Source organism: Gossypium arboreum, chromosome 3 (assembly GCF_025698485.1).
Source record: "Gossypium arboreum isolate Shixiya-1 chromosome 3, ASM2569848v2, whole genome shotgun sequence".
Lineage (NCBI taxonomy): Eukaryota > Viridiplantae > Streptophyta > Magnoliopsida > Malvales > Malvaceae > Gossypium > Gossypium arboreum.
In genome coordinates this window covers 44,424,326-44,496,414 of record NC_069072.1, presented here as the reverse complement: position 1 = coordinate 44,496,414, position 72,089 = coordinate 44,424,326, and the positions used below count along the sequence as shown (strand labels likewise).

Genomic DNA, 72,089 nt, shown 5'->3' with positions numbered 1-72,089 from the left:
ATAGGGACGAAGATAATAAAAATGGCATGGTTTAGGTTTTTTATTTAATTTCATAAGAAATGATTGTATGAAACAGTGACGCCACGTTATCTGTATCCCTTTTCAATAATTTTATGTCGCATCAGTATTAAAATTCAAGATAATAATATTGATGTGGCGTAAAACTATTAAAAAATAATACAAATGACATGGCGTCACCGATTCATACAATCCTTTCTCTAATTTCGCTGGTTGATTTAAAGTTTGGCATTCCACTTTTCTATTTAAACTCAGCTCCTCGTCTCTTGTTCTCTAAACTCTCCATTTCCTTCCTCCTGATATCATACCATCCCTGTAAGCCAGGAATTGTGAAGTTCAACTCTTATTGAACACGCATCTCTGGCGAGGATGTCCCTGGAACATGGTTTTCTGTTGCTTCGATCGCCTTTGTTGAGCTTAGAAGCATTTCTATGGGTTCTTCTCTTGGTTGGAACCATTGCCTTGTGGCTTTCTCCGGGTGGGATTGCATGGGCTCGGTTCAGGTCCAAGACGAGTTTCTCCATTCCTGGTCCAGTTGGGTTACCACTACTGGGGTTACTCACAGTGTTCAATGGCTCCACTCCTCACCGTGTCCTTGCTAAGCTTGCTAAAACCCTCAACGCTGTGAAGTTGATGGTTTTTTCTGTCGGATTCACTCGGTTTATCATTTCTAGTGACCCTGAAACTGCAAGGGATATTCTCCACAACTCAGCTTTTGCTGATAGGCCAGTTAAGGAGTCAGCCTATGAGCTCTTGTTTCACAGGGCAATGGGTTTTGCTCCTTTCGGAGACTATTGGAGGAATTTGAGGCGTATTTCAGCTACCCATTTGTTTAGTCCCAAGAGAATTGCTGGCTTTGAAGGGTATAGGCGTGAGATTGGTATCAAGATGATGGATGAAATAAACGGTATAATGAAAGCAGGCGATGAGGTCCAGATTAAAAAGGTTCTGCATTTTGGGTCGTTGAACAATGTGATGGGGACTGTGTTTGGTAAGAAGTACGACTTTGAGAAGGTTGGCGAAGGGTACGAACTTGAGGAGCTGGTGAGTGAAGGGTATGAATTGCTGGGGATATTTAACTGGAGTGATCATTTCCCTCTAATTTGTTGGCTAGATTTGCAAGGTGTAAGGAAAAGGTGCAGGAATTTGGTTTCAAGAGTTAATGTTTTTGTCGGGAAAATCATAGAAGAGCATAGGCTGAAAAGGCTTAGTGAAGGCTTGAACGATGATAATTGTAATGTTGGGGAATTCGTTGATGTTTTGCTTGATTTGGAGAAACATGAGAAACTGGCTGACTCCGATATGATTGCTGTTTTATGGGTAAGATAAGAAACAACACTTGCCTGCCTCTTAATGAATTAGCTTTTGCTTTATTTTGTCGCGAGCTAGCTTTGCATTTTCATCACTCTGCATGGTTTTGCAGGAGATGATTTTCAGGGGTACTGACACTGTGGCGATCTTGCTTGAATGGATTTTGGCGAGAATGGTTCTACACCCAGAAGTTCAAGCAAAGGCTCAAGCTGAGATTGATTCTGTTGTTTGGAAATCAAAGCATGTCTCAGACTCGGACATTCATAATCTGCCTTACCTTCAGGCCATTGTGAAAGAGACTCTTAGGGTGCATCCACCAGGGCCTCTTCTCTCATGGGCTCGCCTTGCCATCCATGATGTTCATGTTGGTGATTATTTCGTTCCAGCAGGAACTACAGCAATGGTGAACATGTGGGCAATCACTCATGATGAAAAACTGTGGGAGGAGCAAGAAAGGTTCAAGCCAGAGCGCTTCATGGAAGAAGATATTAGCATTTTGGGGTGTGATCTTAGGTTGGCCCCTTTTGGTTCTGGTAGGAGGGTTTGCCCAGGGAAAGCCATGGGTTTGGCCACTGTTCATCTCTGGTTGGCTCAGTTGCTTCAACGTTTCAAATGGATTCCATCTGAAAACAGAAACGTGGACTTGACTGAACATTTGAAACTGTCCTTGGAAATGAAGAACCCACTGGTTTGCAGGGCAATACCAAGGGTTCCCTGAACTCACTTTTGGTTTGCTTTGGCTTGGTGTTTACTTTTATGCTGTGATGTTTCGTGACAGGATGGATGTTTGTTGCATTAATTTAGGGTTTCCTGTTTTAGCTCTAGATAAGTTTTCCTGGAAGTGGACTTGAAACAAGGTGTACGATCTCGTAGTGGTAGCTACTATTTTATCTTTTTTATTAACGTAGTTTGGTGTGATAGCTAATGAACAATCTTCTGCTGTTGTACACGTCCGTTGTTATGTTGCTTGTTTCACGTTGTAGAATGTTAATATATATGCACATTGCTAGTTTGCTACTGGTTTTTGAAAGGAATTAATATCCATGCATCTAAGTTTCGAGGACCTTGAACCATAAATAAATATGAAATGGTGGTCTCTTAATATCTACCGGTGAAGATGTTTTAACTTGTTTATATCTATTCTATATTTATACTATATAATGACCCACTTAGAAAATACATAAACATTAATGAAATTTTTTATTTATTCTAACTTACCTTGGTGACTCTTTCTTTGGATTGCATTAGTTGAATTAAAGAAATTTATGTTAGCACAGATAAATAGCGTGTTTCATAAATTGAAAACAATCAAAGTGAATAGATATTCTTAATTGTGTTATAAAAAAGAAAAAATAAATATTGAAGAATAATAAATTAGCTTTCAAACTACAATTAGTACTACAAACTAATAATATTATTCAAGTGCATAATTAGTAGTACACACATGATGACTACAATATTGTCCAAGTGCATTACTAGTATTACACCATATAATTAGTACTACACCACATTAAAACATCAATATTTTTAACCTTGAGAAAGTTTTTGAAGCCAATTTTTTCTATACTTCGTACTTTTAGCAAAGAAAACTTTGACATCGAATTCACAATCCATAAGATAATCGAACATACTACAAAAGAAGTCATCAACAAATCCTTCCTCCTCCATCGACATCACTTCTCCGTAAAGAAGTGGTGTCTTATCCTCAGTAAATTTTTCTAATGCATTAGCAATTTTACCAAGTTGTTCACTCACAAATTTAATTTTTTCATCAATGACACTTTCTTGAGTATTTTTCTTTTATGTTTAGATGTGCCAAATGAAGATACTTTTGTTCTTACCTCCTCAACCTCTTCATTATCGCAGTTTACAATCATTGAATCTCGGTTACCATCATCCAAGTCTATGTCAGCAAATGTTTTGGGAAAACTCCCTATTTCCATATCTTTGCCAACAACCAAATCCATTTCATCATAATGATCAATGCTTTTGTTCAAAAATGGTTCATACTTATTGTGTGCCTACTAGATATTATACACACTTAGAGTAACAAGTAAAAATAACTAAAATATATTTAACATATATATGTATGTATCCATCACTATTACATCATGTGTCGCTCTATCACATGAAATTATTTTCATGTTATCATCGCATCCAAAACCACTCTCGGCTTAAATTGTGTATATAATTTGCCATGTGTTTTTTACAGTCCTTAGATGATTTTCCACATGTTTAGCATCATATTGACTTGGAATCTTTCAGAAATAGTTGTTGCAACTCGATTAATAGAAACTGCTTTGAAAGTGTTAGAAAACTTATTTCCTTTCTGGACCTTCTCTGTAAGAATTTTGAGAAAAAAATATTCCATTAGTTTTGTCCACCCTAATTACTTTATTGTCCCTTCTTTGTTGCCCTTACCCATCCTACATCAATAATCTATATTATCAATAATTTCATTATCTAACAAGCTAATTTCAATATCAATATCTAACCAACATTAAAAAAAAAAAGGAGAAAATTTTTAATACTAAAACATACATAACATAGAAACAGTAACCTTAAGCCTTAAACCTACCTAATGTTTCTAGCCATATAATCAATCCACATAGTTTATGCAATTTCCTCTATTTTAATAGACCATTCTCTTGGGTCTTCTCTTTCTTCTTACTCCGTAAGAGTTGGTATTATCAAATCCGACTCAGACTTCTCATATAATCCTTGATTAAGTAAATCATTAGGATCAACTCTCATTATATGGTTATGAATGATACAACAAGCCAATACCATATCTACTTGGGTTTGAAAATTCCAAAATGGTTCACCATCTAACATACAAAATCGTTTCTTCAAAATCCCCAAAACATGTTCAACAGTGATTCACAATGATAAATGATGAAGATTAAATAGTTCCTTTACATTTTCTGGCCCTTGATCACTGAACTCTTTTAAATGATATCGAACACCAAAATATGGAGTAATTTATCCATTTCGGATGCCATATTCAGCATCAGTAAGATGATATTTACCAACAATTTTACAAAACATAATTATTACTAATAAATTATGAGCTTACTTGAACTATTTGGTATTTAATGTTAATTCTTACCTTCTGGAATTCTTAATCCTCTTGGGTGTGCAAGTGCATCACTTAAAATATGAGAATCATGTTCATTACCTTCCCAACCAGCTAGAACATAGGAAAATTTCAAATCAAATGTAATGACAGCCAATACATTTTGTGTCGTCCCCCCTTTACGGCTACGAAATCTTCCTTGAATGCTAAGTGAAACATATGCATAAACATGAGCTCCATCTAATGCTCAAATACTATCTTTAAAATAAGGATAAAACCTTGGATTGTTTCTGATATCACTGGGAGTTAACTCATTAGGTAATCTAATAACTAGTTTATACAATTTCAAAATCGCTCTTAATACAAACTTAAAATAATAGCGAATTGTCTTAGTTGATCTATTCTTGATCCAATCACTTGAAACCTTACATTATGACCAATCATATGTAAAAATATAACTACTTGCTCCCTAATATTCACCGTTTTAGTTTATTGTAACAAATTGTTTCTACTAAGAATGTCTCACAAATTTAAAAAAAAAAAAAACTAATCGGTCTCATCCTTATCACATTAATACAATATTGGTCACCTCTATATAAAATACTATTAATATAATTTTATCTTTCATAATCTTGATTCACATGAGGGTGAGAAGAGATTTCCTTCCTAGTTTCTAATTTTTTAATCCAAAAAGCCTCAAAAGCTAAAACTGAAGTCACAACCCCAACAATTGCATTATGACCTTAATTACGGTCTATCTACACAAAGTAATGTCACACAAATATTTAATTATTACAAAAAAAATAATTTCAAGTTGTGTTTGAGCTCTAGAACTAACAAAGCTGACATCAACAATAAACAATACAAATCGAATAGATTTTTGAGCTCTGCAATAAGTTAAAACTTCATAAAAACATAAGTGAGAAACTAAAAACAACCATTCAACTGAAAAAGAATGATAGCAAATCATTCAACTAAAAAAAATCATAAAACAGTAAAAGAATTAAGCAACAAAAATAAAAACTTAGGAACAATCGAAAACTAACAAAGATATGTTTAGAACATTGACCAAATGTCATCTTACTATGTGCGAGATACCTCAAAAGTAGGATTTTCATCAGAGTAATCTAATTTCACGCTAATGGGTAACCATAAATCTCTAAACTGATTTTTATATTATTTATCGTGATGTGAAGTTCTCATAGTTATCATTAATTGATTGAGCCTTAAATAATTTAGATTTTTTCTGGCTATAACAGTACAACATCATGTATTGTTATTGTATGATGCCCTTTTCTTGAGAGAAATTATTCCTTAAACCCTAATGTCGTCAAAAAACTACTAAAAAATAACCACAAAATTCGGTTGTTTTTTAGCCAAAATTGTTTTATGTTACTTGTATATGTTGATAAATGAGATGGTAAAAGGTTGAACATATTACTGGCAAAACCATAGACTTAGACAGGCCTAAGATCCCTTGATTTTAAGACTTAAAATATTAAAGGATAAACAGGTGGATTCACAAGTTAATTCAGAAATAGATTCATAGAAGGTAACTAATTCAGAAGTGAATCAAATGATGCAATTGTCAAACATAAGATAAATGAGTTGCCTTGGATAGGGGAATCCTTTACATTAGAGGGATTATAAGCAATAATGGAACAGTAAGCAATGAACTTGGGACATTATTTTTTAACATGTTTTCTTGTTGTTCTTCCTAATTGTTGCTTTTCTTTTTTCTTTCTGCTGCTTGAGAAACAAATTTTACAATGATAATTGTAAGCAATTGGCTGAGAGTAAATTTTACTTCACATATTTTTTTCAGCCAAGCTTAATTAGAACATACAACATGTCTTTTGTTATTCTACCTTGAATCTATAGATGAAACTAGAATCTTCTTATAATTTTCAAAACAAACACTAAGCTACTTAAACAATATCTTTTTTATAGATACTTACAATCTCTAAATCTTGATAAAGATGAATTTCTTTAACCTTATTAAGTATAATTTGATGATTATTCCAAGTTGTCAAGTTTATAGAATGCGATTCATTTAAGAATCTTCTTGTACTGGATATGAATTTATAAATTGGTATATCTCATTGTACTTATTTTGGCATCTCCTTGTAAAGTGGTTATTTCATAACTAAACTTGCTAAAACAGAAAGGTTTATGATCTGGCTCTCTAGAATATAAGATTAAGCATCTTCTTTTATAAGATAAGAAAATGAGTAATATTTGAAATATGTTTATTATGCACAAAACTATTGGGTAAGTCCAAAAGAATTAGCAACCTTTTAGCACCTATAATTTGAGGAAAAATGTTGGGGAACGATTAGATTCAACTAAAAAATTAATTCATCTTAATAAGAGAAAATTGATACTTTGAATAACAGGTTCAAAATCCCTAAGCTTACATAAAAACAACTAAAAAGTTGAATCAAACCGTATCAAATTTCCCATTTCCTCATTATACTAATTTGATCATTCTATAATCAAGCTTAAGGTTTTATAAAATTCCAAAAGATAAAATAAAAAGGCATGATCTTTTTCAATTCTAACCCTCCAAACCATACTAAAAACCAAAACTTGAAACAACCCAAATTAGAGACCGTAAACAAAATCCAAAACAATAGATCAAAAAGGGATTTTTGATTAAACATAGACCCAGTATAAAAAAATTGCAGATTAGAGGTAAAGAAAAACTAACCTGTAAAATAAACAAGGAAAGTGAGTGAGCTGTTGAAGATTTAAACCGATAAAAAACCAGCAAGAAAATTGAAAATAGAAAAATTTCTTCTCCCTCAACTTTTTGTCGAATAAACTTGTTTTGGTACGATGGGATACTAAATCACGACACAGGAAAATGTGTGTTTAATACAGAGATGAATCTTGGGTCGAGGTCGCAACAAAGGAGGAAGGTAAAGGGGAATGGGAAGAGGGTTTAACAAAGTGTTGGGATGTGAAGAGGTGAAAGATTGGAAAATATCCTACGGAAACAAAAAGGGATAGACATTTTCCTAAATAAGGCACCATTTTCTCGTGTTTTGGAGAATATTTTACAGTGGGAATTCATTTTTCACTAAACAAACATAAAAAAAGGCTGAAAATATTTCCCGTAAAAGCTTTTACAAGTAAACAACCTGTAACACCCCTAACCTGAATCTGTTACCGAAAGAGGGTCACAGAGCATCACCATAATTTACAGATAAAATTATAAATATTCTACATCATATAATATTCATATAAGAAATTAATCATAACGTCCCTTATATGAACCCTCGAGGTCCAAAACATGCATTAGAAACGAGTAGGGACTAAACCGGGTACTCAGAGAATTTTTTGCAAAATCTCAAAATTTTTCCTAGGTGCAGGGGACACACGCACGTATGGTCAGGCCGTGTGGTTCACATGGCCTGACTTGGGTCACACGATCAGGTCACACACCCTTGCGCTAGACCGTGTGTAGGTGCAGGGGGTCACACGGCCAAACCACATGCCTTGTGCTAGGCCGTGTGATCAATTCTGAGCATTCTGTTTTGACATTTTAAAAATGTAAGGGATACATGGCCAAATTACACACCCATGTACTAGACCATGTGTCACACGCGGTTAAGACACACGCCCGCGTCTCTACCCATGTGGACAAAAATAGGCTATTTTCCAAGCCACATTTCTCACTCAATTTGTCTTCCTCTCAGACCAATACTTAAACATATTTACAAGCTATTTTAAAACAATTAATTCAATTCAAAATCAAGTCTCATGCATGACATATCATCACATAATTAAATATACAAACTTACTTAACTTATCGAATTCACCTATATACATATTTTACCAAATATGTTAGAATTAATTTTTAATATGCCAACATGATTTTTATCAATCAATCGTTTAAGCACACACCAAATATGTTATAGCCTCATTTATACATATCTAAACATATTCATCACAAGCCATTCCAATAGCTAGTTATAAACCAAACATTACATGCCAACATTGGTTAATTAACCTATATATGCCATTATAACCATAATTAATTTACCATATATACTAAGATAGGTCGATGGATAGTGTGAGTAATCTCCACCAATGCTTCCAGTCCAACGAGCTTCCAAATTACTATAGAACAATAGATAGTGTGAGTGATCTCTATCGATGCTTCCAATCCAACGAGCTTCTGAATTACTATAGAACAAGGGAAAATAAAATAGAGTAAGCATGAAATGCTTAGTAAGTTCGTATAACATGATAAATAACTTACAATATATTTATGTTCAAGATAAACATGCTAGGCACTATCAACCGATATTATCACAAGCCCTAAACACATATCCTCATCATGTTAGCCAAGTAATTACATATAATAGTCCTTAATCATGGATGAACAAAGTCATTAAGCATGATCCACATTCATGTAACAACCAATTCATGCATCATTATATCAGGTAATGTCATTTCCATGTACTTCATGTATATACGAGTAATAGTTCGTTTCTAAGTCATACTATCTCATATACACATCAAGAAACATGTATGGGCTCAATAATAACCAAATTCCCATATACACATACTTTCCACATCATGAACTCAAATATCATATACAAATCATACCCATGTATTTCAAGTGCATTTTCATAATATTTCATCTCAAGCTTAAATTATTTCATGTCAGGATTTTGCTCATTAAATCAATTAAAATATCAGTGGAAACCCGAGAAAATACACTCAAAGTATAGAAATCTATAATCTTAGATGAACATATTCATCAAACAAGTTCCATGTTCATATATCACCATCTCATACTTCCATTTATCATGTATCATCATTTCATGTATTTCAGACAGATAGATGTAATAATTCATTTCGTGTTCATATTTTCTCATGTCAGAATTTTGCCCGCTGAATTTATTTGAAATATTGATGGATACACATGTAGTACACTCGAAGTGTACAAATAAGAAATCGTCAATTCATATTCAGAGGTATCTATAAGGGTACATAATTAAGAAACACACTCTCGAGCCATATAACAGGATGCTCATGTGAGCCATATAATAGAATGCTTATCCGGGCTATACCAGGAAACTCATAAGAGTTTAAAACAGGAAGCTCATTGAGCTTAATAGGTAACTCCGAAGAGCTAATATCAGAGAGCTCCGGATAGCATAACAGGGAGTTCAAGCGAGCCATATCAGGAAGCTCATAAGAGCCTATATTAGGACGCTCACAAAGAGCTGCGTTTGTGTCCTCAATAAATGCTGGATCATAACTGATCGAATCGTGTAACAAGACGCTTACAAAGAGTTGCGGTAGTGCGCAACTCATGCATGATCACTACTGATCAGGATGCTCACAGGAACTATATAACAGGACGCTTGAGAGAGATTATAACTGGATTGCTCATCTGATCTATAGGGTGTCTGCAACATATGCTGGACCATAATCAATACAAGAAATCATGTATCCATCGACTTTCATTATTCAAACGGGATTTAATTTTTATTGGGCTTTATTAGGTATATATATATTCAATTTCATATGCATGACAACTACATAATTCTCATACATAACATTTAATTCAACATATTTCCAATTTAGTTACACAAACTTACCTCAATAAACGTTTGTGTACGTAAAATCTACTAATTTGACACTTTCTCTTTTCTTCGCTCTAACTTCGAATTTGGTCTATCTGGATCTATATGAGTAAATTTAACATCAATTTAATAAATTTATACTCAACTCAGTCCAATTCATATTTTAGGAAAAATTATCATTTTGCCCCTATACTTTTAATTAATGACGATTTCGTCCCTAGGCTAGGAAAATGAAACTCAATCAATTTAATCCTTATTCCAAGGCTAGCCAAATTTTACATATAAAATTTACAGCCCATGTATTTCATAAAATTTGGAATTTTTCCATGAATTTTACAACTTTACAATTTAGTCCTAAAATCATAATTTCATCAAAATTCACTTTACAAAAGTTGTTTATCTATCAACAACCTTTCATTTTCTACCATAAATTTCAAAATTTTAGCATACTCATCTATGGAAAAACCCTATTACTTTGATAAATTTACAAATTAGTCCCCGAGATAGCTAAATTAAGCTATTACGATCTCAGAAATATAAAAATTACTAAAAACGGGATAAGATTACTTACCTAATCGAGCAAAATAAGTTGGATTGAGCTTAGGTTTCCATGGCTAGGGTTTCCATGCTTTTAATTTGGGAAAGATGATATAAATGATGATATTTTTATTTATTTATTTTTTTTATCATTTATCATCTTTTATTATTTCACTTTCTAATTTCATCATTTTCTTTATTTTATTTTCCATGGATGAATCATCATCCTTAACAACTAAGCATTTTTTAATGGTATATTTACCATTTAAGGACCTTAAATTTTGAATTCCATAGCAATTTAATCCCTTGAGCTATTAGAACTCAACTTTTCCATTTTGTGCAATTTGGTCCTTTATCAAATTAAACATATAATCGGTAAAATTTCTTTATGAAATTTTCATACGACATTATTATCATACTATAGATCATAAAATAATATTAAAATAAGTTTTCTTTTCGGAATCGGATTTGTGGTTCCGAAACCACTATTTTGATTTTCTTGAAAGCAGGTTGTTACAGACGGACCCTTAATATATTTTTATATAAAATTTTAAAATAGGTTAAACTACATTTTGTGTTTTAAACTCGACAAATTTTTTTATATTAGGGCTGAATTTTTTTTTGTTATTGCAAGATCATATTATTATAAAAATAAAAATTTCTTGAAAATATTGAAGATAAAAATAACTTCAACAATTTTTAGGAATAGTTAATTATGGAAGAAATTTCTTTCCTAACTTATGTGAAAAATAGGTAAGTTATATGAGAAATTAAAAAGGATAAACCTTTTATCCGGTCTAAAAAGATTCGAAATTATAAAAATCTAAAATCGAAATAAATTATATTCCAAAAGTTTATTTACCTAAACAAGATGATAAATTAATTTTAGAAACAGATGCATCACAAAATTATTGGGGATGTATTTCAAAAGCTAAAACAGTTAATAAGGAAGAATTAATATGTGGATATAGTTCAGGAAAGTTTAAACCAAATGAAATTAATTACGCCATATATGAAAAAGAGTTATTAGCTATTAAAAAAGGAATAGAGACTTTTCTTATATATTTAGCACCTGAAAAATTTATTATAAAAACTAATAATCAGACAGTTAAACAATTTCTTACTAATAAAAGTTTAGAAACTGTACATAGGAGAATTAGATGGTACAATGAATTATGTACTTTTAATTTTTAAGTGTTATATGTAAAAGGCATCAATAATATTATTGCTAATTATTTTAGCAAGCCTTATGGATAGAGGTAAAAAACCTCTGGAACAAGTTGGAGAATGGACTACTATCCATAAAAAACCCAACAAAGGGAAGTCAATAAATCCTAATCAAGGATTTGTTACAATATCTCCACAAGCATTATTTTATCGTAATCAAGGATATTATGTTCCTTATCCACTAGTAAGATAACCAGTTAGATCTCAATTATCTTTTACACCAAGAACGGTAAGCCAATACTCTTGGTCTCAAGATCCAAATTCGGCAGTTCAAGCCATCTATTCTGAAATTATAAAAGAAGTGGGAAACTTGTTGAAACAACAACAAATTCCAAAAATAAAATTTTTTTATAATCCAGGTTTACCATTAGAATTATATAATTTTATAAATGAAATATGGAAAACACATATTTCTGAACAAAGAGCTAATTTCGAATAGCTCTTACCAAATTTTCACAATTCTTAGTTGAAAAATAACTAAAGAAAATGAAGCTTATGATTTATTATTAAAATCCATTTTATACGAGAGATTGGGATGAGCTTGAAATAGATTATATGGATATTAAGGAGATAAAAATCTTCTTGATATATTTCAATATTTTGTTCATAAAGGAAAAACAGTCCTATTATGAATAAAATATTTAGAATATGTTTATATAATAAAGCTAGGAAAATATTACCAGTAGAAATTTTTTCAAAAATAAATAGAGCTATTTGCAACCAACAAACTCAATTTATAAATACTTTTTCGAATATTTCTTACAAGCGTATGTTTTTACAAATGATATAGATGAAAATTTTCCTACTATTAAATTTAGACTTGATCATGAACCATTTGATATAAAAAGTATTGAATGGGGTTTTGTTAAAGAAATAGTAGTTCAAAATTTTCTTTTCATTTATTAAAAATTTTCCTACAATTATTAAAACTATATTATCACAAAAAGTAAATCAAGACGATTTTTACTATTATTTTTATATTCAAATAAGAGTCTCATTTGTATTACTGAAAAAGAAAGATTTTTTCAGCCATATCAAATTTGGATTATTCAAAGAATGATTGGAAGCCCCAAGTTATCAGCTGTCAAAGAAGATAAAAAACACTTGACAAAAAATATTGACAAGTGTTACAATAATTATTAAAACTATATTATCACAATAAATCTAGATAATATCCAATAAGGATAAGACAAAACAGGCAAGCCACATGAAGAAATAATGTCCAAGAAACACTAATGGACAAGAGAAGATACTTGAAGAAAAAGGCATCAGAAAAAACTACAACGTGGAAGGCAAATAATGTGACAAGACAATGCAATGTGGAAACAACTATGTTGATGACAAGACAAGATCATTATCAGAAACACTGTGCGGGATTGAAGAAAAATTAAATAGAGTTTAGGAATTTTGCTATAAAAGGAAATTGATGAAGCCTAAACAAGGGACTGAAATCCAAAATAGTTTTAGAAACTAATAAATATAAAAAAAAATTGAACTACTATTTCTTTAACAAAATCCCATTCAATGCTTTTTATATCAAATGGTTCATGATTAAGTCTAAATTTAATAGTAGGAAAATTTTCATCTATATCATTTGTAAAAACATATACTTGTAAGAAATATTCGAAAAAGTATTTTTAAATTGAGTTTCTTTGGTTGCAAATAACTCTATTTATTTTTGAAAAATTTCTACTAGTAATATTTTCCTAGCTTTATTATATAAACATATTCTAAATATTTTATTCATAATAGGACTGTTTTTTCCTTTATGAACAAAATATTGAAATATATCAAGAAGATTGTTTATCTCCTTAATATCCATATAATCTATTTCAAGCTCATCCCAATCTCTGTATAAAATGGATTTTAATAATAAATCATGAGCTTCATTTTCTTTAGTTGTTTTTTCAACTAAGAATTGTGAAAATTTGGTAATAGCTCTTTTGAAATTAGCTCTTTATTCAGAAATATGGGTTAAGCCTTAAACTTGACAATTGTTTTCACATTGGAGCTTAATTTTTTTTGTCTAAGTTAGGACATGAACTTGGAAAATGTTTCCACATTGAGACTTGAACATTTTTTTTCCAAGTTAGTACTTGAAAACCCTAAAGTTCATGCTTCAATATGGGAACAATTGTCAAGTTCAGGCCCCAAAAAGGGAAAAGTTGCCAAATTCAAGCCTCAAATAGTGATTTAACCCTTCTAAAATTATAAATCCTAAAATCCTAAACTGTTAAAATCTAAATATTTTAAATCCTAAACCCTAATCTAACACTTTCCATAAAATTATAAAATTTTAAATTATAACTCATCATACCATAAATAAAAAATATAGTTGAACAGAAAGAAAACCATAAACCTTACATTACTATTACTATTAGTTAATTTTATTTAATTAATCAATAAGATTGAAATATTATTAAGGAGAATTGATATTGTGTCGAAAGCCTATAATATTAATTAGATTTAAAAAATATATAAAATAACACATTTTTTTAAAAAAATGACTTTTAAGATCATACTAATATAATTTAAAATATGATATTTATATATTAAATAATTAGCATACAATTAAAGATAAGAATATCAAAAAAAAAGATTATATATATTTTATACAGTAAAGTATTTGATACATTAATAATATACTTTTTTTATTCCACAAGCAAATTTAGAAAATTTTCATGTATCTCTTTTCTTGAATATTTATTTTTAATATTATACTATATCTCAGTAACGACTCGATAGTCGACGGTATTGGAAAACATATTTTCAGGACTTTATTTTCGTAAACCAAACTTATAAATATTTAATTAAATATTTACGAAGTTAGTTGGGTAGCTAATTAATTTTTGGATGAGTGAATTTTGTGAAATTAGGAGTTATTAAGGTACATGGACTAAATCGCGTAAGGGATAAAAGTTGAATTATAAATTGAAATAAACTAAAGGGGCTAAAATAATAATTAAACCATTTAATAAATGGTTGTGTATAGTTGGCGGAATATGGCTAATAAAATGCATGCATATATATTATAATAAAAATTAAAATTAAGGTTATGATAAAAGAAAAGAAAGTGGAGACATGCAAATTAAACAAAAGAAAGAAAGAAAAAGGAGAAAAGGACGCACGGCACTAGGGGTTTGGAAGTTCAAGATCAAAATGGTTAATGCAATTTAGTCTCTACATTCGTAATTTTTACGTTTTTGGAATCCTGATACTTAAGGTTACTCGACCCATATTATAATTTTTAGTATTGTTTAAGATTTTAGATGTTGACATTGTTGAATAGTATTTGAGATTAAATAGATAGATTTTTAAGTTAGAAATGGAAAATGACTAAATTGTGGAATTAATTGTTGATTTTGAGCAATAAGGACTAAATTATGAAATATTTGAATTTAAGAGGTTGAATTGGAAAAGAGGAAGTTAAAGGTGGTCTAGAGTGAAATTAGTATTAAAAAATGAAGTCAAATGTGATGATTAAAATTAGTCTCGATTTAGGGACTAAATTGAAGAATAAGCAAAATATAGTGTGAAAATTAAAATTTAATGTGAAATTGAATGTGAAATATTAATGTGATTTAATTGTTTTCTCTCGTAGCTAACGTCGTACTGGAATCCTTGAGTAAAATGGGGAAGGATAAAATTGACGTCGAATAGCTTGAAAATCACAGTTTGTGTTTCTATAATCCAAATTAAATAGTAGATTATTGCATATATAATTGTTTGCATATAGTAAGCATTTGAGGTGAGTATTTTGCTACTTGGGAATTGAATTAAATTCATAATTGAAATGAAATGGACTGATTTTGTATATTATGAAATATATTAATTATGAATATATGTGTATTGAGAAAAATGTGATTATTATCAAATTGAATATATGCTTATATGTGATGATATATATTCATGAAATTGGATATTGGTTGTATTTGAAAAGTGAAATGAAACCCTATTAACTGTATTGGGCTGAGTTGGATATAGATGGCATGTCATAGGATAGGAAGAGTTTAGAGATTACTTTGACCTCGAGTCGATGAGGCACTGGGTGCTAATTTGCTTCGAGTTAACCGATGAGACACGAGGTGTCAATTTATATAGCGTTAGGCGCAGTTATAACTTTGGATTTATCCGATGAGGCACTGGGTGCCAAACTGGTGTATTGGTTGGATCTGTGTCATGTTAATAGGGGAAAGTAAAATAATAATTTATGTGATTGATATTGAAATGGAAAAGATGAGAAATGAATATGAGTTGAGAAAATATTGAAATGGCAAATATGAGAAATGATTATGAGATGAGAAATGAAATATGAATTAATGAATTGAGATGTGAAACTTGAATAAATTCAAGTATTGATGAAAGATAAGAATCATGCCATTGCATGAGATGATGTATTCAAATGTTAAATGAAATGCCATTGATAGATACTTTTATATTTGAACATGTGAAAATCTTAGTAGATGTGAATAAGGAATGAGCAAAAATTATATTATTGAATTGAAGCACATGAACATAGGTTACTTGTTGTATTTTGCATTTTAAATACTTATATCAAGTTTATGTTATTCGGATTATAGAAATACCAATAAGTTTTACTCAGCGTGCTGTTTTGTTTTCCATGCGCAGGCTAGGTACTGTTCAAATTATTGCCGACTCAGCATCAAATCACAAATTTCGAGCTCAAGTGTGGTGATATTTTATTTTGTAATGGCATGTACCTATGGAGTCTTTTGTTGATATCGTTTATAAAATGTTGTTAACTTAGTTGCTAGTGAAATGATGGTTAAATGTGTATATGGTTGTGGTTGAGGCTGTGTTGGTATGCTAGCCTAGTTTATATTTTGGTATGTGATAGTTTCAAGTTTGGTAGCTTAGCATAATGTTTGGTATGTGCTTAGCTTCATATTTGGTAACTTTAGAAGTTTGAAAGTTAGTGCAAATATCGTAAGTGTGATATGAATGAAAGTCTTGAATGTTTGTTGTTGATGTATTTGAACATATAAAATGTGATACCAATGAGGGTACATTGGTTAGGCATATTAGGTGATGAATGTGGTGTATTTTGGGCATGTTTAATCATGTTTTGAATATGTTAAACGATTGGTAATTGAGTTTCTTAGTGTCCAAGTAAATAGGAAATGGTAAACTTGAGTTTTAAGATACTTTTGGGTGCACACCGCCTGGCCACACGGGCGTGTGTCACATATGGGCAACACACATAAGCGTGTGACCCAAGTCAGAGAGTTACATGGCTTGAGACATGGGCGTGTGTTTCAATATGCCTAACCACATGGGCGTGTGAGGCACACGGCCTGGCCACACAAGTGTATGACCCCTGAAATAAAAAAATTTATAATTATTTCCTAAACTTCCAAAATTGTTTCAAATTAGTCCTTGCCTATTTTTAAACTACTTTTAGGGTCTCGTAGACTCGTAATAGAGGCTGTAAGAGTAACTTTTACTTTGAATTGGGGTGGATTAGTGATAACATATTAATTTGCATGTTATTTTATGTTTAATTCAGTTTATTTCTGAATTGATCCCAGCTAAATTAGTATTTTTATGTTTTAATCTTGTTAGGGATGCAATTGGGACGCTAAAAGCTAAAAACAAGCAAAAAAGGACCAAATTGAAACACAATCAATAAAAATGAGGCTGAATAAAAAATATGGAGAAAAGCCAAGGACTCATCAGAATTTTTGACTTTATAAAAGCCAAAAATAGGAAAAAAATATTATTTTTGTAACACCCCTTACCCGAGTCTGAGTCGAGACTCGGCACGAGGCATTACCTGACTTACATGCATGCATACAATCATTTTCGAGTTACAAAAACTAGATAAAATTTAAAATTTTTCTCTTTTAATCTAAAAGTTCTTAATATGAGCCTACGGGGCCCAAATCACATTTGAAAATATCCCAGGATTAATCTAAACATCTTTGAAAACTTTGAAAAAATATCACTTAAAATAGGGACACACGCCCGTGTGGAAAGGCAACACGTCCGTGTGGCCCTTTTGACTTGGCCGTGCTGAAGGCCCATGTGGTTCACATGGCGTAAGTATAAGGGGACACACCCGTGCCCCGAGCCCATATGAATTAAATTCCTAATTCGAACTACAGGGGTTTTCACACGGTCTAACGCACGCCCGTGTCCATGGCTCGTGTCCCTCACACGGCCATGACACGCTCGTGTCTTAGCCCGTGCCTAAAAACTTTGACATTCTATTTTTGATGTCAGCAACAAATTAAGGGCACACGGCCAAGGCACATGCCCATGGCTAGAGGCCATGTACTTCACATGGTTGAGACACACAGTTGTGCCTTTGCCCGTGTGTTTGACTTGAAAATTTGAGGTGCAAGGGACACACGGTCGAACAACACACCTATAGGGCTGACCATGCGTCACACATAGCCTAGACACATGCCCGTGTGTCTACCCGTGTGGACGATATAAGGCTATCTACCAAGCCCTTTCCCACCCTGAAACAAAATATAATACCAACCATCATACCAAAGTCTAGCGACATGATTTCTCGATCGAGCAACCATAACTAAGGTCTCTACCCATTTCACATATGATTAAGCAACCAATTCATGCATTTTGCTATCTAAACATTGAAATTCTCATGTTCAACCATACCAACAATTTCTCATTCATGAAAGACTTTCTTGTATTCATATAACAACTTTCAGTATTAGCCATTTTTCATGGCCTTATACAAAAGGAGTCAAAGATTGAAGTAAGCCAACACATTTGGCCCAAAACAATGTGACACTGAAACCAAATCCAAAGATCCTATACATGCCACAATCAAAATAAAAGAACTAACTCTACCAAGTGCTTCTAATGATAGTGTGACTAGTTTCTCCGGTGTAGGCGATGATCCATGAGCTACTTTGATGGCACTATAAGAAAATGTAAAGGACGAGGGGTGTAACACCCCTAACCTGTTTCCGTTGCCTGAATGAGGTTACGAGGTGTGACATCCCTAATTTAACCCTAGTCGGGAAGTGGTTTCGGGACCACAAAATTGGGTCACAAAAACATTTAAATACCTTATTCCATGCCAAATATATGTGAAAATGCATGTGTGAATTTTTAATTCTTTGATTTAGTTAAATTGAACGTGAATTGAAAGAAAAAGGACACATGTGAAAGGATTTAAATATATGTGGCTAATTTTAAGAGGTTAGTAAAAGAATGAAGTAAAATAGATGGAGTTGCATGTCAAATAGTCCATTTCCTAAGGATAGTGGCCGGCCATGACAAGATTATGGGCAAAGGGAACATGTTTCCAACATGTTAGGTTAGTGGTGTATGTAGGAAGCCATAAAATAAAAGCTAGCATTAAAGAATTGAAAAAAAAAAGTGCTCATCCTTTCTCAAATTTTTGTATTGCCGTGAGTGAGGGAGAGGGGGTTTGGAGAAGCTTGGCCATACTTGCAACTAGATTGAGGTATGTTTGATGTCATTCCTTAAGATTCATGCATGTTTTAGTTGTTAGTTTGAAACCTACCTAGCCCATGGCTTAGATTTCTTTGCTATTTGATGGAGATGAAGTTCGCCATGGAGGTTGTCTTTCTTGGTTGGTATTTTAATGTTGTTGTGACGAAGCATGAAGAGAAGTGAGATGAATGTTTAATAAAAGGAGATTTTGTGCCATTGAGTTCTTGTTGTTATATGTGTATGTGCATGAGTATTCGACCATGCTATAGAATCCATGTTGCAAAATAACTAATGCTTAATGTGATATATAATAGTACTTGTGAATGAGCTTGAGAGTATCTAAATTATTAGTTGGAGGTGCGAATGTGGTCTTGGATGAATTTTAAAGAACAAAGAAATTTTGGGTGACTATAGGTCAAGGACATTCGACCAAAGGCTTGTGTCCTAGCAAAGTCGGCCTAGATGGGGTAAATGTTAAGTGTTAAATGTTCATGAGATAAAATTTTGTGATTTGATGAATTAATGATGATAGTATAGTTGATGTCATGTATAAATATGTGGCAAGACGGTTAAACTAGTTAATTTATTGATTAAGCTCAAGAAGCTAGAGGTGGAGAATCAAGCAAAGGCAAAGGAAAGAACATCGAGTAGCCGAGTTGGAACCATTTTACCCAATACAAGGTAAGTCATTAAGCATATATTTGATATTGCTTAAATGATTGTAATATCTATGCAATTGTGTTTAATGAGATGAAATATGTACAAATGTATGTGTATGAAAAGATGATATTGTTGAACGTAAAAGAGATAGTGAAATGTGTAGGAAGTTTGCTTGGCACTAAGTGTGCGAGAAATAGATGTGTACGGTGTGAGATTGGCACTTGAGTGTGTGAGCTTGTAATGTATGGCACTAAGTGTGCGAGTTTGGACTATATGGCACTATGTGTGCGGGCTTGAATCACATGGCACTAAGTGTGCGTGATTGAGTATTAAGCACTATGTGTGCGAACTCTACACATATCTCCGATTGAATATTTATATGGAGGTGTGACTTTATCGAGATGAGTATGGACAGCGGAAAGAGTAAGTACCTTGAGTTCATGGCTAATCGATGCTATGTTCATGCTCGGGTGGAGTTGGTAAGATTTAAATCTATGTGATGATTTCAATTGCATTCCGTAAATAAGGTATCGTGGAATAGATGAAAGTTCATTTGATTGCATGATTGTTGCGGAAATGAAATGATGTATGGAAATTGCTTCAAATATCCTATTGAATAGTATATGAAATGTAAATGTATGACTTGGTATGAGATTGATCTGAAGGTCTAAGGAACTATGGTATAGTTCGGTATGGCTGGAACACTTGGCCTTGTTTCATTATTTCATTTTATGATAATTTTATTAATGGATGGTTGTGGAATGCTTATGACTTCTTGAGTTATAAACTCACTCGGTGTTTTCTTGTCACCCATTTTAGGTTTCTTGGACTCGTCTCCTTTTGGGTGCTCGGAACCAATCAACGAAGTCATCACACCGTGAGCAATTTTGGTATTGTCTTCTTAGTCAACTTAGGAGAATATTTGGCATGTATGGGCTATTTTGTTTTGTTAAATTTTGGGTTGTAAACTTTAAGCCATGTGAAAATGGCCTATGTGGTCGTTTGAGTGGGATGCTAGAACCTATAGCCACGAGTCTTAGAAACCTTAATTTTGATAAGGTGGCCATAATTTGTGTCATGTATGATGGATGATTAGTAAGGCTAAGGAAGGATTCATGAAATTGGCATAGTCTCTGCAGTAACTGTTGCGGACAGCAGCAGTGATATGAGATCGAAAATCACTAAAAATAGTAGAAGTGGAATTAATTGCTAAAAAATTACGTACTCGAAGCTTTATGGGTCTATTTTCATATGGATGAAACGAAACGACCATATGAGCTTTATTTTAAGAGATATTCAAGATTTCGTGAGACAGGGCCAGAACGGTTTCTGGATTCTATGTTTCGACTTTGAAAATTTACCATAAATTATCCAGAAACAATTAGAAGTCATGCCTTATATGCATAGATCCCCTTTGAGTCTAGTTTCATTAGAAACAAACGGCATGAGCATTGGAGCTCTGTACGAGATGATATTCAGGTCGTAATGCGCAAAGGTCAGTGTAGTCGAACCCCGAAACAGGGGTGAATTTAACTAATAAACTGTACCAATTGGCCTCACCAAAAATTTTAGAAATAAATCCACGGATGGATATATGAGTCTAAATTCGGGAAAAATTTACAGAACTGGTTTTCGAGTTCTGGAACTCGAGATATGATTTTTAAGGTGACAGGGACGCAGTTTGCCATCTGGACTGGAAATGTGAAAAATAGTCTGTGTGACACATGAGAGTTGGTCTGAGAACCCCTCGTGTCCGACTCCGGCGACGGTATCGGGAACGGGGTGTTACACGAGGTATTACCGATCATAAGACAATTCAGAATAGACTTTCATTACAAAGTAAATCATCTAATAAAAATTTTAAACCAAACTAACATATTTCAATTGTACCATTTATCTAATTATTCGAATTACTGTTAACTCAATACAAACAAATAATCATTGTAACACCTCTAACCAGTAGCTGTTGTCGGAACAGGGTTTCGGGGCATTATTAGGATTTACATATCATTTAACAAATATTTCAATTAAATACTTACTGATTCAATGCATCATATAAATAAGCATATTACCTTTCAATCAATAGCTTGACACTTGTCTAAGTATCAAACAACAACATTATTAGTATACTTGTACATATTTCATATAATTTCAACATTGATATACTTATTTTCTCGATATATTGCACTTGAGTTTAATAATAGTCTCAACTTACATAATTTCCTTGTATCAACATATCAAAGATAATCATATATGTACATGTCACGAAACATATTATTCTCTTACTGTTTCTTTATAAGCATATATCATTCAGTTCGTTATATCAATATATCATGCACCATCATTTCCATATATCTTATGTATATTTATTTTGGTAATAGTTCATATTAAACTTAACATAAATTAAATTCCATGTACCTATACTTATTTCATTTATCTATCTTCTTAATTATTTCATACAACTATTTTGTACATATATTTCCATATGACCAATTCTTATAAACATTTCACACAACCATTTCATATAACCGTTCGTCATCTGATACTTATTACCTGAATATCAATTGTTCAACAGATGTCATAGCGTCTCCCATCCACGGTCTTATTTATCTTTGACATGATGCCATAGTGTCTTTCAACTATGGTCTTACTCATTTTCTATCATGTTGTCATGGTATCTTTCAGCCATGGTCTTGTTCATTTCATGTCATATTGCCATGGTATCTTTCAACCATGGTCTTATTCATTTCCCGTTATGTTGCCATGGTATCTTTCAACCATGGTCTTATTCATTTCCCGTTACGTTGCCATGGTATCTTTCAACCATGGTCTTATTCTTTTCATGTCACGTTGCCATGGTATCTTTCAACCATGGTCTTATTCTTTTCATGTCACGTTTCCATGGTATCTTTCAACTATGGTCTTATTCTTTTCATGTCACGTCGCCATGGTATCTTTCAACCATGGTCTTATTCTTTTCATGTCACGTTGCCATGGTATCTTTCAACCATGGTCTTACACATTTCATTTCAGAAAGCACACTCCTGCGAACCTTATACTTACAGCGGGATTACCAGCCCAGGCTAAACCCCTGTAATATAAACTCATAGAGTATTGTCAGGATTACCAGTCCAGGCTAAATCCCCTGTAGCGACAATTACTCTAATGAGCTTGGATTTGAATTACTAGTCCAGGCTAAATTCAGACCCTAATTTGGATTACCTGTCCAGGCTAAATCCATTTTACACGTATTCTTCGGGAGGGCTATATCAGGATAGGATCACCTGTCCAGACTAGATCCTTTTTACCGTCAATTCCTTTTCGTTCAACCAGGATTTCTTCCCCTTTTTATCAAATATATCAATGTCTCATCAATTTTCGTACAAGGGATATTTAAATCATATTCACATCAATAACATACATTTCAAGTATTTAAGAATATAATTAAAGTTATACGAACTTACCTGGTGAAATTGCAGAAATATCAAGATTTAGGGGTATTTTGGTAATTTACCATTTTCTCAATTTCCACCCGATCTTAAATTGACAATTTCATTCAATTTATTAATTTAGATAATAAAACAATTCATTCCCTTCAATTTGGTCATTTTTGACATTTTTACAAAATTATGCCTGAAGTTTTACTTTTATTCAATTTAGTCCTTAAGCCTAAAACATGCAAATTAGTCATGCTAGCTGAATATTCATACATATTTTCCTCCTCCTCCTCTTCATCCCACATCCTTAATTTATATAACATGCTACAAATAACATTATCACTAATTTCACTATTTACTTAATTGTATATTCAAAACTGTCCATGAAACTATAATTATGTATCTTCTTATCATAAAAGTTTTAGAATTTTTGGTTTAGCCAATAAGTACAGTTTATTCTTTAAAGTCACACTCATTCTGCTGTCTGACAGTTCCGACCCTTCTTTACCAAAAATTAATTATCTCATTGTATAGGATTTAGATGATGTTATCATTTGTTTCTCTTGAAAATAAACTCATTCAGGATTCTATAAATATAAATTTAAGCCCATAATTATTTTTCTTAAATTTTTTATGATTTTTCAAATTCAGAACAAGGGAACCCGAATTCATTCTGACCTTGTCTCACGAAATTTATTATATCTCATGATTTAAAATTCCCTTTCTTACACCGTTTCCTCTATGAGAAACTAGACTCAATAAGATTTAATTTAATATTTTATTAAACTTCTAATTCAATTTTCACAATTTTTGGTGATTTTTCGAAATTAAAACACTGCTGCTGTCCAAAACTATTTTAGTGCAAGATATTAATTACCATGTTTATAACACCCCTATTTTCTTTTTCGACACTATTTCTCATCACTTTCTCTTAGTTTCTATCCACTAACATATCAAGAACATAGGACCATATATAAGGAAACTCTACATTAACATCAATCTCATGCTTTTTCAATAATATCAAACTTAAAAATATATTGAAATCATGATATTCTTACCTTGTTCTATTGATTTCAATATTCATCTTGATTTTCTCTCTCCTTCAGCTTTCATTTCTTGAATCCAACTTGATATTCTAACTTCTCATAGTCTCCTTAACATTTTTCTCTCTTGGTAGCTATGGAAGTTCTTTCGATTTTTGGGTAAAAATGGTAGATTTTTTATAAAAGGACCAAATTGTAAAGAAAAGAAAGTTTCTTTCTTTCTTTTCTCTTCATACGTTGGGTGCATGGGAAAAAGATGATGATTTTTCATCTTTCTTTCCTTATATATACTAAATAAAATAATAATAAAATGATAAAATATCATTTAAAAATCAAATTAAAATATTAATAAACTAATATTTATTTATTTATTTAATCTAAAATATCTCCAACATCATCATTGTTTTCTAGATTTCTCTCTCCTTCCAATTGACCATTTTGCCCTTCGTGATCTTTTAAAATTCCATTCTTGAGTCATCAATTAATTTGGTAAAATTACAATTTAGTCCCCCATAATTCTTCACCTATTCAATTTGGTCCTAATTCATCAATTTTCCTTGGTTTCTAGATCTTTCCACCCTTAAAATATTTGCACTATTAGTCCTTCAAATTTTTTATATTTACACTTTAATCCCTCAAATTTTGAGTATTTACTCTTGGGCCACAAAACTTTTCTCACTTTTAGAATTTAGTTCTTTCTTGAATCAATATGTCATAATATACTTCCCAGTGACATAACTCAATTTTCCTCTTCTTGTCACTTTATTTCCTTATTTTGCTATATTAAGGATAACATCTTACTCTAGAAATTTTGAGGGTGTTACAAGGGGTAAGCGTAAAGCTTAGTAAGTTGTATGTAAATAAACATCAACTAATCATCATACCATAATATGCTCATAACAATTTCATAGCTTGTTCTCGAATCCAATAAATAAACATAAGCATAACTTACTCATCACCATCCAATACAATTTATATAGCATATATTGATGTCCACATCTTATACATTTCAAGTAGGTACCTGTACCACTCACTACATGGTCATAACTTTTCTCATTTTGATATAAATTATAAATCTTCCGTTGAACTATTTGGAATACAACGAGATACTCATTAGCCCCGATCATGGAATAAAATGCCGACACCATGTCCCAGACATGGTCTTACACTGGCTTGTATATCCCGAGGCCGATGCATGTCCCAGACATATCTTACATTAGCTCTCGTTTCAATGTTGATGCATGTCTCAGACATATCTTACACTGGCTACCATAATGTGGCTGATGCATGTCCCAGACATGTCTTACACTAGCACACATATCACCCCATGTTAAGGCATGAATATCCACATTTATTCCAATGTTCAACCGTAAGTCTTTGTTACATTAATTTCTCATCATGCATTCTCATATTCACAATCAAAACAATTTATGCAATATCAATTCAATCACACACTTTAGCAATATAGTTGCATTATTAACATACAACTTACCTCGGATTACAAAATGTAGGCGGCTAGGCTATTTACTTTACATGCTTAGCCTTCCTCCGGTCCAAATCTGATTTTCGTGTTTCTTGATTTGCAATAGAATAACCTAGCTAAAATTTTAAACCTTCAAAACCCTTCTTTTTGCTGAAAATTTCAGTGGTGGTGAAGAAGATGAGAAGGTGATATCATCTTCCCTTTATTTTATTTCAATTTTAATCAATTTAGCTACCAACTCACCTAATATTTGACAATTTGACCTCCCTTGTCTCCTATGGCCGGTCATGCCTCTCTAAAGGGTCTAATTGCTCTTTAAAGACCTCCAATTATGGTTCTCTAGCTATGTGGTACATCTATCAAGTAAAATGGAACTTTTACCCCTTATGCGATTTAGTCCTTTTTCAAAATTAAGCTCACAAATGCTAAAATTACCTCACCAAATTTTTTATGCACTGATATAATCATGTTATAACCCCAAAATAATAATAAAAATAATTTTTTTGACTTTGGATTTTTGGTCTCGAAACCACTGTTCCGACTAAGCCCAAAACCGGGCTGTTACAATTCTCCTCCCTTAGGGATTTTCATCCCTAAAAATCTTACCGGTGAATAAGTTTGGGTATTGATCTCTCATAGTCTCCTCTGGTTCTCACGTGGTTTTCTCGACTCCATGTCTATGCCATAAAACTTTCACGAGTGCTACACTTTTGTTCCTTAATTTCTTGACCTCTCAGTCTAAAACCTTAATTGGTTCTTCACCATAGGTCATATCAAGGCTTATTTCAATTTCATCCGGTGAAATCACGTATGAGGGGTCAGATCGACAGCGACACAACATCGATATATAGAACACATCATGAATTTTCTCTAACTCACGAGGCAAGGCTAGTCAGTATGCTACCGATCCAATTCTCTCGGTTACCGCATAAGGTCCAATAAGCCGCGGACTTAATTTACCCTTCCTACCAAATCGAAGGACTTTCTTCCACGGAGACACTTTCAAAAACACCTTATCACCAACTTGAAATTCGATTTCGTTTCGTTTCAAATCCGCGTAGGATTTCTATCTATCCTAAGCAGTTTTCAAACAGTAGCGAATCACCTTAAGCTTCTCTTCGGTTTCTTTGACTAAGTCAACCCCGTGAATCTGATTTTCTCTAAGTTCAGTCTAATATAAGGGTGTTCAACACTTACGTCCATACAAAGCCTCATAAGGTGCTATTTTTAGATTTGACTGATAACTATTATTGTATGTAAACTCTACCAACGGTAAGTATTTTTCTAACTGCCTTGAAACTCTAGAACACAACACCACAACATGTCTTCTAAGATCTGAATTACTCTTTTAGATTGACCGTCGGTTTTCGGGTGAAATGTCGTACTAAAATTCAGTTTTGTTCCCAATGCCCCTTGCAACTTCTTCCAGAATCATGAGGTAAACCTCAGATCTCTATCCGAAATAATTGACAAGGGCACTCCATGGAGTCTCACGATCTCGGAAACATACAATTCAGCCAATTTCTCAAGAGAATAGTCTGTACGCACTGGTATAAAATGTGCCGACTTTGTTAATCTATCAACAACAACCTAAATGGAATCCTTTTTCTTTGGCGTCAAAGGCAACCCCGACACAAAATCCATGGTTACATGGTCCCATTTCCATTCGGGAACCATTACGGGTTGAAGCAAACCCGACGGTACTTGGTGTTCGGCTTTCACTTGTTGACAAACTAGACACTTGGAAACAAATTCTGAAATGTCTCTTTTCATTCCCGACCACTAGTATATTTTCTTCAAGTAGTTATACATTTTCACACTATTCGGATGGATAGACAAGCAACCACTATGTTCTTCTCGGAGAATCTTCTAAATAAGCTCATTGTCCTTAGGCACACAAATCCTATCTCGGTATATCATACAACTGTCGGTACCAATACAAAATTCTGATCCATATCCCATCTCGCACTGAGCTATCTTAGCTTGCAAATTCTTATCACCTTTCTAAGCTTCACAAATCTCTTAAAGGAACATAGGTTTAGCTTTCATCTCAGCTAGAATCGAACCATCATTAGTCACGGTCAATTGAGTATCCATAGCCCTCAAGGCAAACAATGATTTCCTACTCAATGCATCGGTGACTACATTCGCTTTCCCAGGGTGGTAGTCAATCACCAACTCGTAATCCTTTATCAACTCCAACCATCTTCGTTACCGTAGATTTAGCTCCTTTTGAGTCATCAAATACTTCAGACTTTTATGGTCGGTGAATACCTTACATCTCTCACCATACAAATAGTGTCTCCAAATCTTTAACGCTAACACTATGGCTGCTAGTTCAAAATCATGGGTTGGGTAATTTTTCTCGTACAGCTTAAGTTGTCTCGAGGCATATGCTATCACTTTGCCTTCCTGTATGAGCACGCACCCTAATCCATTCAAGGATGTGTCACTATACACCACAAACTCTTTTCACAATTCCGGTTGCACTAAAACTGAGGCTTCGGTCAACAAAGCCTTTAGATTTTCAAAACTCTGTTGGCACTTTTCTGTCCATTTGAACTTGACCTCTTTTTGTAGCAACCTCCTCCTCAGAGTAGCTATCATAGAGAACCCTTTAACAAACCGTCTGTAGTAGCCCTCTAGGCCCAAAAAGCTTCTAATCTCTAACACATTTCTTAGCAATTTTCACTCAATAATGGCCGATATCTTAATAGGGTAAACTCTAATTCCATCACTCGACACAATGTGTCCTAAGAATCCGATCTCTCAGAGCCAAAACTCACTTTTACTAAACTTGGCATACAGCTGCTTATCCCTCAAGGTTTGCAAAACAGTTCTCAAGTGTTCCACCTGTCCACTCGCAGCTCTAGAATAAATCAATATATCATTGATAAAAGCCACAATGAACTTATCCAAATATGGTCAGAAAATACGATTCATCAAGTCCATAAACACTGTAGGGGCATTTGTTAAACCGAAGGGCATGACAAGGAACTCATAGTGCCCATATCTCGTCTTAAACGCGATTTTCGATACATCTTGCTCCTTTACTCTAAGTTGGTAATAACCAGACCTCAAGTCTATATTGGAAAACACAGTGGCTCCTTTTAATTGGTCAAACAAATCATCTATCCTTGGCAAGGGATACTTGTTCTTTACGGTCACCTTGTTAAGCTGTTTGTAGTTTATACATAACTTCATCGACCCGTCTTTCTTTTTCAAGAAAAGTACCAGATCACCCCATAGAGAAAAGCTTCGTCTCGCAACACCCTTATCCATTAGTTTTGGTAGTTGTACTTTCAACTCCTTTAATTCCGCCGGAGCCATCCTATATGGAGCAATCGAGATGGGTGCCGTACCAGGGACTAATTCAATCCCAAATTCAACTTCCCTCACTGGAGGCAGTCCAGGTAATTTTTCCGGAAACACATCTATAAACTCACTTACCAGTGGTACTAACTCAATCTTCAATTCAGATGCTTGAGTATTAATACAAAAGTGAGGTAAGCTTCATACCCTTTCCTTAAATATCTCTATGCAGTCATAGACAATATCACTACAGGCGAATTGTCTAATTCACCCGTTTCAACCCGAAGAACATCCCCGCTCTCACATTTCAACTCGATAACCTTTCGTCCACAGTCCACTACAACACTATGAGAAGTTAACCAATCCATCCCAAGGATTACATCAAATTCATCGAACGACAATAACATCAAGTTAGCCGGAAAACAATGACCTCTAATTGTCAAAGGACAATTTCTACATACTTGGTCAACTAACACATGTTTGCCTAAAGGGTTAGACACTTTTACCACAAATTCAATGGACTCAACTAGCATGTTCATACGGGGTATCAATTTCATACAAATATAAGAATGGGTAGACCCCGAGTCAATCAAAGCAACGACATATATATCATAGATAGAAAAGGTACCCGTAATCATATCGGGAGACTCTGCCTCTTTATAGGAACGTATAGCATAAGTCTTTACCGGTGCTCTGCCCTCGAGCCTCACAGCAGCATCTCTAGGTACACCTTTACTGCTAACCTCTACTTCCCGGGTTCTTATGCGGTCTACCTCTTGAAGGAGCATTACCCGATCTCACGCTTTGATCCTTGTCTTTCTTGACCATCTCGAGATAGCTACGAATAAAACGGTCCAATGACCCACATTTAAAATAGCCTCTTTCATTTCCTAGGCACTCACCAAAATGACGTCTGCCGCACTGTGAACATTTTGGTCTATTTGGGCGAGCACTACCAACACTTGCGATAGAAGTGGTTTGGGCTTTTGTGACAACGTACTGCTTATTCTTGCTCTTGCTCGAGAACCCCACTGACGCATTTGATTGAGTAGGAAACTCTTTCAATCTCTTGGATGAAGTTTGATGTGATTTCCCCATCTATCTTTTCTTTGAGTCACGAGACTCAATGTTAGCTTTTCTCTTCTCTTTAGCCAATTCTTCGGCCTTGCAAGCTCTCTCGACAAGTTCCACAAACTCCCTCAACTCTAAAATACCAACTAATAAACGGATGTCTTCATTCAGACCATCTTCAAACCTTTTGCACATAATGGCTTCTGTAGATATGCACTCTCGCGCATATTTGCTGAGCGTCACAAAATCACGCTCATACTTAGTCACCTTTATACGGCCTTGCTTCAGCTCAAGGAATTCTTTCCTCTTTTGATCTATGAACCTTTGACGAATGTACCTTTTACGGAACTCCTCTTAAAAGAAACCTTAAGTTACTCTCTCTCTTGGTACCACTCACACGAGAGTATTCCACCATTGATAGGCCAAGTCTCGCAGGAGTGACACTACAAACTTCATGCACTCCTCCAGCGTGCATGATAGCTCATCAAATACCTTAATTATATTTTCCAACCAAAATTCTGCTATCTCCGGGTCATCATCAATGTTCGCTCAGAATTCTTCAGCCCCATGCTTACAAATTTGGTCTACTGAAGGTTTCTCTCTTCTAGCCATTTTTGCTCATTGAGGAGCTATAGAGATAGGTTGAAAAATTTGAGGAGGTGGAGTATTCGAATTCGCACGAATAAACTCTGAGTACCACCCGTCCATCATATGGAGGTAAGCTTCTCTAGCCCCTCCGCCCTGACTCATTGTCACGGGCCTACTATCAACTGGCGCGGTCCCTTTAGTAGGAGCTGGCACATTACTTTCCACGTTATCCGTTGTAGCTACGTTAGGATCCATTTACTATATATAAAAACACAATTTATTTCATTAGGAGTCGTCACACTATCAATATACAATTATGGCATGTATAGCTAGACTCGTACTCACGTTAGGTTAGTTATAGAATCGACTAAACCATAGCTCTGATACCACTAAATGTAACACCCCTTACCCGAGTCTGAGGCCGGGACTGGGCACGGGGCATTACCTGACTTACACGTATGCATACAATCATTTTCGAGTTACAAAAACTAGATCAAATTTAAAACTTTTTTCTCTTAATCTAAAAGTTCTTAATATGGGACTATGAGGCCCAAATCATATTTCAAAATATCTCGAGATTAATCCAAACATCTTTGATAACTTTGAAAAAATATCACTTGAAACAGGGACACACGCCTATATAGAAAGGAAACACGTCCGTGTGACCTTTTTGACCTAGCCTTGCTGAAGGCCCATGTGGTTCACACGGCCTAAGCATAAGGGGATACGTCCATGCTTTGGGCCCGTGTGAATTAAATTCCAAATTCGAACCTACAGAGGCTTTCACATGGTCTGACGCACGCCCGTACCCATGGCCCGTGTCCCTTATACGGCCATGACAAGCCCGTGTCTTAGCCCATGCCTAAAAACCTTGACATTTTATTTTTGACGTCAGCAACAAATTAGGGGCATACGGCCAAGGCACACGCTCATGGGCAGAGGCTGTGTCCTCCACACGGCTGAGACACCCGGCCGTGTCTCTGCCCGTGTGTTTACTACCATGCATACTGACTTGCAAATTTAAGGTGCAGGGGACACACGGTCAAACAACAAGCCCGTAGGGCTGACCGTGGGTCACACATGACCTAGACACACGCACGTGTATCTACCTGTGTGGACTATATAAGGCTATCTACCAAGCCATTTGCCACCCTGAAACAAAATATAATACCAACCATCACACCAAAGTCTAGCATGACATGATTTATCGATCGAGCAACCATAACTAAGGTCTCTACCAATTTCACATATGCTTAAGCAACCAATTTATGAATTTTGCTATCCAAACATTGAAATTCACATGTTCAACCATACCAACAATTTCGCATTCATGAAAAACGTTCTTGTATTCATATAACAACTTTTAATATTAGCCATTTTTTATGGCCTTATACAAAAGGAGTCAAAGATTAAGGTAAGCCAACACATTTGAACCAAAATAATATGACACTGAAACCAAATCCAAAGATCCTATACATACCACAATTAAAATAAAAGAACTAACTATGCTAAGTGCTTCAAATGATAGTGTGATTGGCTTCTTCTACGTAGGCGATGATCCACGAGCCACTTTGGTGGCACTATAAGAAAATGGAAAGGAAGAGGAGTAGGCGTAAAGCTTAGTAAGTTGCATGTAAATAAACATCAACTAATCATCATACCATAATATGCTCATAACAATTTCATAGCTTGTTCTCGAATCCAATAAATAAACATAAGCATAACTTACTCATCACCATCCAATACAATTCATATAGCATATACTGATGTCCACATCTCATACATTTCAAGTAGGTACCTGTACCACTTACTACATGGTCATAACTTTTCTCATTTTGATATAAATTATAAATCTTCCGTTGAATTATTTGGAATACTACGAGATACTCATTAGCCCCGATCATGGAATAAAATGCCGACGCCATGTCCCAGACATGGTCTTACACTGGCTTGTATATCCCGAGGCCGATGCATGTCCCAGACATATCTTACATTAGCTCTCGTTTCAATGTTGATGCATGTCTCAGACATATCTTACACTGGCTACCATAATGTGGCTGATGCATGTCCCAGACATGTCTTACACTAGCACACATATCACCCCATGTTAAGGCATGAATATCCACATTTATTCCAATGTTCAACCGTAAGTCTTTGTTACATTAATTTCTCATCATGCATTCTCATATTCACAATCAAAACAATTTATGCAATATCAATTCAATCACACACTTTAGCAATATAGTTGCATTATTAACATACAACTTACCTCGGATTACAAAATGTAAGCGGCTAGACGATTTACTCTACTTGATTGGCCTTCCCCAGGTCCAAGTCCGGTTTTCGTGTTTCTTGATTTGTAATAGAATAACCTAGCTGAAATTTTAAACCTTTAAAACCCTTCTCTTTGCTGAAAATTTCAGTGGTGGTGAAGAAGATGAGAAGGTGATATCATCTTCCCTTTATTTTATTTCAATTTTAATCAATTTAGCTACCAACTCACCTAATATTTGACAATTTGACCTCCCTTGTCTCCTATGGCTGGTCATGCCTCTCTAAAGGGTCTAATTGCTCTTTAAAGACCTCCAATTATGGTTCTCTAGCTATGTGGTACATCTATCAAGTAAAATGGAACTTTTACCCCTTATGCGATTTAGTCCTTTTTCAAAATTAAGCTTACAAATGCTAAAATTACCTCACCAAATTTTTCATGCACTAATATAATCATGTTATAACACCAAAATAATACTAAAAATAATTTCTTTTACTTTGAATTTGTGGTCTCGAAAATACTGTTCCGACTAAGCCCAAAATCGAGCTGTTACAATTTTATTTTTATTTATTTTAATTTTGATTTTATGTTAAATTAGTTAAGGCTAAAAATAGCAAAGTCTATGTATATAAATAGGGTCTTAATGTCCTTTGGAAAGGCATCACTTAATTCTACATTCCTACTTCAATTTGGAATTGAATTACTTTTTTTCCCTTTCAAATTGGCGTTAACATTCTGTAGCATAGTTTCCAATTCTGGTTTCTTTTCCAAAATTGGTTCAATTACTCTCTAAGTATTTTTATTTTCCTTTCTTGACCATAATCATCAACCTACCTTCCAAAGTTTACAAAGCATGAACACTTTCATGCTTCACTAAATTCCATCTTAGTTTTAGGCTTGTGTTCTTTCCGGTCGGGAATCGTGAGATAAGTATTCATGCTAAAAATCCTTCCAATCGGTATTCATATTTTTCCTAAGTATCGGGATTGACAACTCATCCCTTAAGGTTAACTCAATTTCAAGTCAAAAAGTGCACGTTGGGTTGAAGTCGTGTTTGCTGACAGTTGGAGAAACAAGTTGGCCGTGCTGTATTCGGATCTCCGAGAACAAATCAAAGAAGAAGTGATCGGGTTTAAACGACCACGCGATTGAGGCCGTTAATTTGAGTTGGGTTCTTCAGAGCGCAAGGCTGCCGAAATCTTGAATCGGGAACACGTGGATCTTGGCTAGATAATTGGTAAGGGTTGGTTTGAAAGTCGTATCAAGACCATCTACGAGAGGAAGAATTGGTGGTTAGGACGTTCTTAACTGCTATAACTAGTTTATCGTTTGGAGGAGAAGATTAATTTTTCAAGGATCGATTCTTAACACAGAATTTACCGAGTCTAAGGCTAAGGTTTATTAATTTTGTTTGCAAAATCCTGAATTTATTTCCAATTTACATTTATTTTTAATATTAATCAATTGCTTATTTAAGCTGATTAGATTATTTACTTTCTTAAACATTCTCTAACCCTCTCGATTTACTTGTTTATTTTCGTTGCAGGTACGTTTGGAGTTGTAGGCACGACTTGTGACACGACCCTTGACGCGACGAATATTGTTCATAAGTGAACACGGAAGTTGATTACGACATCCAATCCCCTGTGGACTCGACCCTATTACCACTCTTTACTACAATTTAAAGTTATTTTTGTAGGAATTATTTTTGGTGGTTTCGACGCCCATCAATTAGCACACCTAAATTAAGTGCATTCCATTGACATCATCGAAGATAAATTAAAAAAGATAATCGTAGACGAAGTGTAGACCAATACTCTTATGCTAATAATTGGAATAGTCTTATATGTATCTGAATTCTAACATTCAAGAAGGGGTAAATAGTGATAAGAGTGTAGATAGTGGAAGACTAAGTTTAACAATGTATAAATAGTGATAAGAGTGTAGACCGTGGAAGACCAAGTTTAGAAATGCATAGCATAATTTATTATTCGAATGTATAAGAATCTAGCATGAAAGTATTAGATTGTCTTGACTTGGCCCTGCGTATTATAATGTTATTAGTTAGTTTATAGGTTGATTGTGATTGAATTAATTGTTTGATTTGTTAAAAATGCTCGTGACTCTAATCCAGCGACGGAGAGGGATTAGGGGTGTTACAATATCCTTTGTAGAGTCTAAAAACTCCACTCACAGTGTACTAAATATTTTCCTTTTTCTATTGATATTAAGATTTAAATGTTATCTTGTTCTATTTATATTTTGAATTTATATTTATAATTTATATTAATATAATATAATAAAAATATGTTAATTATATTCAATACAAATTATTGAATTAAATTATTTATTAAGATTAAAACTAGTAAATAATATTCTATCTCCTCCATTCCATCAAAGCCCATTCACCTTTGTTCCTCGGATTATTTTGTGCTTAATATGACCAAAAGCATAGTTCCAACCAATTGAATGAGACACCTTGCCCTTTCAAGAATCATATCATTTAACTAATAAAAATTCTCCTTAATTTCCCTAATTAAGCAAAATTGTTAATACAAGTCTTTCAGTTGCTACTGAAGGATCCTTCTTCACTATTCCGGCAGCAAAAGGCTTTGGTGCCTTGGTTATTAGAATTTTTATTTTATTTTTGTCTTTATCAAAATTAATAAATATAATTCAAAATTTTAGCTATAACTCTCTGAAATTTTATAAATTTATTTATATTGATTCTCTAACACAAAAAATCTGGAAAGAAAACAAGATTTGGTGGATATAGATGTGCATCATAAAAAGATTTGAGCTCAAATTTTTTCATATAGTTAAGTTGAGATGAGGAGGGAAGGGGGGGGGGGGGTCCATATTTTATTGTTCAATTCTTTCATGGGATTCATATATTCTTTTTATCTTCTACAGAGTTTATGCTTGTAAAAAAGCTTTCTACCTTTGTAAAGGGAGATGCAAATGGGATTTGGATATCCAAACCAACACTATTCTCATCTCTGTTATATTCTCCCACAAGGCCGGCAGCCATGGGCCATCTTCTTTTCCCTTTCAAAACATTCCATAATGGCATATAACTATGTAAGAAGATATCAGCATCTTTTTAGTGGATGTTAAGATTGATTCGGACATGCATACATCCATATATATATATATATATATATCAATCATTTTTCCCTCATCCAACCTTGTGTTATCGACGTTGTATGGCAATAATTTCCACCAAAAGCAGCAGAATGGGATGATAGAAGTGGACCCCCTCATCATTCAACTCCTTGTGCCGAAAGTTTCATTCACCCTATTGCCAAATTTAATCTGATTGAAATGTACACTTGAACCCCAGTTGTATCTTAGCTAACTCTCTCGTTTATATAGCAAAAAGAGTTTTCATGAGTGATAATAAATATATTACTGCAGGAGATGATGACTAACATGGTGAAACCACAAGTATTTGGTATGCAAATCAATTAAGTTGGTTCGAATCTTATTAATTAAAGGTGGTGTTATAAAAGTAGTTCAAAGATTCCTAATCATAATAATATATAAGGTATTCCATGATCACCAATGATCATTCAGAAATTATAGTGATTCAGTAAACAAGGGATAAGAGAATGTAGGTAGTGGCATATAATCATCTTTAATAAGTTAAAAAGGTGTTTTACTGTTTTGTTGATTTGAAAAGCAAATAGAAAATTTTGCTTTCATCAGGATTTTTATTTTCCAAAATATTTATCTTTTGTCATTAAGATCTCCAATATATATATATATATATATATATATATATATTTAAAGCTCGTCTTCTACAACCATTGATATTGAGGTATTTGGGGATTTCGTACCTTCACCTCTTACTTAAAAAATTCAATATGGATATTTATTCTCCAAACTCAAAAACAAATTTTTTATTTTATTAGTAGTCAAATTATGAATTTAGTCAATCTTAGTCTTATACTTTTCAAATTTTAAAATTTTAGTCCTCTTAATTTAAGCAATAGCAATTAAACTTGTTAGGTCAAATTTTGCTATTAGTCTAGCACTATGTGTAAATTGTGTATTTAGTCTATATTCAATTTGATCATTTTTAGTCCCTATACTTTTTGAATTTTCAAATTTTAGTCCTGGCGCCGTTAAATCCATTAACTAAAATAACATGACTTTTTTATAAGTATTATGTGAAAATAGCAAGTTGACATATTACTACATGTGTGATAATGTTTGCCAAAAAATATAATTTAATAAATTGTTAGTCTACCATTTGGGTCAGGATTAAACCTGATTATGGGTCGAACCATCTTCCCAAACCCAAAGGCCCGCCCGAAAAGTGGGAGAGTTTAGGCAAAAATTTAAGCTCGAAAATAGGCTTGAACAAAAAATAAGACTCGTTTTCTAAACAGGTCGGGTCTCGAGTAAAATTTTTTTTGCCTGGGCCCGACTTGACCCAAATTTGCCTAAATATTTTTACTGTTGTTTGCTATTGTTTTGTTGTTGTTTACTGTCATTTTGAATCTTGATGTTGTTTTGCTACTATTTTGCTATTATATTACTACTATTTTGTTGCTACTATTTGGATATTGTATAGATATTGTTTTATTATTAATTTTGCTACTATTTTAGAAGCATTTGTTTGTTAAGTTGCAACTATTTTAGTGTTATTTAAGTATAAAAAGTTTTTTTAAATGTTTTTTCAATTGGTTGGAAAACATTTATTTTAATGTTTTTAGTGTACTTGATGTATTATATTTCTTAAATTTGTTTTAAGTAAAAATAATATAAAATTTTTTACATGAGCAGGCCATTCAGGCTCGGGTTTAGCACTTTTATTAGGCTTGGACAAAATTTTAGTCATATTTTTTGGGCTAAGCCTGGGTAGAAAACAAGCCTAAAGTTTTGCATTGGCTCAGCCCGACTCATGATCAGGTTTAGTTAATGACTAAAATTTCAAAATCTGAAAAGTAAAATGGAAAAAATTAAAGAATAGAGTCTAAACATGCAACTTAGACATTGTAGAAGGACTAGTAGCAAAAATTGACCAGTATTCAAACTTATTTCATTTTTATTGCCAGAAACGGCTCATGGTATTCTTAGGGCCAATGTATCTATAATAGGCCCAATTAGAAGGAAGGAATTTCTATGAGTAGCGGGCTGAAGACCGACTCCATTTGAAAAATCATGCTGAAACCTGGAATGGCCTAAAAAATTACAATCCAGTATACGACACATGGCGGGGCCCATTAAATCTCCGATTTAACAAATTACAGTTATTCTTTCTTTAGCGCCGACGGCTACCTGCGAATTCTGCGTTCACTGCTCTGACCTCTCTGACATTTTCATGCACTCACACTCTCCGACCGGAGACAGGAAAAAAAACATGGAGCAACCGCTGACGTCTCGAAGGACCCGTAAATCTCAAGCGAAATCCGAGCTATACTCTACCTTTTTCATTCATTCCGGTTCTGAATCCGATTCCGATTCTGGCAAATCTAAACCGAAACCGCAACCATCTCGTGACCCGGACCTTTACGCCACAATGGTTTACAAAGACGTTGACGAAGAAGGTGAAGATGGATCTTCCATCCCTCCTCCCTTCAAATGTGCGCCGAAACTCTTTGGCGGCGGAGGGGGCACTCCTTCCGACGCCGAAGATGGCAGTGGCGATGCAGGAGATTTGGGAACCATGATCGTGAAAAAGGATCATGTTCGTGAAGCTCGCGGTGGAACGCCGTCTTCGTTTAATCCACCGGCCTTAGCGGGGGTGAGCCCAATTAGAGCAAGGGGAGATGAAATGGACGTTGATGATGAAGAGGAGGATGAAGGTGAAGGTTTTGGGACGTTCGTGGTGAGATCAACGGTGAGGAACGAGAGAGAAGGGAGCGGGACGGTGGTGAACAGAGCGGTGGCGAGTATGGGAGAGCTAGGTTTTGGGAAACAAAAGACATCTACTTCGACGACGCCTTTGCAAGGGGAAGAGAGTCGGTTCTTGCAAAATAATAAGGTTTTGTCGAGTTCAGTTCCCGACTGCGTTATCAGAGAAGATCCTTCCACAAAATATGAGTTACTCAATGAGCTCGGTGAGTTTAATCGCAGTGATAATCATCGTTATTCTTATTCTCATATAATCGTGTTTTTCCATGCTAATGCTAAATGAACTATATTTTTCTTTTAAGGAAGGGGATTTAATTGATTTTAGGGCCATTAAGACCAAAAGAAAAGCTGATATTGGATTTTTGGGTGGCAGGGAAAGGATCTTATGGGGCAGTTTATAAGGCTAGAAATATAAGAACTTCCGAGCTTGTTGCCGTTAAAGTTATATCATTAAGTGAAGGGGTGCGCATGATTTTCTTGTTTGTATTTGATATACTTGATGGCATTGACTTGATTAATCAGCAGTCGTGATCGATCAAGTAATTTTTTTTAGGAAGAAGAGTATGAAGAAATTCGCGGTGAAATTGAGATGTTGCAGCAATGTAGTCATTCAAATGTTGTCCGGTACTTCGGGAGCTACCCTGGGGAAGAATATCTTTGGGTTGGTGTTATAAGCATTTTTCTCCATCAAAATTTAGTTTCAATTTGGAGTTAATTTCAGTTTCTAGGTTACATTGGTTTGTTAGTTTTTCATCTTTTGGAAATTTCCCTGATATTTTGTTTTTAGGGTAACTTATTTCAATGTTTGGGCAGATAGTAATGGAATACTGTGGAGGTGGAAGTGTAGCTGATTTGATGAATGATACAGAGGAGCCTTTAGAGGAGAATCAGATAGCATATATCTGTCGCGAAGCTTTAAAGGTTTTACTCATTCCATTTAGTTTGGAATATATAAACTGGTTACAAGGAACCTTAGTATCCTATGCTTGTAGAGTTTCCTTTTACAGCATCTAGATAACCTAAGTTACATTCGTCCTTGTAATCATTCTGCCATGCTTGATCTTCAATGGTCATGGGATATTAACAGCACTTACATGTGAATCAGTACATGCTCGCTTGCCATATTTATGTGCTTATTTGTTTTCAGACTTGCCTTTTAGGTATGGGACCCTAGACAATAACAATTAACGTCTCCCATAAGGATGTTCATGCATTGTATAATTTGTATTCACTTTCTAATTAACATGTTGTTTCTTTTGATTTCTTATTATGCAGGGCCTTGATTATTTGCACTCAATTTTCAAAGTTCATAGAGATATCAAGGGTGGTAACATCCTCTTAACAGAACAAGGAGAAGTGAAGTTGGGTGAGTACATTTTTCCTATATTTATTTAATCATACTCCAATACTCAGGACTCTACTGTAGGAAGTTCAAATTCTTGAAATTGGTTTACCCATGCTAATTTTAGTTGGATTGGTAACTATATTGTTTCACTTGAAAGATGTTATCAATATCATAATGAAGTTTCTATTTGGTTCACCTGTGCTTTTAGTGTTTACAAAGTACGTACCCTAGAATACATGTCAGACCCTTCGTATGCAAGATAATGCTGTACAAACAACAGTGTTTCTCATTAAAAAAATATTTTGAGATTCCTTAAGGTCGCTTCTTTCCTTATTGGTTGAAAAAGTTCCAATAAAATCTTTTAACGGTAATGCTCCTTGGGTTATAATTGATAGAAAACAAGCTTTCTTAGGTAATTGTTGCTTCTTGTATGCTTGTTAATTTGGACGTGAATTTTCAAAATATAAAATTTAAGAAATCCCAACTACTTTGCTTCTTTTGTGGTATGGTTCTGCACATCTGTCCTCCCCTAGACTCTGCAGTGCAGGAACCACTTGCCATGGGTTATTCTTTCATTGCACTTGGCAAAGTGCTGAAGTATATCCTTGCTTAGTATATTAAATAAAAGGACCCTGCTAGTCATTTATGGTCCTACCAAAAGTGATTTCCTTGCAGGATTTATAGGGAAGTGGTGCTACCCTTAAATATTTTGAATGAAGTGGCTTCTCTTATGACTTGATCTGCCCTTGCACTTGTTGGCCTGAAAGTTGTCATATTCTGACAAGCATTTTGAACCATTGTGCCTCTCTTTAGTTGCATACTCTGAAACCCCAGAACTAACGAGACCAAAAGCCTGCATTTTTATGCTTGTAATTCATGCCTATATTTGCCTGTTATTTTGATTATCGAACAGGTGATTTTGGAGTAGCGGCACAGCTTACTAGGACCATGTCAAAGCGCAATACAGTATGTAGTATTCCCACTGCTTTGCTATGTGTGCAACTGTTTCACTTCTTTCAAGTATAAGTTATAGTGACTTTGATGAAGCTCAGTCATTCCGCAAATCTAGGCTAGAATACCTCAGGAAGAGTTTTTAATGACATAACAGAAATAAGTGTCATCTTACAATTTCTTATCAATGTCAAAGTGATCAGCTGGAAAAATTGTTTACAGGGTCAGCGCTTTAGATATAATGTTAAATAACCAAACAAGGAAAACTCTGCATCTAGTTTACTCATCAGCCAATGTTTTAAGTGTGATAAGTTATACATAACAAGCAAACACAAAGTCTCCTTTAACTTCCTTTATTGTAGAACGTATGGTGTGTGGCACTTTTGTGGTAGCAGGGATAACTGTCCAGCAGATAATTCTGCAGCCAATTTAGTAGTAGCTATCTTTTGCCTTCTTCATATTAAATGACATTGATGTATGTTTTTTGACTTGCATCATAATTGTTTTAATCTCAATTACTGGAACTGTGTGTGTTGCCATGTGTTTTATTGTAGTTTTCTTATTCTGTTTTCAGTTTATTGGCACTCCGCACTGGATGGCTCCAGAAGTTATTCAGGAAAGTCGGTATGATGGAAAGGTACCATTTTTGTTAATCTGCATGGATTGGTTGCCTTTTATGCTTTGTTTTTAGCGCTTCGGCCTTTTTCTGTGATAGAACTGGAGAACAGTTAAGTGCTTCTGTTTACATTTGATTTTTTTTATCCATTGGCAGATGTGTTGGTTGGCAGTTGCATATGCTTTTCTTAGAACTATCAATTTTTAAATAAAAAGGAAAGTAATAGTTTCCTAAGTGCTCCTAAGATTAGTTACTAAAGCATTAATAGTACTTAGTGTGAAAGCAGGCTTTAGATATCTTATAAAACAAAAAGTATAAATTACTTTGCTATCCACACGGTGGTCTAATCCTGAAGTATCACACCTAAACTGGAGATATTAGTACTTGGAAGATGGGGCTTCCATGAAAGATCATGACAAGCTTTCTTGCACTGCTTTTTGTGTGTTCGGGGTATATCATTTGTAGGGATGCATATGAATGAGTAAAAGTTTGAAAGTTTTGAAATTGCATGAATTGCTTGGAATATGAAACACATTAGAAAAATTATGTAAACGCCCAAATTTCAAGAAGATATGTGGAAGACTGTGCCCTGTCAGAACATCTATTGAAAGATTTTTCTGTTGGCAAACATTGTTTAGATTTCTGGAAATTTTGCTACAAAACATTTATTGGATTCTTATGTGGATTTTAAATTTTACTACAAGTGGTATAGTTGTCTGTTGTCTAACCTCTTGCATTTTAAATTCTTTACTTCCAGGTTGATGTGTGGGCACTAGGTATATCTGCAATTGAAATGGCTGAGGTATTACTATTAGTTCTGTTACTGGCTCTGTAGCTCCCAACAAAAGCTGGAAATTAATGCATCATTTTGGTTCTCTTTGAACTTCTAAAAGAAGATATTCGGCCTTGTTGGGTCTGTTATTTGAATTGAACATATAAGCCAAGTAATAAGGATTTTTTAGTTTTAGCTCTACTTGTTTTACTAAGGTGTTATACCCATTGAGGGCAAAAAAGGGGAAACTCCCATTAAATGGTTGTTGTAACTCCTACTAGTAGTACTTAGGCTTGTCTGATTGACTTTTGAGAAAGATGGAAATATTGAATGTGAATGAAAATGATAGCCACCCTTAGCATCCTATTGACATCTTCCATTTGTTTTTCAGGGGGTTCCTCCAAGATCAGCAGTACATCCAATGAGGGTAAGTGGTGAAGGATTTGAATTTTGATCTTTTGATTGTTTTAAACTTGATGTTCATCCTGCCATAACCAGTCTCAATGTGAATTACTTATCCTTATTAAAGATATTAACTAATAATTAATACTATAGGGTAATTCTTCAAAACTAGCGCCCCTGGGAATGGTCCTCTGAAATGGTACATATTAAGGCAATTCATCTTTATCTAGGGCCTAAAAAAGTTGCCTTGAGTATGATATTGTAATGCTAGCATGTTAAATTAGATGTAGATGTTATTGATGATAGAATCTTTATTTTTCTCTAGTCCCTTCGGCCAATTATTGAGTGTTTCAGGATTTTATTCTTCCTCGACACAACTGCTTTTTTATGGTCATAAGATGTGAGCGAAGTTAAAAAATAAGACCAGAGGTCAAACTGATATGGCCTCTGGTTATCAGTCAACCGATTTGACCGGAGGGTCTGAATAAAATAATTTAAATGTTAAAAAGTAACAAATATAGTAAACAATTGATGATAGAATCTTTATTTTTGCTTAGTCCTTTCTGCAAATTATTGAGTGTTTCAGCATTATATTTTTTCCTTGACTGTATTCAAACTTGTTGACCGGAGTCCTAGGATCTGAGGAAAGTTAAATAAGACCGGAGGTCAAACTGCTATGGCCTCTGGTTATCAGTCAACCGACCTAACTGGTGGGTTTGAATAATATAATTTTAAATATTAAAAAAGTTACTTCATGTTAAATAAGTACCAAATGTAGTAAACAATTGATAAGAACTTACATTCTGGTTTCGTATATTATCTTTAGATAAATCTTAAGAGGTTATGAGTTCAAATCATATCACTTTACAAAATTATTTTTGGGTGGAATCCGTTAGGGGTGAGCAAAATTTGATTTGATTCCAAAAGAATTGAAAAATATTCGAATTTCGAGTTAATCGGATCGAGTTATTCGAATAATTTGAATTATTTGAGGCAACTTGAATAACTCGAGTCGAGTTTTGAGTTCGAGTCGAGTTGAATTTTACAATTCGAATACCTCGAATAATTTGAATAACAGATTGGTGTAAATATTCTTTTGGTTCTTGTCAACTTTAAAAATAAGCAAATTAGTCTCTTTCAATAAAAATTACAAAAAAATTCAAAATAAATTTTAAAATTTAAAATATTTATAAAAATTTTAAAATTTATATTTTTAAAAATATATAAAATTCTAAAAATATATTAAAAAGTTAAGATTTTTAAAAGATTTTAAAATTATAATTTTGGGACATAATTAATGATTCAAATTTATCATACTTAAGTATATATATTATTATTATTTTGGTTTAAATTTTTTAAATATATATGGTTTCAAATTAATGTACTCTAATATAGAATTAGTTATACTATAACTATATTTTTATTTGACATATTTAAAATTTTTAATTTAATTGATCAATTTCACTCAATTTGACTCGACTTAAATTTTATTTCACTCAATTCGAAAAAAATTTACATTGAGTTAGGATGATAAAATAAGATTTGTGAATTCAATTAACTCAAAATTTTTTCACTCGATTGAACGTTGACCCCTAGAAACCTGTTTTAGGTCAGTTTAAGTACGGCCTAGAATACATAGCGCCAGATTGGACAGGCCTTCTGTTCCCAATTGAAGTAGTTGGACCTTGGTACTGTTCGGTTTTTATTGCTGGATGTGAGTCAATTTCACTTGTGGTGCCACATTACTGTGATGAATTGGTTCTTTGAAAGGACATCCACTACCATTTTGGACATGTGGGTGCAGGATAAAATGTGAGAGCTTTGGCTCTGTTTATTGTGATAGGAATAGCACCTGAAAATGAGTATTTGGGCGCATAAAGGGGAAGCATATACCCCATTGAGAATATTTCTGTGATTGGCTCTTGTAGCTTCTATAAGATGTCATGTTTGCTGCTTCTGGATCACAAGTCATTGTCGTTAATTCTGTTTTTTTTTTTTTCTCTTTTTACACTGTTGTCAATCAGTCTTTGGAAATAACATATCTGTTGTCTGCAATAGGTTTTATTTATGATATCGATTGAGCCTGCCCCGATGCTTGAGGACAAAGAAAAATGGTTTGTCTTCTATTCCCTTTTTATGAGCAATATTTGTTTTAGCAGCTTAAAGAATGGTAGCTTACAAAGTTGGCTAAGAAACTGTGAAACTAATGACCTGATTCAAAATATTCTTATTTCTGCTGTACTGATTCATCTACATGAATTTCTGGCCATTAAAGTCATGCTCTAAATATTGTGTTGAACCATGTAGCACAATGCTCTATCTGTTGCCTTATCCTGACTTCGCCCTCCATTTTACTTTCTCTTGTTATCATTTGCTTAATACCAAATAATAACTTTGTGTTCCTTCCAAAAAAAAAACAAAGAAGAAGCTGTGTTTAGCACTTCCCATGACTCCATTAGTTCAATCCTTCCACAATTTTTGGAGTTTGGACTCATTGTTCAAAATCCATATATGTGCAATACCATGACTTTATTAAACTTTGCTACATCATTTTACCTATTGAAGAAACTTGAAAGAATTTTAGAGGATTCTTTTTATTATTTCTGAATAACTCAACTTACACATATATATAGGAGTGGTTGCGATTAAAGTGAATCACAAACTAGGGTGTAATGGAGGAAAATCCCCCACTACCAAAGGAAAAATAAAGGAGATATCTCGAATATATTACCAGATTCTCTTTGTCACAGCATACCAAAAATAAGAAAATAAAATCATTGGAAACTCCTGGCAATATTTCCGTTGTTAACGGAAATAAAGAACATATACGAGAGCAGATTGATGAAAAACTAGTATTTCATCTCTAAACGAAAAACTAAAAGCGAAATAACGAAACACAAGGAGAAAGAGAATGAATATTTATATCTTTACATACTACTGAATAATACGTATATATACAGGTTTAAGGAAGAAAATTAAAGTCAAATCAAATCACTAATAATCAGCTATTTGATCTTCCTACGAACATATCTACACATCCCTTAAACCCCTGGCCCCTCAAGATAGAGTATAGATATCAATAATGCTCAACTTGTTACAAATGTAATTAATTTAAAGTCCATTAAGAGATTTCGTAAAGATATCTCCTAATTGAACTCTTGTTGTAACATAGCCTATAGATATAAGTTTTTGTTAAATCTTCTCATGAATGAAATGGCAGTCAACTTCAATATGCTTGGTTTGTTCATGAAATATTGGGTTGGAAGATATATGAAGAACAACTTGATTGTTACATCATAGTTTTGTCGGTAATGACATTTGAAATCTTGGTTTATTTAGTAACTGTTGTAACCACATAATCTCACATACAGATTGTGCCATAACTCTGTATTTGAATTTTGCACTAGATCACGAAACTACTCTATGTTTGTTTTTCCATGAAATTAGATTTCCTCCAATAAACACAGTAACCTGTAGTTGTCCTCCCATCCATCTTTGATCCTGCCCAATTTGCAATTGTGAACCATTTAATGCCTTTTCCTCCATAATCTTGATATAGAAGACCCGACCTGTAGCCCCTTTTTAGTTAACACAAGATAAGTCCATTAGGTTTACCAAGTGTTTACCAACAAGAGTCATCTAGATTAACCTTAACAGTGAATACCTATTTGCGATCAATAGCATGTTTACCAACAGGTAAATCCACTAGGTTTCATATAACCATTTGTCTGTTTACTCTTTACTCTTTAATTGCATCCCTAGATTTCGTTTCTAATCTAAGTACCATTTTTGTCCAATGCACGTATTTCCTCCAACATTGCATCATGCCAATTAGAAACATAAATGAAATATAGAGATGCAATTAAACAGCAAGAATGTGACAAATGATTATATGAAACAAAATCAGAAATAGGATAGGTACATTGGCGTTTACCTTTACGTAGAATAATGGGAAGGTCAAGGTCACTTAGGGTTGGATCATACGACAAAGATATTAGTTTGGAGGTTGAAGACACTAGTATAGGACATGTATCATGAGTCTCTTTTTGTCTAGAATAAACTTGAGCGATCAGTGGCCTTTTCGAAGAAGGAAATGGAGAATTAGAATTCCTTGGTTGATTATTAATAGTTTAAATTAACCAATTATATTCCCCTCTTATTTCGAAAGATTTCAAGGTCTCTTCTAAAATGAATAGTACTTGTTTTGAGAATGCAATATCGATAGATCCCAAATATTTATTGAGGTTTAGACTATAACACCTATACCCTTTTTGAAGGCGAGAATACTCCAAAAATACACACTTTAAGGATTTTGGATCCAACTTGACACGAGGCCGAACATCTCGAGCAAAACAGGCGCATCCTAAAACTTTTGGTCCCATTGAAGATAATGGTTTGGGTGGATATAGAACATTGTATGTGTTATCACCATTAAGTACAAAAGAAGGCAAGTGATTGATCAAAAGGTAGTCGTCGAAACAATATCAACCCAAAATTGTTTAAGAACTTTCATTTGAAATAAAAGAGCTTTAGTTGTCTTAAGGAGATGTCGTTCTTTCGTTCTACTGCTCCATTCTAAGATGACATGTCAACATAAGAGGATGGATGAAAAATCTCATTTTGGCTCATAAAAGCCTTGCAAAAGGTGAAAAAGTATTCTTTAGCCGTATCACTTCACAGGTTTGGATAGCCATACCAAATTGAGTTCTTACCTCAACACAAAAAATACGAAAATGAGAAACACCTCTGTGACTTTTCATAAAATATATCCATGTAATTCGTGAATAATCATCCACAAATATAACAAAATATTTAAATCTAAGTTTAGATACTATCGGACATGGTCATCAAACATCCAACTGTACTAACTCAAAAATGAAACTAGCTTGCTTGTTAGCTCTTGATCTTAAGAGGGACAGTGCTTTGCAAAGTGACATGCTTCACATCCCGAAGAAGGTATGTCTTGAAATTGTGGACATAACTTCTTCAATAAAGAGAGAGAATGATGTCCTAATTGACAATGTTTTTTGATTAGAGAGAACAATAGGACAATCCACAGATCGATGAACCTATGAATCGAAATTATAAAAACCATCAGATACATGTCCTTTACCAATGGTGTGCTTCATCACAAGATCATGTAAAATACAATGATCGGGAAAAAAGATAGAGCAATTTAGGTCGCGGGTAAATTAACTAATAATGATTAAATTAAAGACGAGGTTAGATAAAATTAATACCAATGATAAAGTGATAGATGAAGATAGATTAATACTTTTAGAACCATGAACTTTATAGGTGGAACCATTATCAATAATAACAACAGAAGGTGAATTATTTGACCGAAAGATAGATAAAAGGTTAGGATTACCTATCATATGATTTGTAGCTCCTAAATCAATAACCCATTTGGATAAAGAGGAAATAAAACATGCATTAAATTTACCTATACTTGCAAATGAAGCAAAGTGACCAATGATATAAGGCAACACATCCTACAAAAAGAAGATTACAAACTATTAATCAATCTTAACTAATTTCAACACCCAAAGGAAAACAACCTAAAATAGTATTGAAACAGTGCCCAAATAGTGCCAAAATAGTACCCAAACATGAAAAGTATCCAAACACCCAAACCATGCCCAAACAATTCTCGAATAGTTGAAATAATACTCAAACACTGCTAAAGTAGTGCAAAAAACTGAAACCGCCCTTAATCGATCTTTCGACCAATAAGATTGGGTCGGAATCAAGAGTCATCGTCAGAGCCATAATTTGGTGAGCAGGCGGCGTCACATGTGCCCCTACATGTCTGCGCATGACAGTGAAGCGCAACCTTTGTGGTAGTGTATATGCTTCATGCGTGTCTATTCTAGTTGCTAAACTTTTCAAAACCACTAAAGAGACCCGCATGCTTCTCCTTGTGCCAATGGTGCACACCCATGATTAGTCAAAACATGATCTTAAAAAAACCCAAATGTTTCGTGTTTTAGGTTAAAGAAACTCCAGCTCAAAAATTGAGCAAGCAAGCTCTAATACCATGTTAATAGAAATAAAGAAAATAATTTATATGAGTAGACTAATGAAAAGTTATTTGTATTTCATCTGTAGAGTTAACGTATTTATATACAAGTCTATATAGTCTAAATAAGAAAATTAAAATAAAATCTTAGAGTTAAGCTTAAGAATTTGTAATATCTCTAAATAAACTCCCTAAAATATCTCATTATAATAATTAATTGGTTATAGATGAGAATTTCACTCCCCGTAAAATTGGGTGGTAAATGTTGTACTTATGTCACGAGGCTAGAACTTAAGTCTGGCAAATTGCACGGGCTTAGGTGATTTCTTTACTTGAAATCCACCTAAATCAACTTAACTTTAAAAAATAAGAATTCACAAATGAAATTTTTTAAGTTACTGAAATAAAGCAAAAGTAAAATTTAAAAAGACAAAGGAACTTTAATCGAACAGAAAAGTCACAAGTAAATAATAACATACTAAGTGTTTGAGTAAATACTCTTAAAAGTATTTTTTATTACTTAAAAATAAAGTCATTACAAATGAAAAGAGGGGACTTTATTTATAATTGAGCTTCCTTTAATTTAACGGTATAGATCGAGTTACATCAATGACAGTAATTAATGTTTATCTACAAGATGAGAGTATTAAGGGATTTAAACTCTATACTATACATCTCTTAGGATTACAAATATTAACCATGGTAACTTTAGTTTTACTAGAGTATTTCACTGGGTCACCAATGCTTAAAGTGGATGAGTTTTTCCATATGTTTCACGAATCGGGCCAGTTCAAATGGGTCAAATAAGTCATATTTAATCAATTGACCTCCATAGAATGCTCTGTGCGCATTTGTCACAATCTTTGACTTTTACTTGTGACACACAGCCTGTGACATAATTCTTCAAAATTAATTTGTGGAAGAGCTTTGGTAAGGATGTCTATTTTTTGAAACCTTGTAACTGGGTATATGAGTTGCTCAATTGAGTTTTCAATTTTCTCATAAATAAAGTGTTGATCTATCTCAATGTGTTTTGTCTGATCATGGTGCACTAGATTCCTTGCGACGCTAATTGTTGCTTGATTATCAAATAACATCTTGATAGGCTTCTTGCTATTAACTTCCAATTCACTAAGCAATCTTTTAACCATATCTTTTGAAAATTTCTTAGAGCTAAAGCTCTTAACTTTGCCTTTGCATTGCTTCTTGAAACCACATGTTGTTTCTTGCTTCTCCAAGTCACACTCTCTATAATCTCTAATTGGTTATAGATGAGAATTTCACACTCTCGTAAAATTGGGTTGTAAATGTTGTACTTGCACAACCTGTGACATAGTTTTTCAAAATTAATTCATGGAATAGCTTTGGTAAGGATGTCAGTTGTTTGATACCTTGTAGGTGTGTATATGAGTTGCACAATTGAGTTTTCAACTTTCTCATAATGGAGCATTTATCTATCTCAATGTGTTTTGTTTGATCACAATGCACTAGATTATCTGCAATGCTTATCGCCGCTTGATTATCAAATAACATCTTGATGGGCTTCTTCCTAGTTACTCCTAGTTCACTAAGCAATTTTAGGGGTAGAGGTATTAAATTTTCCCTTGCATTGCTTCTTGAAACTGCAAGTTGTTTTTTGTTTCTCTAAGTCATGAGATTTCCACATATAAAAGTAATACCTTGATATTGAATGCATTTCTGATACATCTCCTATTGATGTGGAAATCAAGACCCAAATATCGAATAATGAGTTAGATTGAAATTGGTTTGAAAAGAATGGATATTGAATAATTTTTTGAATTTTGAAGAGAGCTAAAATTAAACAAACAAATAAGATATTAGAATCAAGAACTACAAGATAATGAATTAAATAAAAAAAATTGAAAAGGAGATTAAATCAAGAATGCGAGAACATTCGACAAAAGTACTTGTTTTAATTGAATAGACCAAAGGCTTCTTTTATTCGCTTACGAAGTTGAAGGTAGGAACAATGAAATGAAAGTTAGAGCTAATATAAATCATAAAATAAAGAAAAGAAATTGAATTAAAATAAAGAATAAGGAAAAATTATTTTTCCTTGTGGAACCTTTGATCAATTTGTGATAAAGAAACGTCAATGATTGAGTGTTCTTTTTACAAAACCCTTAATTGACTTACAACTAGAAACGTTGATACTTAAGACATGAAAAATTGACGACACTACAACTCCATGAAGAGTTGATAAGTAATAGAAGTTTCGAAAGCAAGAATGGAATCTCTCCAAACTTAAAAGAATGCATAAAAGTAAAAATTTATTCAAGTGTACCTCGTATGGCTAACCAAGCATGGTTAGAGGTGTAATTAAGCAGAGCCGAACCCAAATAGTAGCAAGCTTGAGCTCGAACTTGACCTTGACCCAAAATTCAAGGATTGATTCTCGTCTCAAGCTCAATTGAATGTTAATTTTATAAGCTTGAACTCAGTTGAGATTTAATCAAGCTACTTGAGTTTTAACTTGATTAAGCTTGTTTTTCAATTTTCATACTTGAGCTTGAATTCAATCTTGATTATGCATAAGCTCTTTTATATAAAAAGAATAAAATGTAATTAAAAATATATTAAAACGAAAAGCTTGATTATCCTTGTGAGCTGTTCAATTGAAGTTTTATAATGCTCGAATTTGACTGTATGAGTAGCTTAAGTTGCTCAAGTTTGAGTTCGATTCGATAATTACCGAATAGAATTTAATTTTTTAATTAAACTCGAATAGGTTGTAAGCACTAGTGTCTCATTTACACTCATGAGCATGGTATATATAGGGCTCCAAATAATAAAGTTTAAAGAAAACATAACCTCCTTATAAAACTTTATAAATTTAGTCCTAAAAATTTATTTTGTAGTTGTATTCTGTTTATTGAAAAAATAAGTAACTAAAAACTCGTAAAACTAAATAAATATTTGATTTTACAAGTTTTATATAACTGGATATCTAATTAAATGAATAAATAAATATACAATCTTTTAAAAACACTTCTAAATAACATAAAACTTTAAAACTTAGGTCTAAAGAATAGCAATGGACATCTAAAGAGATTTTCAAAAGATGTTGCCCACTAGAGTTCTACATCAAGTTGGACTCCCTATCAATTTTTGAAAATTGATCCAATGAGTTTCTTTGCCATGAGCTTTCTCAAAATAACCATAGATGAATAGATGAATTCTTGCACCAAAGATTTCAACTTTAACTTCAACTTCAATTGACAGATTTTGCTACTCATAATTAGACCAATTCGAAAAGAATGATCTTGATGCTTTAATTCCTTGCCCATATTGTTCTTATTATTCTATCTTCAAAAAGGGATAAGTTAGAAACATCGAAAGTAGCACAAATTCCATACTCATATGGTCAATCAATCTTGAAAGTATTACCATTGATCTTCTCCAAAATTTGGAAAAGATCATCTCCATTATCAAGTTTTGATTTACTTTTAGAAGGAAACCTCTCTTTTCTCATATGCACTCAAATTCAATTTTGAACAAGACTTGTGCCTTTTATTGGCTCTTTTTTTTTTTTGTATTGGATCCATTTCTCTTTTCAACTTGTTTTTTAGCTTTCTCATGGATCGACTTTATTAGTTAGGCCTTCTCACCACCTAGGTTAGTAATCTCATTAAAAGGTAAATGAACTACATCTAAAATAGTAAGAGGGCTAAATCCATAAGCAATTTTAAATAGGCTCAATCAAGTAGAAGAACGGATTGATCATTATATGCAAATTCCATAAATTGTAAGCATTCTTCGTAGGATTTAGTGTTCCTAACTACAATAGCTCGGACTAAAGCTACTAAAATTCTATTAACTAACTTAGTTTGTCCATCAAATTGTGGATAACAAGTAGTAGAATGAAAAAGTTTAGTATCAAATTTACCCCCACAGTACTTTCCAAAAGTGGCAAAGGAACTTTATATTTCTGTCAAGAAACGATGGTCTTAGGGACTCTTATGTAGTTGAACAATCGCCCAAAGGAATAAATAAACTATATGTGTTTTATCATCAATTTTTGGCATGGAATGACGTGAGCCATCTCATTAAACATGTCACCACCAAATATACTATCTCTTTCCTTTTAGTTCTTGGCAACGTTAAAAGAAGTCTATAGAAATATCAGTACAAGTATAGTTAGGAACTAGAAATTGAATATATAAACCATGTGACTTTACCTTAAGACTTAGCATGTACATACAAGACACTTAAAACAAAATTTCTCGACAAGTTTCTTCATGTTAGGCTAATAAAAATGTTCACATAATATTTCAAAAATCTTAGTAACACTAAAATGACCCATCAAACCACCATGATGGGCCTATTTAAAAAGTAACTCATATGCCTAAAACAATTAGGTAGAGATAGTCTATGGTTTTGAAATGAGAATCGACTTGTCTATAAAACTTGTCAAACCATGAAAAGAAATCACTTTAGACACTTTTTTTTTTTTAAGTTGGCCACTCGTTATTGGCTTTTACCTTATCTACATCAACTTCAATTCCCTTGAACTTATCGTAAAACCTAGAAACACAAGTTTTTCAATACAAAATGTTCACTTCTCTAGAACTAATTTAACATGTTCAATATGATCATTTATAAAGAAAAATATCATCACAGTAAACGACAAATTTGCCTAATAATTAATATTCACTAATGTTCTCCTACTGAACTGAAGGTTTGGGATAATATGTTTGATGTTCAAAAAATGTAACATCTATGGAGTTATATATTTTATAGCGATAGGTGAGTAGCATTTATAGCCTTTTTGGTTGAAAAAATAACCCAACGAACACGTTTAACAGATTTGTGGTTTAATTTGTTTCGATTGTGTTAATGTATATGATCAAATGTTAGCATTTGAAAATTTTAAACTTTAAAGAAGTTATCACTTCGGTATTTGAAACTACAAAAAGGAGGGTGTGGAAAGGTGTTTGGAATTTGAGAATTCTAGAATGCATTGTATTAATGAAATAGATTACAATATATCATTAAGAAGTAATCAATCAATTTACCTCAATTTATCTTTTCTTCCCTTTTTTGTTATATCAAAGGACAAATAAAGTTAAAGGAGAAAATAAGTTAGCTCATCAAAAGATAGATAAAATTGAATGAGCAATTAAAAAAAAATGTATCTTAAAATACAAAGAAACCAATAAAGTGCAATAAAAATATATAGGCATAAATATAGAAATAAAGGTGTAAATGTTATGAAAATGAAATGTATATTCTAGAGTTGGTCTAATCATCATGATGAGGGTAGAAAGGAGGCGTCGAAAGGAAACAGGCTAAAAGAGAGGTCGTTTGCGTCTCCAAATTCAAGAAACGAGAGTTAACATCTTCCTTAATGCCTCGAACATTGTTGTTCAATGAATGAATAGCATTGAGGATAACACTATTAAACTTGGAGGAGGGTTGAGCAGCATGCAAAGAAGAAGTCGGTAGAGCAACGGGCTCGGGTGTTGAAACAACGTTAAAAGCAACGTTAATGTTGTCATCTTCATTATCTGTTGGATGGTCATGTTTAATCTAGGTGTTGGTGGTAGCATCGAAATGATATCCTGCATAATGTAGGGCCCTAGAAACGGGGTGTCTCCATGGGTGTTAATACCTAATTTCCTAAAAATGTATGCCAAATACGTACCATGAGAAAGAGTGATATTTGTAGTCATCCCCCTTCCAATAGGTTTCGTAATGTCCTTAAATAAGATAAGTGCAATGTCAGGATGCCTATCGGATTTAAAACAATCGAGCTACCAATAATTGGTGTTTCAAAGCTTGGCATGTTTTTTGATGGGTCTTAGGTTCTAAATGAGAATTAAATGGAGGACATGATCATGAAGATTGAGTTCGGGTGTCGATCAGGACTAGATAAAAATGGAGGATCAAAATGCCCTTTTTCATCAAAGGAACCTCCGATCGCCAAACTCTTTGATAGTGAGGCGAATAGGAGTTCCATTAAAAATGAGGTGATGACAGTAACGGTATCGTCAGACTCATCATGTTCGAGTTTGACATTTGAAAAAAAAATTTGAACAAGATTGAAGTAGGTTAGCGAAGAAATACTTACAAATGCCATCTACCCTAAATATTGTAAAATAGGAAGATAAGAAAAGCTAATATCCTTTAACATTGCTATATCAACTTTCCTAGCCTCCCATACACGTTTTGATGCAAAATATGAGTTAAAAAATATACCGATTGTGTGAGTCTTGAAAACATGTGCTAAACGATGATTCCAACTCACTAGATGGATTAGAAGAAGATGCACTAGTCTTAGAATACTTCTTAAAAAAATCTCTTTAAAGAATTTTATCAAACACTTGGTAGGCTAGGGTTTGAGAAAAATTTTGAACAAAAACCTTTAAGAATAGGGGGCTCCTTGTAATAAAAGTCAATATATATTGTTCAAAATATCCAAATAAATCATCAACAAACAGGATTTCAACCTACATTTTCCAAAATCAACAATCTGAAAGTGTTAGGTATTTATCTCAAAAAAGTTGAAATAGGAAAAAATCTTCAAGTAATGTTGAACAACTCTTGAGCAAATGATGTTTTGAAGATGTTAAAAGATCAAAACTTGTTGAGAAAATGAAGAAATTTTAAAAAAATTAGGTAAGTTGAGAAGAAATTGAAAAAGGAGAAAAGAGATAAAGTCGTTTCATTCATGAATAAAAAAGAAAGAAAGGAAAAATAGATGAAGAATAGAATAATATTTTGATTGTTTGTGATACAATATACAACTTAATACATCAACTATTTTACTGGTAAACATGCATACAAAGAATAAATGTTAATAGTTGTCAAGATTATATACATCTTAATTATATATCAATTAATTTTTATACATTAATAACAATATTACTATCAACAAAATTAATTCGCCACAACATCACCTTGTGATTTTTATCCTTCCAACTTCTACATTTGAGATATTTTAATGAATCATAATCATATCTCTTTTTAGGATTTAGTTAATTTGATTTAATTCAATTTGTTATATGGTAGTACTGTGATCTAGTTGTTTGGTACGTGTCAACTTTATAAATTGAGCACAATTGGTCATTAATATGATGAGTTCCATTTTCTCACATCCTTAAGCTTTCTTAGGATTATCCTTCTTTTGGATTTCATCTTCACTTGTAAGATAGTCATACTAGCATTTATCACAAATATACATCATGATGGAGACCATTGAAGGTGGTTCTATTCATTAAGTTTGTGGTTGGTGGTAGTTATGGATTGGAGGTTACTTCGAGTGAGGAGCTTTATCTCTCATTAGCCATGTTGTATTTTGTCATGGTTAAATGAAGGTTTCCAAGTTTGACTCTGATATCATGAAAATTTTGAGAAAAATTTTATTATTTCTGAATAATTCAACTTACATTTATAGAGGAGTGACTTCTTATAGCAAACCACAAATTGGGGCATAATGAAGGAAAATACTCCACTAAGTAAGGAAAAAAAAGTAAAGAAGAGATTTTGCATTTATTAATAGATTCTCTTTATTACATCATACAAAAAAATAAAAAAATAAATTCACCTTACAATATTTTCATAAATAAAATCTCTAATTAATTATAGATGACAAATCCACACCTATCAAGTCATGAAATCCTTTAGTGTGATAGGGATCATTGTTTTTCTATGCTATCCGAGTAGTGATTTTTCCTTTACCCCTCAGTAATGAACTCTTTAGTCATTTATTGTCAATTAACATCACATTCTACATTTTTGAAGTTCTTCTCTTGTAAATATTTAACTCTTCTAATGCATTTACGTGAAACTATTCATCTAAAAGAAAGTTTTAGCATCACATAAACTTGGGTTTTATTATGTTGTCATTCAAAGGTATGAGAGCTAATGTTAACAAGTAGAGGCAGGGGAGAAACTAGGGGGTTGGGCTTCCCTTAAATGGAAAATTTTCTATTTAGGCTCTTTAAATTTTTAAAATTTTAAATTAATAAAAGTAAAAAATTACAATTTAATTTTGACCCTTAAAAAAGTTTTATGGTTTCACCCTTAGGTAAAGGGAACCATCTTGGAACATATGCAGTTGGTTGGAAAATAGTGAAAAGTTGTAATTTTGTTTTCTTATTATTATCATTTTAAAATGTTATTTGTTATTTTCTTATATTTTTTAAGCAAACACCATGACTTAAAAAGCTTATTGATCACTTCATAATTTTTCAATTTGAATAAAGATAATGGAAAAAGAGAAACTAAAAAAGAAAATAATGTTAAATATTCTATTTTATTATCACTTTTTTGTTTTTGAGTTTTGTTTTCATAATTGATTTTATTGAAAGAAGGTATCTTAAAGAGGAGACTAAATTGGTTGATTGTTTCTAGAAATCTATAGCCAACAATGATTATTATTAATTTTTTGGGTCAATGTCTAGTAATGATTATCTGTTCACCAAATTAGTTGTATACATATCCTTAAGCATTAAGATAATAACTTGTGCTTTCTCTATACATGCCATAACTCATCTTTTAACATCTATTTGTAAAATATTTATTGTGGGTAGCCTTCTCCAGTGGTTCTACCTGTTATCATAAGGTATTGACGCTAATACTTTCCAAATTTATTTGATGGGCATTCTAGCTAAGGTTTCTTTCTCATATTAGTTTATTGGTTCTGGATTTAAGTAGGTTTGAGTTTGTTAAAAGCATCATAGATTTGTGTTCTCACTTAGGTTGTTTTGACATGCAGGTCTCTTGTCTTTCATGATTTCGTCGCTAAGACCCTTACAAAGGATCCAAGCCTACGCCCTACTGCATCTGAGATGCTGAAAGTATGGTAACATTTCTCTATCATTTTTACAGGAATTTGATAACTTTGGGAATTTTCTTCTCATTGTTCCTTATAGATTTATTACATATATTGTAATTTGGAGGTGTTCGCATGTTAAATATTTTTAAATTCTATTTTGCTACTTCTCAGTTCTCATATGTGCTAGTAAGTGTTAAAATATCTTACGCTTTAACATTAATGGAGAGGATTGACAACAAAAAATCCCTAAAAACAAGTGCTCTTGGATTATGACAATACCTCTCCCCCACTTTTCTTTTTTATTTGTAACTTTTATTGAATAGAGACGTCTGTGTCCTTTTCATTCTAGTCATCTACCCTATTATTTGGGATTGACCTGATTAAGTAACGAATAAGTAAAAAAGGTAGAAGAATTGAGAAAGTAAACATACAAATTTAACATGGAAAAATCCCTCCAAAGAGGATAAAAAATCACGTGTAAGATGATTTTACTATAATGGCAAAAGAACAAAAAGTATAAAAAAAATAGATATAAAAACTAAACCCCAAAAACAAAGAACCTTCAAAACGTAAATGTAAAATTTTCTAAAAGTGTTATGAGTTCTAATCTCTAATGAATATTTTTAATATTGTAAAAAAGTTTATTTATAGGCTACATTTATAGATAAAATAATAATAAAATATTCTAGACTAATCAAAATTTGATTAAAATAAATAAACAGAGTTTAACTGGAAGGTTATTTCTCAAATTTGACTAAAATAAGAGTCATATTTAACAAATCTCCATCTTGACTCATATTTCCACAATGCCATCTTTGTCAAAGCCCGTCACAGGCCTATCTTGAACTATATAGGGAATTAATTGAGTCGAATCTGTGTTTAAAAATTGGAAGACTTTTAGACTTCGACTTGTATACTGCCAAATCAAAGCTAACTCGGGTTAGATTTTCATGAACACAGTGCCCTAACTTTTCAAAGTCTTCATCTAAAAAAGAACCTATTTTCAATGAAACGTCTATACATTTTTCCCTCTTATGGCCAAGTTGCCTACATTCCAAACGAGTTGCCTTCGACTCTATAGCGAACAAAGGACGTCTGATTTCACCAGTCACTTTAGAACCTTCCAGAATATAAATATTGACAGTCCTTTCACCTTTTAACAAAAAGAAAGCTCCATGAAATACCTTAATGTCGCTCGACTTGATATTGGTTCTGCATCCTTTCGAGTTTAAAATACTTAAAGAGATGAGATTCTTTCGTAAATCGAGTACATACCTGACATCTGAGAGTGCCCTAATGGTCCCATCGTGTATTCTAATTTTAACAGTATCAATACCAATTACCTTACTGGATTAATCGGTTCCCATGTGTACAACTTTACTTTCAATCGAACTGTATGTGGAGAATCATTCTTTATTGGGACACATGTGGAAAGAATATCCCGAATCTAAGATCAACTCAGATGTAAGCTTAGAGTTATTGCTCGTTGACACTGACAAGAAATCATTATCACTTTCATTAGCCAAATTAGTACTAGCTACATCTTTCTCGTTACTCTCAGCAACTCTTTTATTTCATAGTTTATAACAATCTATTTTGACGTGACCTAACTTTTTACAATAACGATACCTTTTGTCTTGCTTTTTTGATGCTACCAAAATGGAAGATTACCTATCTACATTGCTATCTGAATCAAACTTATTGTCGAGTTTGTTTCTATTCAACAAATGACCCTTCACATCTTCGAACGATCGTTTGTCTCTGCCATAAATCAGGGTCTCCTTAAAAGACTTGTATGAAAGGGTAAAGAGCACAATAATAGCATAGCTTGATCTTCATCGTTAATCTGAACCTCAATGTTCTTTAAATTATTTAAAAGAGTAAAGAATTGACTGATGTGATCTCTAAAAAGCTCACATTCATTCACGCGTAACGAAAATAGACATTGTTTCAACACTAAATGATTAGCAAGAGACTTAGTCGCATAAAATTTTTTTAACCTTTTCCATAAGGCAAATGAGGTCTTCTTTATCAATACCTCATATAATACCGTATTTGTGATGCACAATTAGATTGCAAACAATGCCTTTTCATCAAGCTTTTCCCATTCTAACTGATTTATATTCTTGGGCTTTTTACTAGTAACGACTTTTTTCAGGTCGGTCTGAACTTGCCACAGATTAAAATTTGTGACACTATCGAACTTCTTAATGTTAAACCTTGTTGTTGTCATCTTCGAACGAGCTGATCTATGAATTGAATTAGCTCTGATATCACTTTTTGAGGATCGACCTAATTAAGTAACGAACAAGTAAAAAATGTAAAAGAATTGATAAATTAAACACACCAATTTAACGTGATAAAACCCTCTAAAGAAGATAAAAAACCAAATGTAAAGATAATTTTACTATTTTGAAAAAAGAACGAAGAGTACAAAAGATGGATATAAAAATTAAATCATAAAAACCTAAAAATAAAGAACCCTCAAAACGTAAATACAAAATTTTCTAAAAGTGTTATAAGTTCTTATCTCTAATGGGTATATTTTCTAAGATTGTAAAATAACCTATTTATAGGCTAAAATCATAGGTTAAATAATAATAAAACAATCTAGAATAATCAGAGTTTGATTAAAACAAATAAACAATGTTTAACAGAAAGATTATTTCTTAAATTTGACTGAAATAGGAGTCATACTTAACACCCATGCTCATGACTCGATTTTCTCTACCATGACAGATAGTACCAATTCAGTCATGTGTAAAGCTTTAGGGGAGGATTTATTGCTATTGCTTGAACTATAAGGGAATGAATCGAAGTGTTTCATGCAATTTGGTGATACTTGAACATGAAAAGGGAAAATGTTCAGCCTCGTAGAGTGTTGTAGAAAATTATAAACATTAGTTAAATTGATCGTAGGGCTAGTGTTAAAAGGCTAGTCCTTTCGTCTTACAATCCACGTGATCTTAGAAATTTTTTTTGCTTCAAATCTGTCTAACTCAAAACACCGAAAATATAGCAGAAAAAACTCAAAGAAAAAAGAAAGTTCGAAAGAATAGAAAAATCACATCAAAGCAACGCCTACAAAGTGTTTAAGCAAATGTTCTCATTTAGTATTCACCTTAGAATTAAAATAGATATAATGGATCATTTCAAATGAAGGGAGACTCTCTAATTACATCAAGGCATATATACAATTAAGAGATTTACATAATCTCTAAGATTACAAAATCAAATCTTATTAGATTACAAATTTTCTAAGTTTACTTTCTCTATTTATCAAGATAACCCTAATTTTTCATAAGTGCTTTGCTGGACCACCAACGTTTCAAGTAGATAAGCTTCGTCACTTGTTCTTCGAATCGAGTCAGTTCAAGTCAGTCAAATGAATCACATCTAATAAATTAACCTCAATAAGGCGTTCTTAGTGTAATGGTGCACGAGCTTTGAACCGTGACTCATGACACTAGTGTCACTGGGCTAGACCTTTCGTCTCGTGATTCATGCGGCCTTAGGCGATTCACTTTTCCAAACTCGCCTAAGTCAGTCTTTACTTGAGTGAGGATTCCTTAAGAACTCCTCCAAGGCACCAATTGTAGAGCGGAAGTGATTTATGTCAAAAGAAGCAACCAAAAGAACAACAAAAGGGACGCACACAAAGTGTTTGAGTAAATGCTCTCTATTCTCTTATTCATAAAGAATAATGAAATAAAGAAATAAAGAAATGGAGCGATTACCAATGATGAGAAGGCTCTCTATTTATAGTTGAGCTCCCCCAAAACTGACGGTCAAGATACATTTACATCGACGGACGAGATTAACCATATCCCATGATTTAAGGGATTTACAAGATATGCCATATCAAATCCTATCTAATCTTTACAAGATATGATTTCCTCTATCTTTTAAGATTAGTTACCTAATTAGCCTAAGTTGCAATATCTTTGTTATCGGGCCAACCAGGCTTCAATCTGACAGGCTTCTCCAACAGTTCCTTGAATCGGGCCAGTTCACGTAGGCCAAATGATCCCTATCGAAGCAATAGACCTCCATCAGATGCATTTGGTGCGATAGTCACAGGCTTTGAACTGTAGCCCGTGACATTCTCCCCCACCCATTCTCGCAATGTTCTCGTTGCGACTTCTGAATGACACTGACTTGATTCACATCGGTCTTGTCTTGACGCCTTACCTTTTCCCCTCTTTCAGGTCTTTTACCTCGGCTTTCGTTGCCTCTTGACTCGAGTCGTCCTGCTCGTTGCATTTACTTTGGTCAACTGTCTCACATGCATCACTTCTTTTTCATTGAAGTCCGATGCATCGCCCACCTCTCCCATAAGTGGAAGCCTTGTCGATGACTCGGCCAACTCTGACGCTTCACTCGACTTGAGCCTCATTGGTCTTAGCTTCATTATTTTCATCTCAACTTCTTCCTTTAAGTGCGATGACAAACTCACATCTTCCTTGGGTGGAAGCCCCTCCGACGACTCACCAAGTTCGGACGTTGCCTTTCATTTAACTATGACTTGCTTTGGACAGTTTCGTAACTCATGCGGACCACGACACAAGAAGCACTTTACTCACTTCTTTTTGCTCCTCTTTACCCTCTTCGATTTAGCTTTTCCTTTGCTTGAACTAAGCTTCTTAGGCTCCTTGTCTGCGCCATCGTTCCTTTCGATAACAGACTTCCTCAGACACTTCGCAACTTATGCGGACCATGACACAAGAAGCACTCTATTGGCTTCTTCTCGCTTTCAGCCTCATTGTCTTCTATACCCCTTGCGCTCGAACCAAGTCCCAAGGCCTTATCCACCGGTTTCTTCTTAAGCACGAATTTTTTCAGACATTTCTTCAACATGTGTGGACCATTGTAAAGAAAGCATTTCAGCTTGTCCCTTTTCTTCTTGGGTTTCATCTTCCCAACTCATAGTTTCCCATTACCACCATTGTCACTGTTGCCATTGCCATCATCTTTATCTTGTGATTCTCTTCACATACGCCCCTTTCCTTGGACTTGGAAAACCCAAACTTGTCTTTTCCTAGACCAAGCTTAACCATGGATTCCGCTATCGTCATGGCTTCCGACAAATTTTGAACACCTCTTTGTTCCACCTCTTGTCTGACCCACGGTTTCAATCCATTCTGAAAAGCAAGCAGTGCTTCTTTCTCGGTCACATTTGAAACTTGAAGCATGAGTTCCTTGAACTCTCGAATATACTCCCCCATTGGGCCCCATTGCGTTATCCCTTGCAACTTTGCCCGAGCTTCTTCCTCAGTAAACTCTGAGTAAAATTGTCCCTTCAACTCGCATTGGAACTCTTTTCACGTCCTAATCTCACATTATCTTTTATTAGTGGTTCTACCTCGCCACCATAAAAGTGCAATATCAATAAGAAATAATGAAGCAGTATTAACCTTACCTGCATCATTCATGATGCCTTTGGCACGGAGGTAGTTTTCCATCCTCCACAAGAAATTGTCCACATCGCATGAAGACATTGTCCCTACAAGCTCTTTCAACTTCGAGACATACTCGTTACTGAGTGCTGCACTTGATACGCCTTTCCTTACAGGTGCTTGGCACAAGGCCAGCTCTCCCTCGAGCTCCTCTATTCTTGTGCTCAAAGCCAACGTCGTGGCTATTTTTTCCCCTTCAAAGCTTTTATCATGGCTTCGAGAGCATCATTCCTCTCTGTCAGCTTCTTCCTTTGAGAATCTAGCAATTCTTGCACGATATCCCTTTGGGAAGTGAGACACATGGTTACAAAATCCCTGGACTGCTCCATCAAATCCTCAATACTTTTCCAAGCGCATTGTCTGACTCTTTCGCGTCCACCATGGACTCCTCAAGTTTTCCCACATGTTCGTCAACAACTGACAACATCTCCCTCAAAGACTTTCTCGCCCACCTTTGTTCGAACTCTTCTTTTGACTTCCCAATAGTGCCTTCGAACTAATAGCTCGGATATCACTTGTCACGGGGCTAGATCTTTTGTCTCGCAATCTGTGCGGCCTTAGGCAATTCGCTCATCCAAACTCGCCTAAGTCAGCCTTTACTCGAGTGAGGATTCCTTAAGAACTCCTCAAAGGCACCAATTGTAGAGCGGAAGCGATTTATGTCAAAAGAAGCAACCAAAAGAACAACAGAAAGGGACACACACAAAGTGTTTGAGTAAATGCTCTTTATTCTCTTATTCATAAAGAATAATGAAACAAAGGAATGGAGTGATTACAAATGGAGGGGAGGCTCTCTATTTATAGTCGAGCTCCCTATAATCGACGATCAAGATAAATTTACATCGACGGACGAAATTAACCATATCCCATGATTTAAGGGATTTACAAGATATGCCAATTAAATCCTATCTAATCTTTACAAGATATGATTCCCTCTATCTTCTAAAATTAATTACCAAATTAGCTTAAGTTGTCATATCTTCGTTATCGGGCCAACCAGGCTTCAATCTGATAGGCTTCTTTAATAGTTCCTTAAATCGGGCCAGTTCTCGTAGGCCAAATGATCTTCATCTAAGCAATAAACCTTCATCAGATGTATTTGGTGCGATGGTCACAGGCTTTAAACTGTAACCCATGACACTAGTACAATGTTCATTTCTTCTCATACACTTTAAAACTAAGTATTGTGGTCCAAGAAAGGAGGTAAGAATCTCACCTCAATTGTGTACAAAATTTTTGGGATGTAAGTGTTCATACCATTCTCAACCTATAAGGGTCTTTTTTTTTGTACAAAATTAGGAAACCCAAATGGGTTGAACAGACAATACTTTGTAGGTTTTGGACCAAGTAATTTGGTATAAGAGCCATCTTTAGGGACTCTTATTAGAATGGGGAAGGATGTCATGGTCCTAGAAAGAAGCCATGAATCCACATTGATTGTATGCTAGAATTGGTCTTGGGATGCAATGTTAGAAAATCGATATTTGAAAAATACAGCGGGAAATAAATTTAGGGAAAACAAAATTTTAAGTTTTTTTCTAAAATAAGATCTTAGTTGTGATATCTAAAGTAATAAACACTTAATCAAAATTGTATTGTTCGATTTGTTTGGGATGAGCGCTTCGACTGAGTAGTCTTCTCCACTATCATCAAGCTTAAGTTTGTCAAGTGTGGGCTCGCTTTAAATTATAAAACTTTTCATAAAAATTATCAGTGGGATAATTTCACAATTTCTATAAACTTTTATGTTAACTTGTAAATGAAAAAAATATCTCTAAATTTTTTTGAAATAAACTCTTATGAGAATTTTCTTTTATAACTTTCTAGAATTCAAATGTGTGAAAATAATAACTTAAAACTCTCTTTAGATAGGAGAGATTAAATAGTTCAACTATTATTAAACTTAATCACTTTAATATTAAATTTAATCTAAATTAAATTTAATATTAAATCTTATTAAATGATAGAATATTTATCTATAAGATAAATATAAAATTAAATTTAATACTAAGATAATCACTTTACTATTAAATTAATAAAATACTATTAAGATAAGTATTAAATTAAATTTAATATTTAACTATTAAAATAATATTATTTTTGGAATATTTAATCTGAAATCAAATTCTCTAGTAGAGTTTTAGTAGGAGTGTAACTTTTCCACTGCTTAACCACCAAAAATCAATCGTCCCCGGCCACCGGAACGTCACCATTGCAGTCCCTAGTATCGCCATGTCTGGTGATACAGGTGCAACACCCTTATAGCACCCTAAGCTGGTTCGGCTGCTGCCGGTTTGGTCTGGGTTAGTGATGACCTGAACAGTCCGGTTTAGCCACCGGTTGGACCGTCAGCCTGATTTTACATATTGGGTCCTGTTAGACCAATTTTTGGGTTTTTGTCTCAATTTTGGACTCTCAGGCCTAATTTACAATCTTAGGTTCAATTTTCAAGCTCAATTGCTCGTTGGATTAATTGTCTGACTTGAAAATTAATTTTTAAGAAAATTTTTTAATTAAATTCTCTAATTGAACAATTCTTACAACCACCTAATTTAATTGCACATCGGATAAATTAACTTAATTAAATTATTTCTAAAATCGTAAAATTTTCTTCTGATTCAAATGCAATCCGATCGAGTTTTTGTTAAGCTAGCGAAGGGACCAATTAGACATATATAATTAGACTCTAGTAATTGTAATTATGTCCAGAAGTATTATTCTGATAATTCGTAATTATTTAATTATGGAGTCAGTTCACAAGAAGTACTATGATTGAAAACTCCTTATTGTATACTCTTTATAAAAACAATTCATCCAATTGCTTTATCCAAGACCTAGCTATGTGTGTATTACCCTCATATGATATTATTGATTCTTTTGAGTTAAATCTATTCACTTAATACAATACTATTTTATCTTATTGTCACCATTGTGTTTTCTTAATGATTAATATGATCATTGTCAACAAATAACTATGATAAATTGCTCATTCAAGAACAAGCAACCAGTGACCACGTTTCATATTTATTAATTCACACAATGCTAATAAGAGCATATCATCAATTCTTTAATTGAGCTATAAATTTCATTATTGTTAGTAAATTTATGCTATACACAAGTCATGTACCCAACATATCAGCTATGGGCTCGATCATCTTTAAAGCATAAGACTCCACTTATATCAAAGCACATGAGTTACATATGCATAGTCAGTAACTAACTCAGAATTTAAATAAATCACACCATGAGCGTCATAATTGAATTAATTCAGAAACGGATTCAAAATTAATTTATTTTGGGTCTAGTCTAATGTATCATTGTACCAATGAATACATTTACATCTCTACCATTGGAGTCAACTACTCCGATAGCCAAGACTAGTCATCTCCCTAGTTGGAATTATAGACGACATAATAATCATTCGCAGTATTTGAATCAAATGTTCATTTTGATTCTTTTACGGGACTACAGATTCATTTAGATTATCTATTGAAATAAGTTATCTTTCTCACAATGTAAACGTTCTTACAATGCCACTTATATTCATTTTTAACTTTTAAATAATTAATGAGCTAATATTTGCTTGTCACAATTTCACTATGTATATAAAATATAAAAAGAAAAAAATATAAAAGACATAATAATGAAATGTGAAATTAATTTTATTTATTTATTGTTTAAATAAATAAAAAAACAGTTAGTTTACTACAATATGAGCACATTTCCTAACATGCAAATGTTGACATCATCTTCAATGAGGTGAGTTTATGACAAAACAATGAGGTCCCCGATCGGCCGAAGTTACTTTGCTGGTTGTCATGGGATGAAACAAATGGAATATTAATATTTCAAATTCATCCTAGGGGGAAGAATAGAAAATTTCCGTGGAGCACGTATGATTTGCCTACCCTTGAATTGAATGATATTTTAAAAGGCACTATATGTATTTCTTTGGATTTGCAAGCTGCAATGTCGAATCCTCTTCCTGAAGCTCTGTGTGGCTATAATTGTTATATTTAGCATGGGAGGAGTTGAGTTGCGAGCCTGCAGTATAAGACTATAATGAAAAGAATTAGTCTGTGCCAGCTCCATCTATCATTGCTTCCTGCATATTAATGGCATCTCATGCTTACTGCTTTGCTCAAAACAACTATACACAAAATCCAAATCTTTTGGGTTTGGGGCCCTTTTACATAGTACTAATCGGGTTAGTTTGTTTTTTGCCCTTGGTCTATTATTGTAGGGGTTAAAGTAACTGTCTAGAGTTCAGGTACCGATAATTACATGTAATGAACTGCATAGAGTTGAAATGAGGCTTTGCCAACAACCCAAAGGAGCAAGTGATTAAAGCTTTATGTTGGCACCTTAAAGTCCAGGGTTAAAGTCCTGTCGTCCCCTCCCCTTAAATTGTAATGTAAGCTTTGATTGTAAACCACCCCCCCCCCGCTCAAAAAAAAAAAAAAAAAAGAAATGAGGCTTTTTATTTTTAATTTTCTTTTTAATAGCTAGGGGGAATGTTCCTTTTTTAATATATTTAATTACTTGTTTCTTCTCCACTTGCCTTTTCCAATGGCCATTTTTTTTGTTTGTTTGTTTCTTATAGTTTATGCTTCTGACATTAAATCATCATCTCTGTCTGAAACTTAGCACAAATTCATTGAGAAATGCAAATGTGGAGCTTCAGTAATGCTTCCAAAGATTGAGAAAGCTAAGCGAATAAGGGCTGCAATGGCTCAACAGGCACAAACTATTGCTCCCACCATTCCAGGACTTAATGTATGAATTTCTTGTTCTAAATGTGTTTACTCAATTTCTCTCTTTCTATACATGTCCATATAATTGTGATCATAGACCACACATGCGGAAACACAAACTTCTGTTCTGTGTTATGCATGCATATTTTTTTCACCTGGTTCTGACTACTCCCAACTTGGAGCAGCCACTGGAAGGTTCAAACTTGAATGAGGATTATGGATATACTGTTCCATCAAAGCCTCAGAATATGGGTCTTCAAGTTGCAAATCAGACTCCTGCAACTGGCACTTTGAAGACGCCTCGCACATTGGATGGCGTGGAAGTGACAGGTGAAGGTATGGAATTCTTTTTTGAATGTCGTATCTAATAATCTGGTTAGATTTAAGTGGTGGAGCAAATGGTAGTCAATGCTTGTGCAAATGTATGTTTAGGGAAAGGGGAAAAGGGGGGATGAAAGGGGCATGCTGGAGAGATCTATAGTTAAACTCATGGAATGTACTTTACACAATAATACTGGTTTATCATATTAACAGGGCTTGGAATCCATACCTTATGTCATATTCATGTGGATAATTGCGAGGTAGCAATGTAATGGTGAAGTTTAGAAGATAGAATTGTACTCACTTTTCCAGTGGATATGTTCTATTTCATAAATCTTATACAGAATAGAAGGGAAAATGGACAATGTTACCACCTCTTTGAATTGCTGTATTGACAGTTTTGTACACTTAATAATGCTTAGATAGGTGACTACTCCAGGATGCTTGTTATGGACCTGATCTTAAAGTGAATGGTAGAACTACGACAATAATGATTCTATCTTTTACTTAACAGAGTTGGAAATAATACCGAAAGATTTGCTGCTGAATATATTTAATTAGATAATATCTGGTCATTCTGGTGGTATCAAACATATTGGGGATGCTACTAAAATGCATTTAGTCAAAATGGGGAAGAAGAGAAGCAATTTCTTTGGAGGCAGTATCAACTAGCAAGTTCCAAGATATTCTTTGCTGTTTGTCATCTTAAATGGGGCAGACTGGAACTAACGTACTTGTATCTGATTTTATGAGCTTGTTTTCTCTTTATCTGGATAATATTTGTTTGTGAGCTTGTTTTCTCTTTATCTGATTTATATTCAGTAGGGGAGTTTGGCACTGTAATAGTTCATCCCGGGGATGAGTTGCGGAAGTCATTTGCTCAAAGTCAACCTCACAATGGTAAAGAAGCTTCAACTGCTCTTGAACATGCTGAAAGAACAGTGATTAATGGCTCAAGGCGCCAGTTAATTGAATCGCAGTAATTTCCTCCCTATACTCTTCAAAGTCAACCTCATAATTCTCTTGCGTTCGTGCTTGGTTAATGTGAAAAAGGAAAAAAATTATTGCGAGTCTGTATCACACAAGTAGTGAAGTCTTAAATCCAGTTGCTAGTTTAGCATTCAATTCATTGGGCTTGTTTTCTGCTGTGGATAACAGAAGGGGTGCCTTACCAACCGTAACTATGGAAGAATTACAATTAACGGCAAAGGGATCTTCTCCTTCAATATTTGTCTATCCTGAACAGAAACTGAGGTCAGACAGTGTTCCAGAGGCAAGGGGAAAAGGCAGCAATCAAATCAGTAGTGGCACATTGAAGAACGAAACTGTCAGCAAGAAAAAAGCTTTTTCTCTGCAAGATAAGGTTATTTTCATTCTCTAATCTATGTTTGCATCAATCAAAAGGTAAATGGTCCTTTAATTTCTCTATGGGAAAACAAGGTTTGACTTGTGGTCTTCCTGGAAAACGAGTTAACCTTGTTTGCTGAAATTAGTAACCTTGATTTTGAATTTGTTCTGCTTTTAGAATCCTCTACCCTCTTATTCAGAGTTTTTAGTTTGAATGCAAGCATTAGGAACTTGGGTTTGTTTGTCGTGATAGTAATAATTAATCAGTGCCTTTCGTTTCACAAGGCTTTCCTCGGTCCCCCATTTGTTAATTATCAAGTAATTGTGAGCTAACCTCTTGTTCCAGCTGCTACCCATCACAATAAATGGTTTATGTGCTCCCATATTATTCTATTTTTACCTGTTGCTGCAGCTAAGGCGCCTGATTGGTTTTGCAGCTCTCTTCTATATATGCAGCAGGTAATACAGTACCCATTCCATTCTTGAGGGCCACGGATATATCCCCAATTGCCCTATTGTCAGATAATTTCCTTGTGGGCATGTATCGGGATTTTAGTGGAACCATGTCACTGGAAGCACTTCAGGAACTTTTTGCTGGTGATGGACAATCAAAAAAAGGTCGAAGGGCACAAAATGAGGTCAATTCATCCTCTTCCCTTTCTTTCCCTCACCCTTTTCTTTTCCTTGTCTATCTCTCTGTCAGAGGTTTATCAACTATTTTCCAGTTTATCATTCTGCAGATGCAACTTCCTCTAAGCGTTTACAAAAGACTCGCTTCAAGTCCTACACTGATGAATTTGGCGCAGGCCCTAGCTTACCACAAAATGTAATTCTTGCTAAATTTAACAACAACCAGCTACTGTTTTTTTTTTTTTTCTTTTTATTAACTACTATCGTCATCTATTCATTGCAGGTGCTATGATGAGATGCCTCTTCAAGAGTTGCAGGCAACTCAGGAGCAGCAAACCATACAAAACTTATGTGACACTTTACGAACCATTCTCCGATTATAGATAGTTGTCTACTGCATCTTCTGTTCTATGCTTCCTTTCTTATCCTCTTGGATTTAAGATTTTGCAGGGTTATGCTGTGTTGGTTAACAGTAGATGATGGCAAAAATGAAATGCAATCAAATTTTCTTCCATAGTATGTCTCCTTCAACATATGTGATAAGAAATAAACTATGTTTTGTCTATTTCCGTACTAAAGTTGTCACTTACTGGTCTGTGCAAATATTGACAAACGATAAATCAAAGCTTTAGTTGACCAAAATGAGAAAGATAAGTTAAAATACACATGATTATAGATCAGCAAGAGCTGGAGAGTGTTTTATACCATTTTACTTATTATTGTTCAGAGTGTTTTTGTAGGGCGGCTGAGTCAGAAAAGTGAAAACCATCCAATCCAGCAGTTGAAGAATATAGCAAAATGCTTATTATTTTTTATTTTGTATTTTCCATTTTCCATTTTGGGAATGGCCTGGGAAATTATTTGATTAGTTATTTTGTAATTTTAATATTTATAATGAACATATTATTTTGTATTAGCATTTCCATGCATTTGGACTTTGGGCAGGCAGACCGAACTGTTGAATCTCATACCAGAGCCATGGTTCCAGAAGCAGAAACTCTGGAAGCAAAGAGAGTGAAAAGTGAAACCATTCACTTTGAGTTCTCACAGCAACAGAGAAGATTGTCTAAGAGTAGAAATATACGGTACCTATTGTTGTATATAAAATATAATAATATATATTATATAAAGTATTTTCAAATAAAATATATGCTAATAAAATTTTACATTATTGGTAATTTTACATCAATCATGTAATGGAAGAGAGTTCTCTATGTAGATAGACATAACTATTCATAAACCTTTTAAAGGAAACTTTGTGCCCTTTCAAAAGGCATAGACATCAAAAATGAGAATGATATTATTAAAATTATATTTTTTCTATTCTTGTATGTGTCTTTGAATTTCATTTTAATTTAAAATAATTTAAATTGTTCCATTCTAATAAAGATATTATATCTTGAAAATAGTATTTTTTTATTATTCAAGTGAAATAACTATTTTAAGATAATTTTTAAATTTCAAATCCAATTAAATTTTTTATACAACAATTAAGAATATGGGTCTTGAAATTGTAAAGGCACAGACTACCAATGTTGGGAGACTCAAATGATTGAATGGATGAGTATAAAACAATAACGGTGTCAAGTTGAATACGTGTTATCTAGTCTACATCTAGGTAACATCTCATCTTATTTAGCGTTATAGAATTTACATGTATACTAATTGCGGTGGTGCAACTATGTTTTTCTATAATTTTTTTATTTTTTAATTATCCATTA

At 33.6% G+C, this 72,089-nt stretch overlaps 2 protein-coding genes across 4 annotated transcripts; both read left to right on the top strand.

Moving 5' to 3' along the window:
• The first annotated feature begins 299 nt into the window (after positions 1-299).
• Positions 300-2,363, top strand: LOC108474993 (cytochrome P450 78A5-like). Its single transcript, XM_017777015.2, has 2 exons — positions 300-1,338; positions 1,442-2,363. The coding sequence occupies exons 1-2, from the start codon at positions 388-390 to the stop codon at positions 2,045-2,047; spliced, it is 1,557 nt and encodes a 518-aa protein (XP_017632504.1). The 5' UTR covers positions 300-387; the 3' UTR covers positions 2,048-2,363.
• Positions 2,364-38,179: 35,816 nt separating this feature from the next.
• Positions 38,180-71,284, top strand: LOC108476010 (serine/threonine-protein kinase 1-like). Of its 3 annotated transcripts, XM_053025689.1 has the most exons (20): positions 38,195-39,158; positions 39,326-39,414; positions 39,506-39,613; positions 39,766-39,873; positions 40,228-40,318; positions 41,211-41,263; positions 41,823-41,885; positions 42,622-42,666; positions 43,028-43,063; positions 45,097-45,152; positions 57,801-57,882; positions 67,964-68,092; positions 68,256-68,406; positions 69,214-69,370; positions 69,550-69,754; positions 70,176-70,376; positions 70,479-70,564; positions 70,652-70,719; positions 70,819-70,884; positions 71,109-71,284. In XM_053025689.1, the coding sequence occupies exons 1-19, from the start codon at positions 38,420-38,422 to the stop codon at positions 70,836-70,838; spliced, it is 2,487 nt and encodes an 828-aa protein (XP_052881649.1). In that variant the 5' UTR covers positions 38,195-38,419; the 3' UTR covers positions 70,839-70,884; positions 71,109-71,284. The 3 variants fall into 3 exon arrangements, with proteins under 3 accessions (XP_052881650.1, XP_052881649.1, XP_017633539.1); XM_053025690.1 differs by having other exon boundaries at positions 38,180-39,158; positions 70,652-70,884; positions 71,096-71,284; XM_017778050.2 differs by having other exon boundaries at positions 70,652-70,884.
• Positions 71,285-72,089: the final 805 nt, after the last annotated feature.

What these genes read in the sequence shown, in the direction of transcription:
- LOC108474993 (XM_017777015.2), top strand. Translation starts at nt 388, where the DNA reads ATGTCCCTGGAACATGGTTTTCTGTTGCTTCGATCGCCTTTGTTGAGC. An exon ending in ATATGATTGCTGTTTTATGG is followed by an intron (nt 1,339 to 1,441) that starts GTAAGATAAGAA and finishes ATGGTTTTGCAG; the next exon opens with GAGATGATTTTCAGGGGTAC.
- LOC108476010 (XM_053025690.1), top strand. Translation starts at nt 38,420, where the DNA reads ATGCACTCACACTCTCCGACCGGAGACAGGAAAAAAAACATGGAGCAA. An exon ending in TTATATCATTAAGTGAAGGG is followed by an intron (nt 39,415 to 39,505) that starts GTGCGCATGATT and finishes AATTTTTTTTAG; the next exon opens with GAAGAAGAGTATGAAGAAAT. An exon ending in CTTTTTCTCTGCAAGATAAG is followed by an intron (nt 69,755 to 70,175) that starts GTTATTTTCATT and finishes TTGGTTTTGCAG; the next exon opens with CTCTCTTCTATATATGCAGC.